The sequence below is a fragment of the Phoca vitulina genome, unplaced genomic scaffold, assembly GCF_004348235.1.
Source record: "Phoca vitulina isolate PV1807 unplaced genomic scaffold, GSC_HSeal_1.0 scaffold11, whole genome shotgun sequence".
NCBI lineage: Eukaryota > Metazoa > Chordata > Mammalia > Carnivora > Phocidae > Phoca > Phoca vitulina.
The window spans coordinates 3,806,512-3,878,600 of record NW_022589714.1 but is presented as its reverse complement, the minus strand read 5'-3'; positions in this window follow the sequence as shown (position 1 = coordinate 3,878,600).

Below are 72,089 nucleotides of genomic sequence, written 5' to 3'. Positions count from 1 at the left end.
AGCTTTGGGGGATAAAGACTATTGTGCATGAATTCTAATTCCAGTAACTTTGTTGTTCTGGTGTGAATGAAGTGAAAAAATAGTCAAGGATGAGCACCTGCTTAGAGAACCTTCTGGGGGAGTCATTGAGTATAAGACAGACTCAATCTCTGTTTTCAGAGAGTTTATAGTCATGTTAAAATCAATTTGTAATAAACAGTGCCATGTGTTTGGAGGAAAACTTCTCTACCAGGTCCAGGGCCTGCAAACTAATTGAAATAGAAAGATTAACAGGAGGAAAAATACTACACCCACAGGAGTACACTATAGAGATAGTAGCACCTGGGGTAAAGGTTTTTATACCAGCTTAATAAAGGCTGGAAGGGTAGTGACTTTTAAGGCTTTCAAAGGATAGAAGGTTCTGATGAGACTTGTTTGCACAAATCTTTTTTTTGTCCAAGGTCAGTGCATCTCTGAGTAGAGACCTGGGGTGGAGGGCAGATTTATGGCAGCTGACTCTCATAAAGTTCTGTTCCAGTCAGATAAGGGAAGTCCAGGTAAGAAATCCTTCTACATCTTCCGTAGCTCCGATGCATTCACTTTGAAGGAATCTCAGTACCAGTTTGCTGGGTTTTTGGTGTCCAACTTGGCTGTAGAAGTAGAAGCACAAGGTACTATATGGGATCACCTTGGAGGGGAACAACCTAGTCTAGGATGGCCAGGGAGATTCCTGATCTTAATTGAGACTTCAGGTTTTCGTTGAGACAGAAGGATGAGTAAATGTTAATGAAGCAAAGCAGCTCAGAAAAGATACCATCAGTTGGCCCTCAGTAGGTATTAAGCAACCATAATACAAGAGTTAATTTAAATAGTCAAATTAAAAGTCCTAAGAAGATTTTCGTAGATAACCGTTTAGTCTGTGCGGACTGTTAGAACAAGATACCAGAGACTGAGTGGTTTATAAACAACAACCATTTATTTCCCAGAGTTCTGGAGGCTGGGAAATTCAAGGTCATGGCTCCAGCAGGTTTGGTGGCTGGTAAGAACCCATTCCCCAGACAGTCAACTTTTCTCTGTAACCTCACATAGCAGAAGGGGTAAGCTAGCTCTCTGGGGTACCTCTTATAAGGGCACTGATATCAGTCAGGAGGATTCCGCCCTCATGCCCTCATCAACTCCAAAAGGCCCCCCCACCTCATACCATCACACTGAGCATTAGGCTTTAACATATGAATGTGGGGGAGAAACATTCAGGCCACAGCAGGAACTGATGTCATATCTATCTTTAAGAATTTACTGATCACACATTAAAGAGCTGGCACTGGGGACACAAAAAGGAGTAAAATACATTCAATCCCACGCCTTTGACTGAGCAATACCAGAGGGAAGCAGGTGAGCCCAATACCAAAGTTCTCTGGTGTGTGTTCCAGGCAGCATGGCAGAGAGCAGGGGCTGGGAGGTGCCCCATCTTCTCACCTACTGGCTGGCAAGAGGTTTGCTCTAGGTTTGCTGCATTTGGCCCCCAAATCATCTTGTCCTCAAAACTTTGTGTCATGTTTAGAGGGGCTCTAAATAAAGTGCTAAATATCCTTTTAATAGCATCCTTGTCAATCAGGATCATACTCCTGAAGATGTGTCAGCAAGCTGGCAATGCTAACCTATGTCACCACTTTTTCTTCTCTTTTCACGGCTGAGATTTATCCCAGTGTAAGAGAAGTACTGCAACTAACAGTAAGTTTCCCAGAAATTTGAATAAGCATTTATACTGAGAGAATGCCTTGTCAAAAAAGATTTTTTTAAGCCATTTATTCTAATGAAGAAAACATTGAGAGTTCTTCAAATAATTCTACATAAAAAGTATATCACGTATTGGCACACATCTTTGTAGATAGTCTTAACAATTCTTTAAGGTACATACAAATAAAAAAAAGCACAAAGAAAGCAAATAATCACAGAAATGTACTTGGTGATACACTACATATAACCTGAAACTCAGACCCGTAATTAACTGGAAATGTTCAAAGTTATTTCACCCATGGAAAAGCAAGACTTTTATTAGATGTATAATTAAATTTATAATTAATACTCTATGCATGTCATGTATGAAGGCATGTTTATACAATGTAATATTAATCATTATGATATTACTTCTCAAAAAAGTAAGAAAACTACAAGAGGTTTCCATGTTTAGTATACAGAATCTCAGCTCTCACATGCTGTCACTTTTGTGGGAAAACATAAACTGGTCGGATAAGAAATATGCTGATTTGGCTTATTTTTAAGTTATGAAAATAGTGTGAGTTTTTGGTAGCTCTGAAAATAGAGTAATCTCTAACGAAACATATGCATGAAGGGAGACATTAAGTCATATTTTATCTTCTTTATCTAGGCTTGTGATAAAATGTTCCCTACTGGTAAAAAAGAAAAAAAAAAGTGCTGTGAATTGAAGAGCTGAGCTCTCTCTGTCAAGGGACTAATGATTCTTGCGTTAAAATGTAAATGGGGCAATCTTGAGTGCTTTAAAATTTGTGAGGAAAGACTATGGAATTGTCATTATGGTGTCATTACTGTGACTCCCCACAGGACTGATTGTAAAGAAGGGGGTGGGGGTGGGAGTGTGACCTGAACCTCAAAGAGCCAGGGGGCTTCCTGCAGAGTTGAGCTGGTCAGGAGGAGTCTGCCAGGACCATGAGGACTGGAGGATTCTGGAGAGAGTGGGTTAGGAAGAAGAGTAAGGGAATGCATTCTAGAAGGTCAGGCTGGAGAGACAAGATAAGACTTGGGGGTAGAGGCCCATGGACTCTGGCCGGGTAGGTAAGGATGGGAATGAAAAGACTATGATGGGGGGCGGGGGGGAAGGAACCAAACTGGATCAGTCTGGGGTGAGGCTCAGTCTGAGAAGGACTTTATTTTTCCAGAAGCAGAAAAGGGCTCAAAAGTAGTTAAGTTGTCCTTTGGACCGGGAAGTAAAACAGGAATGAAGCAGAGTAGAGGTCCATGCCCTTCTGAAACTGTGTGTAAAAATATGTGTGTCTCTGCATTTTTTTCTGGAGAGATTGGATCCTTAGCAGGCATCAGATTCTCAAAGGGAGCAGGGACTCCTCTTCACCCTCCTCCCATCTTTCCCTCAAAACAAAACAAGCCACTGCCCTAGAAATGAAACAATGAAACTTACGTAGGGAGTTGTATGATGTGAAAGTGAAATGTCAACAGGGACCACCTGAAAACATTTATTGTTTTAGATTTGTGCTAAGAGAATCGATTAACCCAAGATTATATTTGTGATCTGCCCTTCCCCCCCAAAACTATGCTGTTTATTCCTAAACTCCTTCACACTGCAGTGAAATTTAATTGTGCTTTTGAAATGAGTCTGTGTTAAATTAATGGATAGGATGAAATGAAGGCATGTCTTCTGAGAAGAAACGGAAGTCCATAGCTTAAAAATTAGACTTTCAATCGATTCTTGCACCCGTCTCCTCTTTCCACCTCCAGCCCCTCAGCCCAGGTGTGGTGCCAACAGAAGCCAGGTTTTTCCTACCAAACTGCACTACCCACATTCCTTTCATCTTTGCTTGTAAGATTTATTTCCCATGTTATATAGACCCTTCTCCCTCTGTCCACATTCTACTTAATGTGGAGTGAAAAACCTGGGTAGCACACATGAGCAAGATGTCATCCTCAGTGTGGCATCTGCTGTCCATGTCCGCTTGGGTTTGCCAGGCAGCTTGTAGTCCAGGCATCTACAACTGCTCTTTGTGCAAGGTTAGATCTATACCACCTTCTCAGGAGGCAAGTAGCATCAGAGGCCACATAGAAATGGAAATGGTGGGCCCTGAACTTGGTGACTGGGCATCTTTTAGATCAGTTAAGGATTTATTCATCATCTAGCTGGAGGGGAAATGTGCACGTGTTCTCAATAGTTATGAGTTAAATGCCAAAATATAGGCACACATTGCTGGCAGTCCTTTTAATGATAGGATGAAAAGCTTTCAGAGATGAGAAGGTAATGGTGGGGAGCAAGACTGTGACAAAAATAGAGACTTCATAATTTGTCTCTCCTCCACACTCCTGAATTAGAATGTATGGGAAATTGACTCTGGGGTAAAGCTATTTCTGCTCTTCTCTGCTCTCATCCATTTGGAAATGGATGAAAATGCATTGTACTGATGAAAATGCTGAAAAATTATGAACCCAGAAATCTTAATGTACTGTGATATAACAGAATAGAAAAGAAATGAACAGGGATGTCTAAAAAATATTTTACTTAATACAAATCTGATATAACCAGGAAATTTGATAAGGCTGGAAGTTAATCAGCCTATTATTCTGGAAACAAAACTAGTTAGGCTAAGGATGTAGTAGATAATGTAGAAAAGAGGACTTTTTCCCCTCTCTGGAAATACTGTTTTTCAAAATAAGTTTTCAAACTTTTAAAGATGAAAATCGATACAAGAATTTTATGTACACATGTCTTTGACATGGTAAGAATTTATAGAAAAAAACTTAAAGTACTTCCTGCATTTTATATTTTTTACAAAGGATATTGAATTAAGTATATTTATTTTTAGTGGCATCATGCTTTTCAAAAATCATTTTGTTGTATATGCACTCTCTCTATTTTATATTTTTATAAAATATAATTGTATATTTGTTTTTGTCTTCAAGATGATTTTAAAATAATTTTATATTATGATCAATTTTACTCTTCATAAATTCATTTATAAGATTTTGAAGATGCCTTTCAACTGAACAGTTTATTTAAAGGAGGGGCCTCATATCCAGAAGAACAATTTTTCAAGTGGAATCTTTTCTCAGACATTATCTCCCATTATTGTAGTCTGAAGTTTGAAAGTTTTCAATAATGTCACTCCAAAAGTATATGTTAAAATAGTCTGTTCCAAAAGTCAGATAGCTTGAGTAAAATGATTAAAAGCATTTAACATATTTTTTATATTCTTAAAATAAATATATTTTATACGCTAACCCTATCTACTGAAAAGACCTCGAAACAGTGACAAACCCAATAGCGTACCTCTAGTACCCAGATTGTGGTCTCTAAATAACCGTTTCCCAATAAAATGAACCAAGACTTAATGGAGAAATGGTTGACATCAGGTTCAGGGCAAGAGGAGTCTGGCATATCATATGTGATAGCTGGGAAGCTATTAAAGTCTGTAGGAGTCATACCTACGAAGCCAGGGAGGCAATTCGAAGAAGCCTGAACCCACCCATGCAAATACGAGATCACTGGAATATCGAATATATGAGATGTTCAAAATGAAATATATCAAATATATTTAAATTCTCAAGTTCATAATGACATTGGAAAAAAAACCTCATTGATCAATTTGGAGAAGAATCAATTCATTATTTTTGAAAACTGGTAAATAAGAAGAAAAAAACTGAACCTGAATCCATTCACCATCTGCATATAGCTGCCAAATTACAGGAAATACATAGAATAGAGGAATGTGTTAAACTACCTCACAAAGATGCAATTAGCAAATCCAGAAACTCTCCAGGATAAGCAAATAAGCCAAAGCTCTTTTTAATAAATAAATCGCAAGGAAAAAGAAGGAGAGAGGTACCTGTAAAATAAATAAGAATTGGGACATCAACCAATTGCAGTGTATGGTATTTCTTTGATGCTGATTCAAACGAACTATTTTAAAATTGAGGGTAAAAGAAAAATTTGAACACTAACAGGTTATTTGGTGATAGAAAGGAATTATTGTTAATTTGTTTAGGTGTGATATGGTATTATATATTACATCTTTAAAAAGGAGTCCTTATCTTTTAGAATTATATATTTACAGATAAACTTGGCTTCAAAACAATCCAGATGGCCAGCAGAGATTGGAGATGTGAGTGAGGATATAGATGAAACTAGTTTGACCATGAGCTGGTGATGGTTGAAGCTGGGTGCTTATCCATGAAGAATCACTATTTCACTTTCTTTACTCTTACATATGTTTGAAATTTTCCATAATTAAAAGTTTAGCAAGAATTTTAAAGAGTTTCTTAAAAATTGTTCTAATACCTTTTTTTTACCTATGTAGATTGAAGTAAAAAGAGGAAACCATGACCCAGTAAGAAGATCTCAAAGAGAGATGACTCAGAAATCTTACTTCTTTTAATTAGTAAAGTCAAAGCTGAACTCTATTTCTGAAAATCTTCTTCTTCTGCCAAGACTTCCGTCAGTCATTGTCAACATGAGCAGTTAGAGAAGGTATGCATTTCTGCACTTCTCCAAGGGGAGGTAAGCTCAGTTGCAATAGCAAGCTGTGCTGCCGAGACATGAAACATACTCTTTTACTCTTGGCTGGTGTCTCAGGAGGTTCTGAGTAGTAAGGACAATAATTTAATAATGTATGTATACTTAATAAATGTCCATTTACTTAAAAGCTTTCAGAAAGAAATGTAAATAACTATGCAAACTGAACTCAAAAATTTCAAAATGTCATAAAGGAAAATTTTATGTATTTATTTATTCATATATCTAACCACAAACTTTCTTTGCATTCCTATCTTTTGGTAAACAAGATAAAATCTCTGTCCTCAAGGAATTCAAAGTCTTAAAATGAAAAAGAAATCGATGATTACAATTTACTATTATAAATAGTATAATAGTGTCTGCCTTTTCACCATTTTGCCTTAGCACCTAGCAATATGTAGCATGTAAAGAATCTAAGTAAATATTTTATAGGTGGATGAATGGTGTTATGGAGGGATGTGGTGGAAGAGATAGATGAAGGTCAGTGTCAAGAAGTGCCAGGAATACCTTGCTAGAGAAATAATCTTTATCTTGAAGACTAGGGCTTATTTGTTTTTAACACACATTATTTTTTAGAGAAGTTTTACATTCACAACAGAATTGAGCAGAAGGCACAGGGATTTCCCATAAACTCCCTGCGGCTACATGGGCACAGCCTCCCCTCTACCAGTATCCACAGTGGTGTATTTATCACAATTGATGAACCTATGTAGTTTACATTAGAGTTTACTCTTGGCATTGTACACTCTATGAGTTTTGACAAATGTATGATGGCATGTATCTACCGTGATAGTACTGTACAGAGTTCAGGCATACATTGAAGATACTGTGGGTTCAGTTCCAAACCACCACAATAAGCAAATATCACAATAAAATGAGTCAAATGAATTTTTTGGTTTCCCAGTGCATATAAAATTATGTTTACACTATACTGTAGCCTATTCAGTATGCAATAGCATTACATCTTAAAACAGTGTATATGCTTTAGATGAAAAATACCTTATTGCTAAAAAATGCTAACCATCATCTGAGCTTTCAGCGAGTCATAATCCTTTTGCTGGTAGAGGATCTTGCCTTGATGTTGGTGGCTGCTGACTGATTGGGGTGGTGGTTGCTGAATGTTGGGGTGGCTGGGTAATTTCTTAAAATAAAAAAATAATGAAGTTTGTTGCATTGATTGACTCTTCCTTTCACAAACAATTTTTTTGTAGCATGTGATGCTGTTTGATAGTGTCTTTACCTGAAGTAGAATTTCTTTCAAAATTGGAATCAGTCCTTTCAAACCCTGCCACTGCTTTATCAACTAAGGTTGTGTAATATTCGAAATCTCCGTTATCATTTCAACAGTCTTCATGGCATCTTCACCAGGAGTAGATCCCATCTCAAGAAACCACTCTCTTTGCTCATCCATCAGAAGCAACTCCTCATCCCTTCAAGTTTGATCATGAGATGGCAGCAATTCAGTCCCATCTTCAGGCTCAACTTCTAATTCCAGTTGTCTTGCTGTTTCCACCACATCTGCACTTCCTTCCTCCACAGAAATTTTGAACCTCTCAAAGTCATCCATGAGGATTGGAAACAATTTCCTCCAAACTCTTGTTAATGTTGATATTTGAACCTCTTCCCATAAGTCACGAATGTTCTTAATGACATGTAGCATGGTGAATCCTTTCCAGAAGGTTTTCAATTTACTTTGCCCAGATCCATCAGAGGAGTCAGTATCTATGGAAGCTACAGCCGTAGCTTCTTAAATAATAACACCTGAAAGTCAAAATTACTCCTCGGTCCACGGGCCACAGAATGGATGTTGTGTTTGCAGGCATGAAAATAACATGAATTTCATTGTACATCTCTATCAGAGCTTTTGGGTGACCAGGTGCATTGTTAATGAGCAGTGATATTGGAAAAGGTATCTTTTTTTCTGAGCAGTAGGTCTTAACAGTGGGTTAAAATATTCAGTAAACCATGTTGTAAAAATATGTTATCATCCAGGCTTTTTTGTTCCATTTATACAGTATAGGCAGAATAGATGTAATAGATTTAATTCTTAAGGGCCCTAGAATTTTCAGAATGGTAAATGAGCATTGGCCTCAACTTTAAGTCACCAGCTGCATTAGCATTGAACAAAGAGTCAGCCTGTCCTTTGAAGGTTTGAAGCCAGGCATTGACTGATCACCCTGATCAGTGAAAGTCCAAGATGGCACATTCCTCCAATATAAGCCTGTTTCATCTGCACTGAAAATCTGTTGTTTAGTGTAGCCACCTTCATTAAGCATCTGAGCTAGGTCTTATGGATAACTTGCTACAGTTTCTCCATCGGCATTTGCTGCTTCCCCTTAAAACTCACGAACCACCTTCTTCTGGCTTCAAACTTTTCTTGTGCAGCTTCCTCACCTCTCTCAGCCTTCATAGAATTGAAGAGAGTTAGAACCTTGCTCTGGATTAGACTTTCGGTCAGGGAATGTTGTGGCTGGTTTGATCTTCTATTCAGTCCATTAGAACTTCTCCATATTAGCAATAAGGCTATTTCACTTTCTTATCAGTCATGTGTTCACTGGAGTAGCACTTTTAATTTCCTTCAAAAACTTTTCTTAGCATCCACAACTTGGCTAACTGTTTGACACAAGAGGCCTAGCTTTTGGCCTATCTTGGCTTTCCACATGCCTTCCTCACTAAGCTTAATCATTTCTAGCTTTTGATTTCAGGTGAAAAACATGTGACTCTTCCTTCTGTTTGAACACTTAGAGGCCATTGTAGGGTTATTAATTGGCCTAATTTCAATATTGTGTCTCAGGGAATAGGGAGGCCTGAGGAGAGGGAGAGAGATGGAGGATCAGCCAGTTGGTGGAGCAATCAGAATACATATATTTATCAATTAATTTCACTGTCTTATATGGGAGCAGTCCATGGCAGCCCAAAACAATTACAATAGTAACATCAAAGATCGCTGATCAAAGCTAACCATGACAAATATAATAATAGTGAAAAAGTTTGAAATATTGCAAGAATTATCAAAATGTGACACAGGGACACAAAGTTAGCAAATACTATTCGAAAAATGGTGCCAATAGACTTGCTCAACACAGGGTTGTCACAAACCTTTAATTTATGAAAAACACTATAGCTGTGGAGCTTAATAAAGTGAAGCATGGTAAAAGAGGTATGCCTATAGTTCCACTGTCCTAAAAATCCTCTGTGCTCTGTCTATTCAGCTCTTCCTCCCCTAACCCCTAGTACTGATTTTTTTTTTTTTTTTTACTGTCTCTGTAGTTTTACCTTTTCCAGAATGTCATATAGTTGAACTGATATAATATGTAGCTTTTCAGAGTGGTTTCTTTCACTTAGTAATAGATATATAAGTTTCTTCCATGTCTGTTCATGGCTTGATAACTCATCTAACACTGAATAATGTTCCATTATATGGATGTACCATAGTTTATTCATCCATTCACCTATGAAAAGACATCTTGGTTACTTCCAACTTTTGGCAATTTTGAATAAAACTGCTGTAAATATCCATGTGCAGGTTTTTGTGCAGGACATAAGCTTTCAACTGATTCTAGTAAGTATCAAGGAGAATAATTGCTGGATCATATGGTAAGAGTATGTTTACTTTTGTAAGAAACCGCCAAACTGTCTTCCAAAGTGGCTGTATCATTTTGCATTCCCATCAGCAAATAATGAGAGTTCCTGTTGCTCTTCATCCTCATTAACATTTGGTGTTGTCAGGGTTTTGGAGTTTTGCCTTTTTAATAGGTCTATATTGGTATCTTGTTGTTGTTTAAATTTTCAGTCCATATGATTACATATGATGTTAACCATCTTTTCATATTCTTATTTGCTATCTGTATATCTTCTTTGGTGAGGTGTCTGTTAAGGTCTTTTGCCAGATTTTTATTTTATTTTAAAGATTTTATTTGTTTATTTGAGAGAGAGAGAGAGAGCACAATCAGGGGGAGTGGCAGGCAGAGGGAGAAGCAGGCTTCCCACTGAGCAGGGAGCTCCACATGCGGCTCGATCCCAGGACCCTGGGATCATGACCTGAGCCAAAGGCAGATGCTTAACCTACTGAACCACCCAGGTGCCCCATTTTGCCAACTTTTTAATTGAGTTATTTATTGTTGAGTTTTAGGAATTCTTTGTATATTTTGGATAGCAGTCCTTTATCAGATGTGTCTTTTGCAAATTTTTTTTTCCCAGTCGGTGGCTTATCTTCTCATTCTTTTGACATTGTCCTTCACAGAGAAATTTTTAATTTTAATGAAGTCCAGCTTAAAAGTTATTTCACTTATGGATTGTGACTTTGGTGTTTTTATCTAAAAAGTTATCTCCATACCCAAGGTCATGTAGATTTTCTCCTGTTATCTTTCATGAGTTTTATAGTTTTGCATTTTACATTTAGGTCTGTGATCCATTTTCAGTTAATTTTTGTGAAGGGTGTGATGTCTGTGTCTGGATTCACTCTTTTCACATGTAGATGTCCAGTTGTTCCAGCACCATTTGTTGAAAAGACTTAGGAGGGATTTTTTTTTTTAATTTTAGGAACAAAATGATATTTCTTAAGAAGCCAAAGGAGAAACTTTTAAACAGTCTTTTATTTAATGTTCCAGGATAAAAATGTACTTTTTGAAATTAAAAAAAAGGGACTAATTACCAATAATGAGCATTAAAGCAACTAATTTCTCTGTCCCAGGCCTCCCCAAATAATTATTTATGTATTCTATTATCCTCAAAACAGGATGAACCTTACAGTTTTCAATTGTTATACGAAGCTGAAGCATATTATTGTGAATTTAAAATATATAATTGATTTAATGAAGAAACAATCACATGAGATTTCTAACTCAAAACAATAAAATATCTTTAAAAAATAAAGGAAAACTGAATTCACAATATGATTATTTTTACAATTACTGTTTCAAATAACATGGGATTTTTATTTTGTTGTTTAAAAATGCAAGCTGTAAAAGATAATTCATTCCAATAAAATTATTATAATTAATAGCATAGAATTATTGGTGCCACTCAAAAATTACAATAGAAGGAATAACTCCATTACACTAAGGAGAGACAAAGACAGACAGTACCATTAAATACAATTCAGATGGCGCCTTGTATCCAGATTGCAAAACTTCAAGTTCACATTTAGAGTGACTGTAGGTGCAATATAGATGAAGCAAGTTTGTAAACATGTCCAATTCTTTTCACTAAGATTTGGGAACAAAAAGAGAAAGTAAGATTCATTCACTCATTCATTCAATATTTACTAAGTCCCTACCATGACTAAATAAATGAAAAGACAGTATTATAACAGATACAAAGATGTGTTAGACAGAGTTCCACTCTCAAGGAGCAAACGTTCTGTTAGGGTGGATAAGAACCTACCAAAATGACTTAGAGTTAAAATAGAAAATAATCTAGAGAGAAAAGAGGCACAAATTAGTTGCTAGAGATTTTAGGGAAGAAAGGAATTATTTCCAGCTGGGAAAATCAGGAAATGATTCAGAAAGAGAAAATATTTGAGCTAAATCTTAGGAAAGAAAGAAACCCTACTATCTCCAACAACCCTTTCATTCAGAGCCTGCTTGTTTCCCAAATCTCAAGTACATGGGTATGACGAGGTTGGTGTTCTGTCTTTGCACCCCATTCTTGCTTCTATACCATTAGCACTCTTCCACTTCATGAAAACTCTGTTCCTCAGAGATTCACCCCTTTGGACTTTCCATCCCTTCCCCCTCCTAATTGCTGTCAACCAACAGCTTCTGGTCACTTTCTGTTAATTACTGCTGACCTTGGTTCCTAGAAAGCCTTCTTCCTCTTTACTCTGACCTCCTCTTATTCTCGCTGTATTCAACATACATACAGACAGAGCTGCCACTTAAACTTGTGCAAGTCTGGGGGATCGACTCCACCACCATCTCTACCATTGATCTGCATAGTTATTTTGGCAAATTCTAGCAGGTGATGGTAAAACATCTTTTGACAGAGATTCCATTTTCTAACTTGCAAAAAGCCACCACACGGCTACTGGCAGGGTTGCATATGGATAATTCATTCAATACCCCAGCCCTTTTGTTTTTTGACCTCATCCCCACCCATTACCTTGACCACCATATTGCTTCAGCTATATGATCCAAGTCACATCCCGGATTTTATGACCCCCAGAGGCTAGACTACCTCACGATGAATCTACAGACCCTTCTTTCGTGCATTATCTTCCTGTCTTCCTAGCTCACTTACTCAAGTATTTCTTTGAAACAATTTTCCTAACTAGTGAATGCCACTAATTCATTCTTTCTTCTATTTTCTCTCTGCCCATTAGTTCCTGTCATCTTTTATTCTCTCCTATCTAGCTTAGATTTCATGACCTTTCGTTAGAACCATTTGGTTACAAATACTCTCAACATCCTTGCCCTCTCTTCCTCTTTCACATTCTCTAGAGGGAAAAAAAAATCCACACAATCCTTGATGAACCCAACCTCTGCCTTCTCTGGCTGGCACTCATGCAACTGGGCATTACTGGAGAAAGCCCACAGCCACCAGATGGTTACTTCTTACCCCATGCCATAGCAATCTTCTTCTCACTCATGCACTTCCAGCAACACCTTTCATAGACCCTGTAACAAACTGAGCTCTACTGTCTTTGCACATATTGTTCCCTCTTCTTGGAATTTTTTCCCCCAAACTCCTGGCATGGTTTAACCCTTACTTGGCCATCAAATTTCATCTTAATAACAATAATTAATAGCTAATATTTATTGAACACATTCTTTGTGCCAGGGGATTTACATAAATTAGTTCAATCTTCTCAATATCTTTAGGGTTAGATGGGGTTATTATCTTCATTTTACAGAAAAGAAAGTTAAGGATTCGAGTAAATTAAGAGAGTCCAGTAATTTATTCATGAATGCACATATGGAGCATAGTACCTGCAGAATTTGGACCATGCTAGCTGACTATAGGTCCTGTATACTTAGTTAACCTATTCTGTTGCCTGTTTGGGGCTGTCTCCCCACTCTCTCCTACTACTCCTCCACAGATATATCTTCCCAATGACACCCTAAAATATTTTCTAATAACTTCCTCAATGTGTAATTATACATGTATTGGCTTAGTTATGTCTTGCATCTTCATTGTTTCCCTCCTCTAACTAGACCTAAGCTCCATGGAGTCATATGTCTCTTTTACTTACCACTGTGTCTTCAGGGCTTAGCAACATGCCTGATCTATAACAAAAATCAGTCAATGCTTGTTAAGTAAGTGGAGAAAATTGAGTAGCAGACAAGCAGAGTAGAGCATACCTGGCAGAGCTGGACATGAACAAAGGCCCAGCAGGAAGAACTGGGGCACACTAATGGGATGGCCTCACGTGGTTGTGAACTGATAGACTTTCCATCCTGTAAGTTGGTACTGGCAAGATAAACAAGGCTAGAGAACTGACAAATAACATGTAAAATAAAAAGCAGAAAGCATCCTATTTTCCGGGAATGAGGATCACTGCTATTTCTGGGGAATATGGGGCTGGCTCACTCCACTCCGAGTTGTGAGCTGAAGTGGCATCAGAGTGGACTCTTTCAGCCCCCCACGTGGGTTCCTGTTGAGACTCAAGGACACTTTTTGAACAAGTAAGAATGGAGCTATCAGGGCAGAGATCACCACAACAAGAACTTCTGTAGAGTAGGCAGGGAGTATGAGATAGATAAGTAAGGCAAGATCAGTAAACTACAATCAAGTAGAATTTTATTATATTTGACCAAAAGTCATTCCAACACACTTAACACAGCAAAAGGCAGGTACATGCAATCTTTAAAATAACTTACAAAGATGAAAACAGAACAACGCTAAAGCGAAATCCTGAGTGTACAGAAAGGTAACACTCACAGCATTAATTTTATGAGGGGAAACTTCTGGGCAATATTATTTTTTTTTTTTTTTTTTTTTAAAGATTTTGTTTATTTATTTGACAGAGAGAGATACACAGCGAGAGAGAGAACACAAGCAGGGGGAGTGGGAGAGGGAGAAGCAGGCTTCCCGCAGAGCAGGGAGCCCGATGCGGGGCTCGATCCCAGGACTCCGGGATCATGACCTGAGCCGAAGGCAGACGCTTAACGACTGAGCCACCCAGGCGCCACCTCTGGGCAATATTATATCACTCGGTCATTTTAACTGCAGTGTCTAATGTAGCTTTAACTCTAAATTTTAAAGTAGCAAATGCAAAGAGAGAGTGTCTAAAAATTATGACATGCTTAGGTGTTGCAGTAAGTTACTGATTCTTCCGATCATGTTTAAGAGTTATGCGTTACCACGTCCTGGAGGGATCTGCAGCTTGGCACCACATGTTTAGGGCAGAATAAAATGTGCCGGGGAGGTGTGGGCTTTATAGGGTAAGGGAGCTTAGAACTGAACTGGAGTCGTAGCAAACATTAAGGCAGGAAAGACAGCAGGATGTGTCTCAGAACCAATTAAATCAGAGTTCTCACATTTCTACACACATTTTGTGCAGAGCAGTAACTTTTGCCATGGAATCCAGAGCTCGTCTTGGCTACCACGACTTCTTCTGTGATAATGAGGTCCAGAGGATTCTAATTTACCTTGACTTTCAGGAGGGGTTAATGAAGAGAATCAAGAAGGTCCAGAGTCCCGGGCAACTCAGCACAGGTCTGCCTATCCACCACTGACCACCAAGTACCGTGGGAGGTGGACATCTGCTCCTGAATGCTGCCTCTGGGTGTGTGCCTGGCAGATGACATTTGGAACACACAAGACCCCATTGGTGTCTGAATCCAGCTCCATGGGGTCTTATTCCTGCAAGCATTTGCAACTCCCCACAGCAGTGTGCTCGACCCATGCAGGACAGCCTAAAGTGCTACAGAACAAAGGCCCGTGGGAGCAGTCCTCAGACAATGGCAGCTAAGAGGTGGTGAATAAATGCATCTCTCTGGGACATTGCTGAGGTGTGCTGTACCCTACAGGACTGAGACCCCACCTACCTCTTGTAGGGGTATCTAGAGTGATTATAGTAAAATGAGCAGAAACTTAAGGAAGTGACACTCATCTTCTCCTCTCTCAGGTATTATTATTCAGTTTCACAAATACGGAAACTAAGACTTAAAAAGGTAGAGTGACTCAATTTTTTAAAACAGCTTTATTGAAGTATAATTCATGTATCATGCAATTCACCCATTTAAAGTGTACAACTCCGTGGTGTTTAATATATTCGCAGTTATGCATCCATCACCATAATCTACTTTTAAACCACTTTTGTCACCCCAAATGGATTTTGTTTTTGCAAGAATAATAAAAAAAGTTTAACTTACGCATGAGGTCCTGTGCCGGGAACTATACCAGGCACTGGACAGGAAGGTGAACAAGGAAGACACGTTCCAACTCTTATGCAGCTTGAATTCCAGTGCGGGGAGACAGAAAAATACAGACAAAAATATGGTAACAAGGTAATTGTTGGTTGTGGTGTGGACTGTCAAGGGAATAAACAAGGTGAATGAGAAAAAGAGAAATAAGGACAAAACTTTGCATCAGAAGGTTGAGGACAGCTTCTCTGAGAAGACAGAATCCGGGGCGCCTGGGTGGCTCAGTCATTAAGCGTCTGCCTTTGGCTCAGGTCATGATCCCAGGGTCCTGGGGTCAAGCCCCGCATCGGGCTCCCTGCTCCAGGGGAAGCCTGCTTCTCTCTCTCCCACTCCCCCTGCTTGTGTTCCCTCTCTCGCTGTGTCTCTCTCTGTCAAATAAATAAATAAAATCGTAAAAAAAAAAAAAAAAAAGAAGAGAGAATCCAAGTGAGACCACAAAATAGCGAAGAGACATTGGGCAGATGCAGAAGGGAACAAGAACATTCCAGACTCAGGGAACCCCAAGAGTAGAGGCCCTGAGGGCTGGGTGGGCAATGGCCTGAATTGACATTGGAGAAATAGGAAGAAGGCAGATCCTGCAGATCTGCGTACACCATAAGAAGGTGTTTGGATTTTAATCTAAATACATTGAGATGCCCCTGACATATTTTAATCATCAGGTGTCGTGACCTAATTTATGCTTTTAAAACACCTGTCTGGCTCCTCTGTGGAGAATGGACACTAGGCAGGCGAGAGCAGAAACAGGAGGACTGGATAAGAGCCCACTGCAATTGTCTAGGCAAGAGATGATGTTGACTTCGACTTGGTGGTAGCAGAGGTGGTAGAAAGGAGTGGACAGAGTCAAATGTATTTCAGAAACAATGTCAGGAGGTGAGAACGTCAATGCAGTATGTAGAGTTTTCTGAGAAGGTGAGCAGAGAAATTGCGTGGTAAGCTGGAGTCAAAGGAGGGACGTTAGAAAGGGAGAGGTGCGGGAGCTTGTTTGTGATTTTGGTGAGAATAATACAGTGGAGAGGGCAAGAAAGCACAGAGGTCAAGAGCCAGCAGGGGAGAGCTGGGATGGTGGGGTCCCCAGTAATGCAGTGGGTCAGCGGCAGAACCTGTGGAATCCAATTACCCCGTGGCTGTCAGTGTTCTCTGAGGACTCCTTAGGGATCCTCAGACCCATTCAGCAGGAGGCTGAGCAAGTAGGGCACTACTCTTGCTTTAACCAAAGCAGTCCTTGTCTTGTTTATTTTATATTTGGGGCTTATGCTTACACTGTCATTTGAAGAAAGTGATCTGGGTTCAGTGAACTTTGAGAACCATTATACTATGCTACTAACCAAAAAGTAATTTGCTTGGCAAATATCCCTTTAATTCTGAAGACATTCAAAGTCACACCTAGAGGAAGTCGTGCTGCCAAATCATTTCATTACCTAGGATACAGATTAGCCAGGACTGGTGGAAATTCAAGTGTGTGGCAAAGTACTCCCTCAGGTCTAGGAGACAGACTCCAGCCAGTGGGTTTGCCGGATGGACTCAGGTTGACAAAGCTGCTGATATCTCTGGCCAGGAGTGTGGGTAGGCTTGAGGGTGACTGGGGTGACCTCTACATGCAGGTCATGGAATCCGCTTTAGAGATCTATTGTCTCCTCCAGGAAATTTTTTACTCCCTGACAGCTCCTTCAGGAGGAGACAGCTCTTTCCAGAGGCATCATTTCTGGACATTACTGAATTGGCTTCTACTCAAGTTCTTTTGTAAAAGTGAGTCAAACACAGGTGCAGGTCCCTGGGAGTAATGCTGTCACTTCCTAGAACATCCTGACATTGACTTGGGTGGGCCCTGGTGAAGGATTCTGATCTGCCTGCTCCAATGCCCTTCTCACCCTCATTCTCTAAAAGAACATTGTCCTAGCTCGGCATGCACTATGAGAGTGTCTTATTATTTAACACCGTGAAGCAGTCTGGCAACTTACACAAATAATCTGCACATATACAGATACATTCCAGCATGGTAGAAATAAAGAAAAAAGAAATCGCCTAGTTTATAGACAAAAGTTTTATTAGTGCTCATAAATTGTATTATTTAGCAAAGAAATGTTTAATAATTTATTCAGTGAATATTTAAGGAGCTTATCATTTGCCAAACACTGCAAGCAGCTGACATAATAAAAAAGAATATGATTTCTACTGTCTTCTGGAAGAGACAAATAATTATGATAGTGTGTAATGCATGCTGTAATGGAATTAATTATAGAGCTATGGATGCAGAAAAGCAAGTGAATAACTCTGTCGCAGAAACCCAGTAATGGGGGCACCTGGGTGGCTCAGTCAGTTAAGCATCTGCCTTCAGCTCAGGTCATGATCTCAGGGTCCTGGGATCAAACCCCGCATCAGGGTTCCCTGCTCAGTGGGGAGCCTGCTTCTCCTTCTGCCCCTCCCGCTCTCCACTTGTGCTCACTCACTCACTCTCTAGCTCAAATAAATAAATAAAGTCTTTAAAAAAAAAAAGGAACTCAGTAATGGCTTCATAGGAGAAGGTTGCCAGAAGGATGCATAGGAGTTTGCTAAGTAGAGAAGTGGCAGAAGGGTTTTCTGGGTTTATGAGAAAGTATACAAAGCCATGGAGATCCTACGGGAGTTGATGAGTCTGAAACACAAATACTTCAGTATGCCCTGTGTGTGGGGTAGGCCCAGAGACAGGTGCACATGCAGCTAGGAAAGGAGTATGGATTGCGATCATTGCTTTCTGTGCTAAGAGGACCACTGAATATTTCTAAGCAAAGAGAGAAGTATGGTCAGACTAGAATTTTCAGAATCTCTCTGTTGCAGAAGCAGCATAAAGTGAAGCTGGGAGGTTTTAAGGAACACTGTCACAGCAGCCTGGAAGAGACATGAAGAGGGTAGAGAAGGCAATGGCAGGGTGATAGGAAAAGGACAGATAGGGTTGGAGACCTATAGGGGTTAGAATTGAAAGGTCTACGGAAGACTGGATATAGAGGGTGAAGAATTGTTACTGACTCCAGTTTTGTGATCTGGTGACAGGGTAGATCAGAGTGCCACTAAGAAAAATGATTAGGGTAGAGGAGCTGGGTTAAAGGCAGAGGGGAACAAGTTTAGGATTTAATAATTATGTGTGCAAACACGAGAGCATAGGTGCTTTATTTACTATCTACATATAGATATTATCAAGACAATTACCTTTACCTTGATAATCCTTTGGCTACCATTGCCTTTGAGCTCTTTTTCTAATAATAAAGACAGATTTGCATTGACTCCTCTATGGTCACCTATTCTCCTTCTGTAATCACATCTGTGCAAAATCTGGGAACAAGACGAAGGTTACAATCCACAGAGGAGAAAATCATCATGCAGGATGGAACCCCCACCTTTGGAGGCTTTTTAGCAGTATCTCTCACCAGGGGTTAACTGACTATGGATAATATCACAAACAATGCATTCTTATTGCTACTGGATTTTTAAAAAATACCCATTCTGCTATTTCCACATCAAAGCGTGTAAGGAATAAGCTGTAAGTGGGTTTCACACCATTTAAGAAGCTCCTGACATTTTCGAAGTTCCCCTGGGGTTTGCAGTCAGAGTCTTTCTAGGAATACTGATCTCTAGGAAATGAGAGGAAAATTCCTTGCAAAATTTTATCTAAATAAAATAACAAAAGGAACATTTGATATTCAAAGTCTTTAAGGGAACTGTATTTTCTTAAAAAATAAAAGAATAACAGTGGTTGCAGTTTGCTTTTGATTTTGTGGCAATGTGTGTGCCGAGTGGGGAATTTGATGAAGAGGGGTTGAGCATAATGAGCAGAAAATTGCAAGTGATCGATCTGTTATATACATTATCTCTGTGCTTAAGTGAAGAAGAAGGAGGTGAAATTGTCCTTTGAATTCAAAACCACGCTAATCATCCATCTAGCTAATTTTTCCAGTTGTAAGTTTTGTTTGCTTAATTATCCAAACTGGTCATCCAGTGACTTCAAATCCATTACTAAGTGCACAACCAGAGTCTGCTTTGTCCTTGTTTGGTAGATAAGTATTTCATCTCTCTTTTTAAACACTGGTGTGCTTTTTATATGCTAACTTAATACTTCCCTGTCAGTGTATGATTGAGTAGGCAGAGAGTTTACAATGTTTTACCCAGTCCTTGAACTAGGGAAAAATATGGAGAGATCATATGATTCATCTGTGGCCTGTATATAAGAAATAGATTTGTTAGCTTGGTAATTGTTTTTCAGGGAAAGGTCCATGGTGTGTCTGTGCTGTTCCTCACTGTATATCCAGCCCTTAGCACACTGCTCGGCACATTGTAGAGCCTCAGTAAGCCTTTCTTGAATGAACAAAGGAATGAAGAATGAATGAATGAATGAATGAATGGTAACTTGTTATTCCTCCTCTCTACACCCCCCAACTGCTCCACATATTATCACAAACAAGAGATGTTCATTCATTGATTTTCTTCATACAGTGTCTTTATAAGTGATCATATAATTTATAGTCCAAACCAGGACACTTTTGAGAATGAAAGGGATGTTGTTAGTAATTTCACCAGGACAACAGGCACAAACTGGGACCATCACAGGCAAATTGGGACACATGATCATCCTATACATAGGGGATTACAAAGAGACTGATGGACCAGAGAACATTTTTCTGGCCTATAGTTCATTTTCTTGACGCCTTACTTGATACAATTGATCTGACCTTCTGAGCTGATTACTGACTTTTCCTTAAACTCAATAGTTTTTCTGTTTTTTTACTTTCCAACTTGAATTTTGCATTAAAGTGGCAGGAAAAAAAGCTCTAAGAGGAGACTATTCTAACCCCCAATGCCTAGCTTAGGGGGTTAACACATGGTCAGCTCAATAAGTGTTTGCATAAAAAAAAAAGGAAGAAAGTTCTGGTTTCAAAAGAGTAGAATGAAGAACTAGTAAACACTTCTCCGACCCAAAATCCATACAAATGATTAAAAATACATACAAAAATTATATAAAATTGTATAATTTTATTGATATATAATAAAAATTGAGGGGACTTTTGCCTAACAAGAAACCAATGAAAGCTTGAAAAATGGAAACCACATGGTTTAAGATGAAGTTGGAAAATTACTTCTCAGAACATGCATAGAAGTAGCACCAAAAGAACTCAATTGCCAGAGGGGCTTGGAAAGGAGACCAGAGGTAATTAGCAAGTGTACCCAAGTGACAGCAGCAGACAGATTGACACACACACACACACACAGACACCAGGTATATCCATCTCCACCCAGGAGCAGTTGAAGCTTGGGATAGAGTAACAAGGCAGTTCCTTCAGGTGTCCTCAGTGCCCCAGAAGAATCAGGAACATCTTTACCTCACCTAGTGTCACGGCTCATTCCTCCATCACTCTCCCTGGAAACAGCAGCTCCCTATCCCCCACTACACTGTACAAAGAGTTAACAGAAAATCTAATAGAGAAGTTCAGCTACCAAAACAAACTCATAAGGGATTGATATCTAAAATATATAAAGAACTTCTGCCCATTTCTTGATTGGATCATTTGTTCTTTGGGTGTTGAGTTTAAGAAGTTCTTTACAGGGGCGCCTGGGTGGCTCAGTTGGTTAAGCAACTGCCTTCGGCTCAGGTCATGATCTTGGAGTCCCAGGATCGAGTCCCGCATGGGGCTCCCCGCTCAGCGAGGAGCCTGCTTCTCCCTCTGACCCTCCCCCCTCTCATGTACTCTCTCTCATTCTCACTCTCTCAAATAAATAAATAAATCTTAAAAAAAAAAAAAGAAGTTCTTTATAGATTTTGGATACTAGCCCTTTATCTGATATGTCATTTGCAAATATCTTCTCCCATTCTGTCGGTTGTCTTTTGGTTTTGTTGACAGTTTCTTTTGCTGTGCAAAAGCTTTTTATCTTGACGAGGTCCCAATAGTTCATTTTTGCCCTTGCTTCCCTTGCCTTTGGCGATGTTTCTAGGAAGAAGTTGCTGCAGCTGAGGTCAAAGAGGTTGCTGCCTGTGTTCTCCTCAAGGATTTTGATGGAATCCTGTCTCACATTTAAGTCTTTCAACCATTTTGAGTCTATTTTTGTGTGTGGTGTAAGGAAACGGTCCAGTTTCATTCTTCTGCATGTGGCTGTCCAATTTTCCCAACACCATTTGTTGAAGAGACTGTCTTTTTTCCAGTGGACATTCTTTCCTGCTTTGTCGAAGATTAGCTGACCATAGAGTTGAGGGTCCATTTCTGGGCTCTCTATTCTGTTCCATTGATCTATGTGTCTGTTTTTGTGCCAGTACCATACTGTCTTGATGATGACAGCTTTGTAATAGAGCTTGAAGTCCGGAATTGTGATGCCGCCAGCTTTGCTTTTCTTTTTCAACATTCCCTTGGCTATTTGGGGTCTTTTCTGGTTCCATACAAATTTTAGGATTATTTGTTCCAGCTCTGGGAAAAAAGTTGATGGTATTTTGATGGGGATTGCATTGAATGTGTAGATTGCTCTAGGTAGCATTGACATCTTCCTAATATTTGTTCTTCCAATCCATGAGCATGGAACATTTTTCCATTTCTTTGTGTCTTCCTCAATTTCTTTCATAAGTATTTTATAGTTTTCTGAGTACAGAATTTTTGCCTCTTTGGTTAGATTTATTCCTAGGTATCTTATGGTTTTGGGTGCAATTGTAAATGGGATCAGCTCCTTAATTTCTCTTTCTTCTGTCTTGTTGTTGGTGTCTTCTGTCTTGTTGGTCCTGGTGTATCAGGAATGCCACTGATTTCTGTGCATTGATTTTATATCTTGTCATTTTACTGAATTCCTGTATGAGTTCTAGCAGTTTTAGGGTGGAGTCTTTTGGGTTTTCCACATAAAGTATCATATCATCTGCAAAGAGTGAGAGTTTGACTTCTTCTTTGCCAATTTGGATGCCTTTTATTTCTTTTTGTTGTCTGATTGCTCTGGCTAGGACTTCTAATACTATGTTGAATAGCAGTGGTGATAGTGGACATTCCTGCCGTGTTCCTGACCTTAGGGGGGAAAGCTCTCAGTTTTTCCCCATTGAGAATGATATTCGCTGTAGGTTTTTCATGGATGGCTTTTATGGTATTAAGGTATGTACTTCTATCCCTATACTCTGAAGAGTTTTGATCAAGAAAGGCTGCTGTACTTTGTCAAATGTTTTTTCTGCATCTATTGAGAGGATCATATGGTTCTTGTTCTTTCTTTTATCAATGTATTGTATCACATTGATTGATTTGCAGATGTTGAACCAACCTTGCAGCCCAGGGATAAATCCCACTTGGTCGTGGTGAATAATCCTTTTAATGTACTGTTGTATTCTATTGGCTAGTATTTTGGTGAGAATTTTTGCATCCATGTTCATCAAGGATATTGGTCTGTAATTGAAACGGGCAGAAGACATGAACAGACATTTTTCCAAAGAAGACATCCAAATGGTCAAGAGACACATGAAAAAGTCTTCAAAATCACTTGGCATCAGGGAAATCCAAATCAAAACCTCAATGAGATATCACTTCACACCAGTCAGAATGGCTAAAATTAACAAGTCAGGAAGCGACAGATGTTGGTGGGGATGCAGAGAAAGGGGAACCCTCCTACACTGTTGGTGGGAATGCAAGCTGGTGCAGCCACTCTGGAAAACAGTATAGAGGTTCTTCAAAAAGTTGAAAATAGAGCTACCATATGATCCAGCAGTTGCACTACTGGGTATTTACCCCAAAGATAAAATGTGGGGATCTGAAGGGGTACGTGCACCCCAATGTTTATAGCAGCAATGTCCACAATAGTGAAACTGTGGAAAAAGCCAAGATGTCCATCGACAGATGAATGGATAAAGAAGAAGTGGTATATATATATATATACAATGGAATATTATGCAGCCATCAAAAGGAATGAAATCTTGCCATTTGCAACGACGTGGATGGAACTGGAATGTGTTATGCTGAGCGAAATAAGTCAATCAGAGAAAGACATGTATCATATGACCTCACTGATATGAGGAATTCTTAATCTCAGGAAACAAACTGAGGGTTTCTGGAGTGGTGGGGGTGGGGGGGATGGGGTGGCTGGGTGATAGACATTGGGGAGGGTATGTGCTATGGTGAGTGCTGTGAATTGTGCAAAACTGTTGAATCACAGATCTGTACCTCTGAAACAAATAATACATTATATGTTAAAAAAAAAAAAGAAGAAGAAGATAGCAGGAGGGAAGAATGAAGTGGGGCAAATTGGAGGGGGAGATGAACCATGAGAGACGATGGACTGAAAAACAAACTGAGGGTTCTAGAGGGGAGGGGGGTGGGAGGATAGGTTAGCCTGGTGATGGGTATTAAAGAGGGCACGTTCTGCATGGAGCACTGGGTGTTATACGCAAACAATGAATCATGGAACACTACATCAAAAACTAATGATGTGGGGGCGCCTGGGTGGCTCAGTCATTAAGCGTCTGCCTTTGGCTCAGGTCATGATCCCAGGGTCCTGGGATTGAGCCCCGCATCGGGCTCCCTGCTCAGCGGGAGGTCTGCTTCTCCCTCTCCCACTCCCCCTGCTTGTATTCCCTCTCTCACTGTGTATCTCTCTGTCACATAAATAAATAAAATCTTAAAAAAAAAAAAAACTAATGATGTGATGTATGGTGATTAACATAACATAATATATATATATATAAATATATATATAAAAAACATATACAAATCAACACTAAAAAAACCAAATAATCCAATTAAAAATGGGCAGAGAAACTGAATAGACACTTTTCCAAAGAAGACATACAGATGGGGCTCCTGGGTGGCTCAGTCAGTTAAGCGTCTGCCTTTAGATCAGGTCATGATCCTAGGGTCCTGGAATCAAGCCCTGAGTCGGGCTCCCTGCTCTGCCAGGAGTCTGCTCCTCCCTGTCCCTCTGCCCCTCTCCCCACTCATTCTCTCTCTCTCTCAAATAAATAAATAAAACCTTAAAAAAAAGAAGACATATGGATGGCCAAAAAACACATGAAAAGATGACTATCACTAATCATCAGGGAAATGCAAATTAACACCACAATGAGATATCACTACATATTTATTAGAATGACTAAAATAAAAAACATAAGAAATAACAAGTGCTGGGGAGGATGTGAAGAAAATGGAACCCTTGTGCACTGTTGGGAATGTAAATTGGTCCAACCACTGTGGAAAACAGTAGGGAGGTTTCTCACGAAATTAAAAATAGAAAAAGCATATGATCCAGTGATTCCACTACTAGATATTTATCCAAAGAAAACAAAAACAAAATTTGAAAAGATATATGCACCCCTATGTTTATTGCAGCATTATTTAGAAGATATAGAAGCAACCCAAATGTTCATTGACAGATGAATGGATAAAGAAGATGTGATGTGTGTGTGTATATGTGAAATATATACATATTCTGAAATATATATAGTGATATATATAGTGAAAATGTTACTCAGCCCTCAAAAAGAATGAAATTTTGCTATTTGTAATAACATGGATGGGCCTAGAGTGTATTATGCTAAGTGAAATAATTCAGTCAGAGAAAGACAAATACCATTGATTTTACTCATGTGGAATTTAAAAATAAAACAAATGAATAAACAAAGAAAAAAAGAGACAAACTAAAAAACAAAAAACCCAGACTCTTAAATTTGGAGAACAAACTGATGGTTGCCAGAGGGGAGGTGGGTGGGGGGATAGGAAAAATAGATAAGGGGGGTTAGGGTACACTTATCACAAAGAGCACTGAGTAATGTATAGAATTGTTGAGTCATGATATTGTACACTTGAAACTAATATAACATTGAATGTTAATTGTATTTGAATTTAAAAAAATCTCATAAGAAAGATGAAAATATTCTCAAAATTTGAGGAATACCAACAGTGTAAAAGGGTGACTTTTCTCAAAAAAACAGAAACTAGACAAATGAAAGGATTTACACTAGCAGAAGTAGTGTGGGATTATAACTTAAGCTTCTTTTATGTCATCAGGGAGGTAAGAAAACATATTGCATTCAAAATGCTAAGGAGAATGATTATGAAATAGAACTGATTAGTTATTATGGAAGTGAAATAAATAAACCTTTGAAGTAAGAAATTCTTAAAAATGGGCTGAATAGCAGAATAAACACAATTAAAGAGTAAATTGGTGATCTGAAAGGCTTCACCAAGAAATTATCCCAGAATATAGCACAAATGGAAAAAGTAAAGGAACAGTATAAAAGAAAAGTTTAAAAAAGAAGCAAACAGAGAATAGGGCTGGAAATCAACATCAATCCATTAGAGCTCCAAACTGAGAGAATATGGAAAATGCAGAGAAAACAATATTTAGTGACATAAAAACCAAAAAATTTCTAGATTAAAGGAAGACTTGAGTCTTACAATTGAAAGGACTGCCAAGGAGCGAACACAACAACAATGGCAACAATGGTGACAAAACCCAGTTCTAGACATTTCATTGCTAGGTCAAGCCCAAATGGAAAATCCTAAAAGCTAAGAGACAGAAAAATAGCAGAATGCCTACAAAAAAAATTGGAATCAAAATGACAGCATACTTCTCAGCAGGATCATTGTACACAAGAGAATTTTAGAGCATCCTCTTCAAAAAGCTGAGAAGAAATAGACTTGAGCCTCTAATTTATATACAATGAAATTGACACTCAAATATGAGAGTAGACTAAAACATTTTCAGACATACTAGTTCTCAGAAAGCTTATTACTCATAGATGTTTTCATAAGAATTACTAGAGGATATACCCCAGGAAGAAGAAAATAAACACCAGGAGGAAGAACCTGGATGCAATAGTTGTATGATTTTAAAATTGATACTAAAAATAGCATTTATTTCTAGGGAAGTAGTTTTTTTTTTTTAAAGATTTTATTTATTTATTTGACAGAGAGAGACACAGCAAGAGAGGGAACACAAGCAGGGGGAGTGGGAGAGGGAGAAGCAAGCTTCCCGCCGAGCAGGGAGCCAGATGTGGGGCTCGATCCCAGGACCCTGGGATCATGACCTGAGCTGAAGGCAGACACTTAAAGACTGAGCCACCCAGGCGCCCAGTAGTTTGATTTTTCTACCTAGTAAACATGAAATTAGATACAATTAGAATTTTGTAATTTGTTTCAAGTATACAATATGTCACAAGCCCTTAAAGGTACAAACCGAGGAATAATCAGAGGCCAGGAATCCTCTGATAAACTGGATTGTGGATCTTTTTATTTATTTATTTAAGATTTATTTATTTATTAGAGAGAGAGAAGTGAAAGGGGGCAGAGAGAGAGGGAGAGCGAGAGGGAGAGAATCCCAAGCAGACACTCTGCTCAGTAGGGACCCCCAATGCAGGACTTGATCCCAAGACCCTGAGATCATGACCTGAGCAAAGATCGAGTCTGACGCTTAGCCCACTAAGACACCCAGGCACCCCTAAACCAGACTGTAGCTCTTAGAGGAAGCCCTGCTTGTCCTGATGCAGAGGAGGGGGAGGCCAGAGGCCAGAGGCCAGGACCCAAGCAAGATCTAAACTCCCTACAATGAAGATATGAGAGGCAATGTACGACAGGATTTCTGGCACAGAGCCACCTTTAACCTTTCATGTAGCTTCCTGAAGATCTGTATTTCCAATTTCTGTCAACAGTTAGTTCATTCTCTATGCCATTTTCAAGGACTCTTCAAAGGTTAGCAGGATTTTTATAGAGAGAAAATTTGATAAACCAAATAAAATTGGGTATTAGCAGAATATTGAGATTCCCAGAAATGCTCTGACTTGCACTGTGACTCTTTATCTAACTTCCCTAACTCCTTCCCAGTCAAGACATAAGGAGTTATGAATGATGTGGGGTTTTTTTCCCCTTGGGCACGGCTCCCCACTATCCAGGTGGCAGATGGCCTCAAGGAGCGAGTTCTTTCTCTTGGCAGCTTAGTGGACAAGTGGAAGTTTGTTAAAAGAGGTTGCTTGGAATTATTACCTAATTCAGGAGAATGTCAGGTTTCCCTTTTGTTAATGTCTTGCTTGGTATCATGCCTTTGGTGGACATCTGTTGTGAGGACTGCCTGGCTCACCTCCATCTTCCTGGAAGCACTGTCCCATATCTCCCTTTTCCATAGCAGAAGCTGCCCTGATCCTGCCCATCTGGCCTCAGTGATTGGCCCAGAAGATGAGCTCATTCTTTATGGGCCAAAACCTTTCTCCAAAACTTTCTGTTCACCCCTAGAATTGAGAAAGATGAAGCCTCTTTCTCTCGGAAATCTGTGAGGATCTGATCCTGGTCATGGCCATATCCTCAGTCTACGGAAGAAGAAAATTTGTAGATGCAGGTACGAAGCCAGAGAAGGAGGGATAAGGGACAGAGGTATAGAGAGTCCTGGTGGAAGAGATCCCTGGCTCCTGTGGCACTAGTTATACCCCTACCCATCCTGGATCTTGGGCCAAAAAATTCACCCTTTTGCCTACCTACTTCAACCTGACTTTCTATCATTTGCAACCAGAAGAGTCCTGTCTAGTTCAGTACCTTTCCTGCAACCAGAAGAGTCCTGTCTAGTTCAGTACCTTTCCCAGAACAGGTGCACAATAAAGGTCACTGGATCCAGAGGAGCAGGCCAAGAGTTAATTCAGCATGAGATCAAGTTCCGGAAGAGGGAGGTGAGTGGGCCAGGCCAGAGCATCTTTGTGGGGACAGAGCTCATGTGTGGGGGCAGGGGTAGACCATGTGGGAACAATTTTACCAACAGGAGGCAAATAACCAAGCACATGGCTACAGCTCATGCCAACAGAGCACAGCAGAGGTGACAGTAGGTCCCAGTAGGAAAAGGTCCTTTATCCAGAAATTGAAAATGACATTTGGGGAATTATGTTTTGAGTAGTGCAAGATTTGGGACTGCTCTGATCTTTCTGTGGCCTAATACCTGATTTGCTTTGCTTTTCCTTTTTCTTAATAACTCTGTTTTTTGTTACCTTGTACCAACATACTTATATGTGAGTTTTTGTGTATAATCCCAAAGGGGAAGGAAAGAATTGATGTGTCAGCCTGTTGGGCTTCCTATTGAAGAGATATTCTCAAGGTTCTAGGTGAGGAATCAAGCCAAGAAGAGAGTAACTACCCAAAGGGTAATCCCAGCCCTTGAGAGCACAGCAATCTCTGACCAAGGGTCACCTCTAACCTTTAGCGTTGTTTTCTGTAGAGCTACAATTTTCATTTGTGACAACTAATACTTCCTCTTTGCCAGTTTCAAGGGTTATTGAAAGGTTAGCAGGATTTTTCTAGGAGGAACTTTGTATGAATCACATAAAATTGACTATTTGAGAACTTTTTAGATTCTAGATGTGTTTGATGTGTCCTATATTGCATATACACATTTTTTTGGCCTCAGTTTCTTCATCTGTTTATGAGTGGTGATAAGCTTTTATCTGAACCAGGAGCAGGGTATAGAAATGATTATTTAACAGGATGTTAGAAAGGAAGTCCTCCTGTCTCAGTTTTGACTGAAGTGCCAACAGAAAGTCAGAGGGTAAGACAGACTTTCATGGGCAGAATTTACAAAAGAAATGATGGCGACCTACTTCTAAGACCTGGAGACTCCCAACAAAATCAGAGATATAAATAGAGAGAGTGCATGAAATGGGGAGAAAATGTGGGGATGACATTTTCTTGAGAGAGCTGCTGCCATTCTGAGTGCTCTAAGACAAGGATGGGTTTTAGCTCCACTCTCTCAGCCTTGTGGAATGATTTGGAGAACCTTAGAAGTGCTTGGAGTTGGGAGACATGAAGACTGATGTCTAAGGAAGTTGAAATATCCCAACATCAACAGGGTTAGAGTGGCTGTACCAGAAGCAGCCTGAACTTCCAGAGTTTGCTGGGTCAACAGATCCATCAGTATTTCCTGTGGACCAGATATGAGTCATGTGGGAGACAGAATTACTGTGGGGTCATCTTATGTCCTGTCCCAAAGGGCCACACACAGGAGTGGAGGATCTTAGTGACAAGAAACTGGAGATGAGTTCAGAATTGTTAGGGGCTATAAGAAGAGTTGCAAATGACAGCCTGGAATAGAGATGCATCCATTAATGTCATGAAAAGTGCCATCAGAGGGTCAATCAGGGAACCTCTGAAGAGACCATGAAAACACCTCTTGAGAGAAAGAGTTGGCTTCCCTCAGCCAGGTCCAGAAAGCGTGAAGCCAGCTTATAACAATGTCATTGCAAGTAAGATCTTCTCTATTCTCCCTCCACTCATCCTCCTCCAACTCTCTCCTCTTTTCCCCCAGAGGGGTCAGGAATTGGCTAGTAAGTGTGGGTGAGAGAAGGAGAACCCCAGTGTAGAAAAATAAAGAAAACTCCATCCTGTCCCTCTTCCCCACTGCAGGCTTCCAGCCTTAAGTAACACTAAGCTAAAGAAGGGGAAAAGATTTTAATGCTAAGTAACATTTAGTGATTTGAATACTATCTCAGACTGGATGGTGTAATTATTGAATTGAGATGATTTGGTGGATGTCAAATGACTATGGAGCTGTCCATTACTTAAGAGTGAGTACAAAAGCCAGGGGTCTTGACCAGGTTTCTATGCTCAGGCAGGCTAAAATTAACCCCATTTAATGTGTTTAAAAAATAAAGTTGCATTTTGAGTGCATCATCACTTAGATTTGTTTAACATGGCAATAGAAGCAACAAGTAGAAAATCAAATAAATGTGATACTCCCTGAGATATGTAAACAATCTTGTCAACAAGCATAAAGAGGTCACTTTAATTATTCTCAGAATTAGTCAGGCATTCTTGCACATGTATTTACTCCTGGACTTTATAATTTAAAACATAGTTTACCTTTAGAAGCTTTATGAAAGAATAGATAATTAAAGCCAGGAAGAAATGTTAGAGGACTTGGCTTATATAACAGGAAGAAATGAAACTTCTAATGTCACCAGTTCTTAAAAATTTTCCATCACTGGGGCACCTGGGTGGCTCAGTCGGTTAAGCTGCCTTTGGCTCAGGTCATGATTCCAGAGTCCTGGGATGGAGCCCCATGTGGGGGAATCTCTGCTCAGCAGGGACCCTGCTTCTCCCTCTCCCTCTCCCTGCCACTCCCCCTGCTTGTGCTCGCTCTCTCTCTCTCTGTGTCAAATAAATAAATAAAATCTTTAAAAAAATTGTTTCTGTCACCTACATTTAGAAGTACCAAAGCAAATCACCCATATGTCACAGATACACTTTAATTAAATTCCTAATATAGTGGTGCACTAAACAATCCAAAGAGCTCCAGGTATGGCAATAGCAAGGAAGAAAAAAACATAGAAAAAGAATCAGGTATCTGAGGATCATAACTGACGGCTTGTGATTGGTTGGCATCCAACATTCATTAGTTGACATATATTGAGCAACTATTAGCTGTGTAGTTAAGGAGGCAGACAAGTACAAAGTGGCTTCAAAGGGTCAAAAAGGAATAAAAGTGAATACAAGAGGGATGAGGCTGTTGTGGGCACCGGGACAACAGTACAGGGGAAGCAAGCTATCTTAATCTACCTCTGTTCAACTAATCAGCTAGATTTATAGGTCCTTTTATATCCTCTGCAAAACATGCAGACTGAGGCCTTCACTACTCTGAAATGCTTTCAGCTACTCTCTAGAATGCCTGTGTGCTTCTGCTCTCATCAGTTGGTTGTTTGTTATTGTCATTGTGGACCAAGAGTTAGTTGCGTTCCTTTCTCAAACTTATTTATGCCGATCATACTTATTACGGTAATGAAGGTATTTAAACAAATAATATAAGATAGAATGAAATATGAATATTACAATAAGTACTGCTATTTCTTTTGAAAATTAAATAGAATGCTTTGGAAAGATACAATAAAGGCAAGTCCTTAAAAAATTAGTGTTTAATAATCCAGATTCTTCGATAGGTCTTGAAAGTTTATAATTAATGGAAGAGTGTGCCTGCCATTCTCTCACATTTTCTACCCAAAATGCTATGTGAATGAGACAGTTTTCAGCTCTATTCAATGCCAAAAAGGAGCAAAATTGGCAGAAAACATACTATCATTTTCTCACATAGAGGAGCATTGTCAATTGCAAAGCCATTGTCTTGGCCACCAGCTAAGAAAAGTAATAACCTCCAGAAATTCTATTCTTTCTGTGCCAGTAGGGCCATATGACCATTGCAAGGCAAGTCTTTCAGCATCACCCACCCCATACTTCATGTCAGTTCACTCATTCATTCAATTAATATTGATTAAGCTCCCATAGGGAGTCTGGCAGAGAGATAATGCTTCTTATTAAACAAGCAGGAAAGAAGATTGAATGACTCCCCTGACTCTGAGTATGCTTCCATGGAGGAATCCTGAAAAAGGATAAAGCTTGTGGTGTCCTCTCTCTTCTCATGAAGCTGACTGTGCTAAAGGGTTACTAACCCAGGACTGGCTTCCCAGGTTTAGCATTCAATTATTTATATCCAGTCTGGCCTGTCTTTGGTGGGAGGATACACTCCACCACCACACAATGGAGTTTTGATTACACATGGAGTGGCCCCCAGCCTGGCTGGAAGGTAGAGCCAAGAAGCTCAGCCCAGTAGTGGAGAGGTACCTTGGTAAGTCTGAGTGTACAGGGGACAGCTGATTCTTATGCATAAAGCAGACTTCATCATCAATTTCTGTAGCACTGATCAATTTCTGCTGAATATGCTAATACTCAAAAAAATTTTTAAATTTGAATGCTAATTTTTATGACACTCTATGAAGTGTTGAAAAATTCTTATACATACTTATGTATGATTAGTGACTTCAAGGTAACTTTTTGGTATTTCTAAGATGCCTTAGATACCATATAAAATTATAGATCAATGCTTTCCTATCTTAGAAGGGTGTTTTAAAGACTGAGACCTTATTCACATAGAACTTATAACTTCTTTAATAAAGGAATTAAGCAAATGAAAAGTAAATTGATATAAGGTTTGTAAATATTCTTGATAAACTGAGGAATTTGAAAATAACTCTCTCTCTGTATGCCGTAAGTTTCTGACTCTATGAAACGCAATGACTTAAATAGGCTTTGAGGATACATCCTGTTCATCTCACATTATGTGGCTATAAGCTTTTATTTTGAGCAAGCATGATTAGGATAGATGAAATTAAAATGGATGTTGCACCAACTCTGTGTGCTGTCTCAAGTTAGCTATTAGAGAAGAGTAAATTGAATCACTGTAATGCTTTCTTTCTATTAATATGAATTAAAAATTCTCTTAGTGTTCTTTCTCAGTTTGGTGCACGCCAATCTGTATAGGAATGAACTCTATTTGTAAGCACACTGAATTCTTACCAAATGTGTATTTGGTGATGGAAGGGAGGAAAAAGTGGGGATATCTAGATATTCAGTATTCCTGGTGATTGACAATCCACACTGGCCCTCTCTCTGCTTATTAATGGACTCATTCTGTGCACATTCTTTAAGGAAGAGAAATAGAGGACTTGAGGAATTCCTCTAGCTCATTCCTGAGTCAGCACCTCCAAAACAGCATGCAAGCATAAACATGGAAAATTAGGCTATGCTCTCTTCTGATGGGGCTGACACCTCTACTTGCTCTTGTCCTACATCTTTCCTGGGTAGCATCAAAATTATTATGAAATGCAGAGTCCCTATGTTCCTCCCTGACCCTGTTCTGGGTTCTTCCTTCCTCTGGGGTGAACTCAAAGGCTCTTGCCATGGTGAGGAGGCTCTGAAGAGGCCCAAGAGGGCATGTCTGTGCATTGACTCTCTTTGAATGGAGTGGACCATTCTGGTAGGAGCAAATGCCTCTGCGACATGCACATGGAGGACACAAAACAGTTGATTAGGCAAATTCTAACTAGGCAGAATTTGGTTACAAATGGTGATTTTTAGTGTGGTTGTGTGGCAGTCAGCAACATTTGCAAATGAGAAGAAATAATGTATAACACACCATATGGGGGCATTTGATAGATACCGAGGACAATATTGTAAGTATTAAATACATAATCACATTCTATCCACACAACTCCCCATGAAGTTGGTATTATTTTTATGGCCATCGGAAACTGAAGACCAGAGAATCTACCTAAGATTAAGTATCACTAAGAAACCTCATCACTAAGAGACAAAAGTACAGAATTATTTGAATTCAAAATCTGCACTCTTGACCTCTACTAGGGATTATAACTAAATGGGAGGGACTCTAAAAGCAACATTCATCCTTGCAAAGATTTTTCTAACCTAAAACTATGGAGGAATTATTAGGTTAAAATATATGAAATTGACACTATTCAACTGTTTGTCCTGCAAAAATGGCAATTTCATATGGCTCAGTCATGTCTATTTATAACTTCTTCTACAGAAGAGATTCACAGATTGGGGAACACACTGAATGACATATTCATACTGAGAACCCCCCTCCGCCCCACATTTCCTATGACTCACAGACTTCTATGGTGTAAAGTAAAAAGGAAAATAAACATATCAATGTAAAGTCCACTTAATTAAATCTGTATAATTGAGGCAGAACGTTTCTATGCATTAAAAATTAAAGTTTTACCATTCGGAAGCAAAAACTGGGAACTCTGCAATGAGCACGTCAGCTGTGATAAAAGCTGACAGTTTGACATGGAGTTGCCCTGAATACCGAAGCAGGACAACAAAATCAGATTATCTAAACCAGGCCTAAGAGAGAGTTGCTTTTCTGGCCACTACTGGTTGGAGTTATTTATCATTTGCTATGTATTTGTTTCTGACTAACTCAACTACTTAGCAACATGCATACAGTTCTTTCATTATGTACATTTACTTAATTGCAGTTGATGCTTTGTCCTCATAAATTCCAAAGTAAAAGAAAATGCTTTCAGGCACTGTGCTTGTCATTTACGCTATTGGCCAAATATGTCCAGTTTTCTCTCATACAATAACAAAAAAATGGGGATGGCATTTCTGAGGCCCCCTGTGGCTGATGAACCCTGTGATTTGTTCTGGCCAGTGAGTTGTGAGCAGAAGTAACATGTGTCACTTCTGGGCTGAACACTGAATTGCTGGTGTGAGACCTTCCAGAGCTCTTTTTCCTCTGGCATGGTGATTGACAGTATTTGCTACAAGGAGTACTTTCTCAGCCTAGATCCTGGGAGGGGAAGATTTTTAGTATAGCTCCTGGCCCATATACACAAGAGAGAAAGAAACTTTATTATCAGTAAGTCACTAATATTTGGGGATTGCTTATTATGGAATCACATCTTAGCCTCTCCTGATTGGTACAAGTGTTTTGAATGGCCCAACTACATTTTTAATCCCCATTCTGAAAATACGGGTTGGGTCTGTCTGGTTCAGCTATTTCTGCTGATTCTGATGGACAAACCAGGTACCTGACTTACAAAATGGTGCCTGAAAAGGGCTTTTTTCAGGGTGGGTGTAGCTCCCCTTTCTATACCAAAGAGGATCATTAATGTACAAAGATCAGTTCCCCAAATGAAGTGCCCATTGACAGAAGCAAAACCTTCACAAACATAGGAAGAGTCCACAGCTTCATAAGAAATAAATTTTAATAAGAAACAGAAGCTCCATCTGGGAAAGAATATTGTTCCATCTCCCATCTACCATGGAGTCAGATTACCTCCATTCATATCTTTTATTTAACCTGCAACATCATTACCAAAAGAGGGTGATAACAAAGACGATGCCTAGAAAGGTTGAAAGTCCATCATAAACTAGAAATCCACAGAACATAGAGAAAATAGGTTATCTTACAGATAAATCTTTTTTTTTTTAAGATTTTATTTATTCATTTGAGACACAGAGATACAGAGAGAGAGAGAGAGAGCATGAGCAGGGAGAGAGGCAGAGGGAGAAGGAGAAGCAGGCTCCCTGCTGAGCCAGGAGCCCGATGTGGGGCTCGATCCCAGGACCCTGGGATCATGACCTGAGCCGAAGGCAGATGCTTAACCATCTGAGCCACCCAGGCACCCCTAAATCTTTTTTTTAAGTTTAGTTATTTATTTAAGAAATCTCTGCACCCAATGTGGGACTCAACTCACAACCCCAAGATCAAGACTGAGTCAGCCAGGTGTCCCTCTGACAGATAAATCTTAAGGCAAGAAAGAGCCACCAAAAGTCCAAAGCACTGGGGGTTAGCCCAAATGAACCAATACCACATTGCAAACAATAACACCAGAGATGTGGGGAAGCAGGAAAAAACTGATTTTGCCAACTTCATAATTTCATAATTTCATCTTAGAGAAAAGCCATTTTTTAACACTGATTCCAAATGAGGTTTTTCTTGAGAAAAATCATCATAATTGGAGATGTAAATCAGTAATATAATACAAGGAGAAATGTTTTGCTATTAAGATTTTGGAGTGTCTGCAACTAAATTTATACCCTTTTTCATCGACTAGGTAAAAATTTGCCTATTTATCAATTGCTTCCAAATATGTACTATTGATTCCAATTTATAGAAAATTTTTATCAAAATGTGTAGCTTTGGAATCGCCTATGTAGCCTCCTCACATTTCAGCACAACAGTGAGTCTTATCATAATGCCTTGATATCTGCAAGATTCAAAATACTATTATAGGTCAGGCCATGCCTAGCAGTCATGTGATTAATTGGAGCATATCACACACACACACAAAAAGACAACATTCATCTCAAGAAAAAAATATGAAATAAAACGTGACAACATATTTTATTGACAAGAAAAATAGAGGGAGAGCCTCCCTCTCTCCTCCCCATGCTCACCATATCGGCCAGCAGCAACCTTTAAAAGAACTGGCCATTGCAATAGGTAATTTATGCAGCTCTTGCAACACCCAGACACTAATGCAAATTCCCTACTTAAGAATGCTGACCTTCACAGCACCAAACCAGGACCCAGCAACCAGAAATTTCCCTTCAATCTTGCATGGAGGAGTCACATTTTAAAGCCTGTCATTCTGCATAGGGAACTACCATTTAACTGTCATTAATATGGCTTTTAGAATTTAAATTGAATAGCATATAAAATACTTCTTAGCAGCAGATAATTGTAGCTTATAATTTGTATCCTCCTTTGAACATTCCATTACAAGATTTGGAGCCTTACATACTGGTTTTGACTGTGATTTCAGTTTTGGGGGATTGGTCAAGAAATAAGGTTTTATAAAGGTTAAACCTTTAGATCCTGAAATTTTTTACTTAAATCACATTGAATTTTTAAAAAATGTATTACACTTCTTTTTAAGTGCCTTGAATAGTTTCCTATGGCTGAAATACCATAAACTGGATGGCTTAAGCAACAGAAATTTATTTTCTGGCAGTTTTGGAGGCTGGAAATCCAAGATCAAGGTGTTAGCAGGTTTGGCTTCTTCTGAGGCCTCTCTCCTAAACTTCTTGCTATGCCCTCACATGGTTTTTCCTCTGTGCACACACTCCTGGTATCTCTCTGTGTGCTAATCTTCTTTTTCTATGAGGACACCAGTCAGCTTGGAATAGGGCCCAAGCTAACATCCTCATTTTAACTTAATCATCTCTATAAAGGCCCTCTCTCCAAATACAGTCACATTCTGAAGTACTGGGGGTACCCAAAATGTGAATTGGGGGGCACATTTGTCCATAACACTTAGCAAGTGGAACATAATACAGCGTTTTCCTGATCATTCAGGATCTGAGTTTCGGACACTCACCTATTTTTCTGTGCCATCAGCATCCCTAAAGAGTTAGGGGGTTATGATGAAATGTGCTTTTTTTAGAGAACTCCCTAGAATCACTTTCTACCTGAAAGTCCTAGATGTTTGCTATTCGATGCAGTAGTCACTGGCCACATGTGGTTATTTACATTTAAATTAATTAAACTTAAATAAATTGAAAAATTCAGTTTTTCATTTGCACTAGCCACAATTCGAGTGCTCAGTAGCGCCACGTGGTTAGTGCCACCATATTGGACAGTGCAAATAATGAACATCTCCATCTCCATCTCCCAGAATTCTACCAGACTGCACTGCAGGACTGTTGCTGTCATCCTGTTGACAGGAACCCACCCTTCTTGGCCTTGTGACGAGAGTGCTGCCCAGCTGGAGTTGAGAACAGCAACAGCACTGTTCTAGCTGCTCGTTTCTTGTCTCTTCATTACAGTCTGCTCAGTCCCTCACTGCCAGTGCTTTTGGTCACTGCCTACACTCCATCACATTTTCTCCTAGTTTCCCTCTCTTGCCTTTTAATTTCCTGCCTTCTCCCCTCTCCTCACCCATCCTTTCCTTTGGCTTCATCTTCTCCCATCCTTTTCTTTGTTGGAATGGTGTGTTCTGCTCTGAACAGTTTTACCAAATAGTGAGAAATCACCTTTCTTCTAATTAGTAAATGCCACTAATCTTCATGTCTTTGGCCACTCTTGACATTTTTTGTTGGTGTTCCATTCAGATACATCTTGTGTAAGAGTGCCTGATGTTTGAACAGTGATTAAGATGGAGCCATATCATCTACCTGGCAAGCATAGCAATCACAGGACATTTATGTCCTACTATTCCTTGTTTTAACTCTAGTATCATCTCTTGGGAGGTGGGTTAACCTAATAATTAAGTCAGCCTGCCAGAGTTCAAATTGTGGTGTCATCACCTATTAGCTGGCTGACCTCTATCAAATTTCTTAACTTCAGTTTCTTCATGTGTCTATTGTGAGTTTAAAACCTCATATTTTCTTGCTGCCTTGACATCCTCACAAACAGACTGTGAGCCCAGGTGACCTGGGGCATCAATGTGATAAGGCTGGCCCCTGTCACAAGTTCCCGTTCTTGCCCTACTGTGACTATAACCTAGTAACAGTCAAATGTGCTGATGAAATCCCCTCGTACCTTTTAGGCACATACCCCATCCTGACCCCCAGTAAAAGCACATTCTCATGAGTCCTCACTCTCATCTCCCCACCTGCTTGGTTGAGCCCAATCCCTGGATGTTCTCCCCCATGTGGCCTCTTCAGGGCATGCAGTGACTATCTCTCTAGGACCTCTGAGTTTAATAAACTTTGTTTACCTGACCCTGTCTTGTGTCCCCTCTTGTGGCCACACCTAACCGACCGTCTCATCAAAGAGTACAAAACAATCTGTAAGATGGAGTTTGAGAACATTATTCATCTCATAAAGTTGTTAAGATTAAATAAATTGACCTAAGGAAATGGTGCTTCGAATACAGCTCAATAGGTGGGAGCAGTTATTATTTCTCAGGAAAAGTTTAGCTCTTCACAGGATGGATATGGGCCTTGTCTGCTGGACTTCTTGTAGTGATCCTAGGCAGAGGAACACTTATTTGCCACATTCAAGCTCTCTTAGGCACTTCCTCCACTTGATCATTTTATCATCTATAAAGGGAGACAAGACTTACGCAGAGAAAACAGAGATGAGTATAAAACTGGGCACAATCAGATACTAAATTGTATTGGACAGACAATATATTCTATAAGCTCTTTTAAAAAGAAGCACTGACTTGCGGTTTCTGGTTCCACATATAAGTAGCTTGGAAGTCACCACTCCAACAAGGGTGTTTACCTAACAACAAGGAAAAAGATGAACAGACTGAAAAGTCAACAACTCTTCTAGGATTCATAAGAGAGGTGAGGACACTTGGCAAACCACTGCACCTAAGATTGAAAAGACTGACAGGTAAATACAGAGAATAACAATTTCCTGGAACAGGGAGAAGCAGAAAGTGCCCCAGGAACGAGTAGGGGTAGGAAAACCTGAACTATGATTGATGAATTGCTGGAGGCTCAATGCAGACAACTCTGAGAATTAAAAACTCCAGGGGGACCAGTGACAGAGGAGCCCCACAGCACTCAGATTTACCTCCAGGAGCTTGACCAGATTCCCAAAGTAACTACTGAGGACAAATCTTCTGTGCTTCTGACATGGGGAGGGGAAAAGGAACCATTTTGAAATACAAAAGAGCATTCTGTTCTTCATAACAAGGCCTGTCCTCAGGGGAACTAGTTAAACAAAGCTTAAACTGCTTGGATATTATCAGAACCTAATTGACCTGGGAAAGGAAAATATCTAACTGCAGCCCACGCCAGCCATCCTCTCCCACACAACAGGGAAAAATACGGAGAAGCACTTGTGAAGTTCACAGTCCAGAGGCATAGGCTCACTAAAAGCCTGAGAACTAATAAGAGAACCATGAAATGCTTCCCCTCCCCCAACACCTCACTATCACATTACTTGAAGGCCTATTTACAGCAATTCCTTTTACCCAGTACATCATATCTGACTATCAAGAAAATATTACAAGGCATACCAAAGGCAAAAAAACATTTTGAAGAGACAAAGCAAGCATGAGAACAGGGATACTGGAATTATCAGATTAGGAATTTAAAACAACTATGATTAATATGCTAAGGGCTGTAATGGAGAGTAATGGATAAAGCAGACAACATGCAAGAACAGAAGGACAATGTAAGCAGAGAGATGAAAGAACCAAAAGAACAGCTAGAGATCAAAATCACTGTAACAGAAATGAAGGATGTCTTTGATGGGATTATTGGTAGACTGGACATGGTTGAGGAAAGGATCTCTGAGCTCAAGGTATCTCAATAGAAACCTCCAAAACTCAATAGCAAAGAGAACAAAGAGAGAAAATAAGAAACCCAAAATAGAATATCCAAGGACTATGGGACAACTACAACAGGTACAACAATGCACAATGGGAATATCAGAAGGAGAAGAAAGAGAGAGAGAGAGAGAAACAGAGAGGGAGGGAGGGAGGAAAGAGAGAGAGAGAGAAAAGAAAGGAATAGAAAAAATAACTGAGAGAGAGAGAGAAAAATAATTGAGAGAGAAAGAAAGGAATAGAAAAAATAATTGAAACAAAAATGATTGAGAAATCAGAGCCACATGAGGAAAGTGTTGAGCCAAGGTAGAGAGACAGGAACGTATGTGGAAGGATGTGAAGAGTGAGGGTAGGAAGGGGCTGCCTTTGGGGCGAGGAAGCTCTGGAGTAAAGAATAGGATAGATGAATGAGGGTGAGATTAGGCATACCAGCAGGTTCAGAGTTAAAATCCAGGTGAGAACCAAAGGAGGACACTTTAGTTCCCTCAATATGTTTCTGAGTAGTTTTCTTTAGAATTTTTTATGATATATGCTATAATGTACTTTTGATTGTTTGATTTATTAAGGTTACTTTCAATGCCACCTCTAAGTTAGAGCCTTCCAAATTCTCATCTCTCTTCAGGTTACTATGAATGGTTCCATCTTCGTGTCATTCACATACTTCAGGAAAATTCATCTTGTCAAATATATCATTAACAAAAAATTAAATTACAATGAACCCCCAGCTAACCAGAAGAACATTCAATAACCCCTGTATAGACAAAGATTTAATTGTTCATAGTTCTTCAAGGTGAGTGTATATGAAGAGTGATTCAAGCAATCAGATTATATAAAATCTACATTATTTTGTACCCAGTATGTACTAAGGAAATGTACTTGGTATTTTGAAGTGTATAACAGAAATATAAGAAGTATCTTCACCTTCAAATGGCAATAGCACACTTATGCAAAGGAAAAAAATAATATCAAACAGTTTATGTTTAAATGACAAAGTGAATAGTAGAGTATTAAATATTAAAAGCTAATTAATAGGAGAAATTAATGGAGTAAGGAATAATTACAAGTATTGTCATAAGAGCTGCTAATATTTGAGTGTACCTTAAAATATGTAGCATTTGGTTAGGTAAAAAGGAAAAAACCTGCTCCTTTTGGTAGGGAAAAACATCAGAGGCAAGAATAAACCAGGGCTGTCCTGGACAATATGAAAAATAGAAGGAAGGGTCACAATGAGAAATCTCAGGAGATAAGGTGGGTAGGAAGTTAAGGAGGGCCTTCAATGCCAGATTGATATTTGTTTCTCTGAAACACAAATCCTTAATAAGTATTTACCCTAGGTGCCTAAGTATGACTCTCTGACAAAGTCATAGAAACACTCTAAGTAAGTCAAAGTGCTTATTGTAATACAGAGTATAAATGTTAAATGTTGCAGTTTTTAGAAGTGGTGGTCTGGGGTGGAGATATGTATCTTCTAGTGGAAACTCAGATACCAAGTAGTTTTATCTAATTTCACTTTATCTATCATAACACTTCTTTTAAATTCTCATCTTTTTTGGTTTTATTTTTTCTACTTTTTCTTATCCAATTGTCTTTTGATCATATGCCTCCCTAGTACCTAGAAATATGCCAAGGACATTTTTAGCTCCAAACTAAAGAAATTTCTTCTCCTTGATTCATTCATTTGGCAAATATTTACTGAACACTTACTATGTTCTGAGAAACTAGCCAAATTCTTGGATAGATCAGTGAACAAAACAGATAAAAAATTCCTGCCCTGAGAGAGCTTTCACTGAGGTAAGCAGAAAGGGACAATAAAAGCAAACCACAGGAGATACTTATTATTATCATCCCATTTTATAAGTAAAAAATCATTCAGGGAGATAAGTGAATTTCCCAAGGTTATACAGTTATTGAGTAGTAAAATAAAACTCCAACTTTTCTGTCTTCAACCACAGCTGCTTATCGTGAAATAATTGACTACTAAAATGAAGAAATACAACTCTGTAGTTGGCTTTTGGCGTCTAAGATGAACATCTTTTGCCCCCACCAATTCTACTCATTCTCTATGTCTTGGTTTTGAAAGACTAGAGTTAATGTGTGTTAAAAGTTCACTGGGAAGCTGCATTATGATCTCTGGAGTCAGTCTATTACTAATTCTTACATGTCTGGAAAATAGACATATTTAGAACAGGTGTTATTTTGATCTCTGATAGTGAACTCATTGCCCACTTAGCTCCACACCTGTCAGTTCCTGGCTATCAGCACCATGGATAGCTGCTCTCCATCCAAACCCTTTAAAAGGATTCTACAGTAAAATATTGCACACAATCTTCTGTTCTTCTGCATTTTAAGTATCATGGCTACCATGAAAAATAACTTAAAATTTTCCCTATAATTCATTGTCCAGAACATTTATCACCTTTACATGCTCAATTAGTAAGCAGCAAAAATGCGTAAGATTGGCATTTGAATTTAACATCCCAAACAGAACATCTTCTGGGTTTTTAAAAGTGAGTCAAATAGTAAAATTTACACATTCTAAGAATATTATGCTATTTTTCATTAAGACACTATTCCCTTTTATTGGCCATGGTTGCCTTAAATGAATTATCAAAATATTAAATTTTAAGTATATATTTGCATGTGTAGAAATCAGATGCCAAGGAAATTATCTGAACCTAAGTATACTCCATAAATATGAATGTTCTCAGCATCATCTCACTGGCTGACAGGATTATAATTTAGGTAGCTTCACTACAGTGAGACTGTTAAATGAACACTTCAAAAAGGGAGTCTAGCCTCCCAAAGTAGAAGGGGTTGTTACAAAGAAACTCAGGAAGTGAATGCAAGATAATCTGTTTTCTTCATTTTGAATTAGCAGTGGTGGGGGAATTCTTCATTATTTATAAGTGGAGGAGTGGAATTTCATGCTGGCATTTTGATAAATGGTAAGAATTAGTGGAGAGAAAGCCTGTGAATGCCAAGCAGGAACTTCTATCAGTTACTGCATAGTCATTCATTTCTGGAAGAAATACTTTTCTGAACAACCCATGCTATGGTCTGACCATTGTAATTGGCTATGGTACGATCTGCACATAGAACAAAAAACATTTGTCAGTTTTAAAATCAATCACTTAAATGAAAGTACACGTGTATAAAATCCTTGCTATCAGATAATTAACCTAGTCAAAGCAAAAGAAAGGAGGAAGGAAGGAAAAAAGAAAGGAAGGAAGGAAGGAAGGGGAGGAAAAATCTTGTTTTAGTAAATCTTAGTAGCAAAAAGAGTAAAACCAATTTCTTAATTTTGGCAGTGTCACCTAATTTAATGTGATTTATGTATACAGCAAGTGATTTTAGGTACCTACACGTGCCAGGTACCGTTCAGAGTGGTGTAAATGTTGTATATGACCTGAAATTTTTTCAGCCCTGAAGCAGGTTTCATGTAAGGGTTACTTTGATAAACACCTGACCATTTGTTAGGCTGGTGATGCCCCTGCATGTGATCAGCTTCTCAGAGGGTCTTCTATTGTTCTGTGACCTAGAGGGGTGATCTGACCATGAATCGGCGGTGGGATTGGGCTCCAGTGTCATGGCTGTCTGTGCACTTGAGTGTTCCTGCAGTTAGTGCCGGTGAGGTCTGGTGGCAATAGCTGAGAATAGAAATTTAAAAAGATCCAATGTTCAAAAAGTTCAAAGTATAGAAATGTCATCCACTGATCCATGATACAGGTGTGGTGAGGCATATATGGACTGGAAAGCCATGTAAAAAGAGCAAATGCCTTTGGCTTAGTTTATGGCCCTTTGACAAGGCACTTAAACTCCCTGCAGCCCCAGTATCTTCACCAGTAGGTAGTCATATCTACCTCAATACATCACTGCGAGGGATACATGAAACTGTTTATGTGAAAGCATTATGTAAATTCTAAATCACCCCAGAAATATTATGAGAGATAGTATATGTCTATGAGATGAGCAGAAATGTTAAGATACAAATAGGACAGTATTTCTTCAAATTTTTTGTTCCTTTATAAAATGCAATGCAAATCTAAGGCCTCCATGTTTTACCATGGCTTGTATACAATATGCCATTTAGTTTGAGAATTTGGAAATGTCAGAACCAAATCTCCATTACAGATTTTTGTTAATGTATACAGTGGGGAAAAAGTAGTAGAATAATGGAATATTCTGCTGAATCCCTCCCACCTGTTTATCTTAGGCTGATAAATGAATGTGTATAGAAGTGTGCATGTGTGTATGTGTGTGTGTGTGTGTGTGTGTATCTGATGTGTGAATGTATAGTAAGTATAGAGTATGTGTGTGGTCAGGTGTGCATAAGTGTGTGGTGTGTGTATAGATGTGCATTTTCTGTGTGTGTGATGTACGTGTTTGTGTGAGTGTGATATGTATGTGTGTATATGGTGTATGTGTGACGGGTACTGGGAGCATGCAGATATGTCTGCATGTCTGCGTACGTGTGTGCGGAGGTCTGCATATGGGTTTGTGGTATTGTGTGTGAATATGTCTGATACGAGGCTCTGGAATTGACATTTTAGTTAACTCAGATGTTCTCTGGGAACAGAATTTCCATGGGTCCACACCATTTTTTCTCCAAGTGTCACAACTTGAATTCCACTGATTTCCCATGTCCTTGTGCCTAAAGTTACCTTGGCTCAACAACAGTAAATAGGCAACCTCTAAATTAAATGTAAAGGGGGCACCCGGGTGGCTCAGTTGGCTAAGCGTCTGACTCTTGATTTTGGCTCAGGTCGTGAGCTCAGGGTTGTGAGACTGAGGCCCACGTGGAGCCTCTGTCGGGCTCCAAGCTGGGCATAGAGTCTCCTTAAGATTCTCTCTCTCTCTGCTCCTACCCCCACCTCTCCCTCTATAAAAAAAAGAATTTTTTTAAAATTAAAAATGAAGGTTTGACCTTTCTTCTCCCATTCCATAAAGAACATATACGAGCTAAATACTAAGATTGTGGGACTAAAAGCTTTTCAAAGAAGCAATGCTGATTTTGTGTACATTTACATATTTTTCCTAAATGTTCCTGTAAGATATCCTAAGCTTAAAATATTTAATTAGTTCCTGCAAGGTGAAAGACAATTGAGAGAATTTAGCAAACATTTGTTTAAAATATGTATTTTTAAAATGTCTACCAAATAAACATTAAAATGATTTATAGCTCTACCTTTTCTAGAGGATCATTTCTTTCTAAATTCTTCTTCTCTGATTTATTTCCTGGAATAAATAACTATTGATTGATAATCTCATAGCACAAAGTAGTAAAATGATATACTTAGCATTTCCAGCATGAAAGAAAGATTAAAGTTTTTTTTGATAGTAATGATTCTCTTTTTATTCAATTTTTTATTTTTATTTTTTTAAAGATTTTATTTATTTATTTGAGAGAGAGAGAGCATGACGGGGGGAAGGGGCAGAGGGAGAGGGGGAAGCAGACTCCCCACTGAGCAGGGAGCCTGATGCAGGGCTCTATCCCAGGACCCCAGGATCATGACCTGAACCAAAGGCAGATGCTTCACTGACTGAGCCACCCAGGAGCTCCTATTTTATTTTTTTAAAGTTTTATTTATTTAAGTAATTTCTACCTCCACCGTGGGGCTCGAACTCATGACCCCGAGATCAAGAATCACATGTTCTTCCAACTGAGCCAGCCAGGCACTGCACCCCTGTTATTTTTAAAGTTGCATTTCTGAAAATTATGTTGATCTCAAGCGGCATCCTATTCAGCTTTCGTGCAACAGTAAGCACCAAATTGAGATAGAAAGGACATGCACAGAGTTTAGTTCTTATTAAAGATTTTAAAGGACACTATAGAAAGTATCTGATAGAAAATCTGTCTTAGACTGTGTATTTGTTTGAAACATTAAGCGAACTAAATGAAGCTATTTTGCTGACGTAGTCATTGCACAGACTGGAGGCTTTACTCTCACTGTATTTCAGTGTCTAAGATCTTACAAGCTTGGCTACTACAGTCCTAGTGGCTGATGTAATATTTCCAGAATCCTCACAGCCTCAATCACGGTCAGAAAATATCCTCAAAATAGGCCAATGGAAATACTCCTATCCTAGGATTTCCTTTCAGTTATTGCAATACATATACATGTTAATACATGTTCATTAGAAAATCAGATATTTTCTATGTGGAGTTGTCAAGGGGAAAGGCCAAAACGTCATATTCCTTCATCCTAATGCATTGCTGATTGCCAGCTTATCAGGTGTGTGTGTGTGTGTGTGTGTGTGTGTGTGTGCACACACATGCACATGCATGCATGTGTTTATATGCATGCCTGTGTGTTTTGTTGTATTTTTTCACCTTTATTCTTTACCCTGGTTCTATCTATTACTACTACTAAAGATATCTTGAGTTCCAAACTTACTTTTCTTTTTTTTTTTTTTTTTTTTGAGAGAGAGAGAGAGCATGGGCGGAGGTGCAGAGGGAGAGAGAGAATCCCAAGCAGGCCCCATGCCTGCTGCAGAGCCTGATGTGGGACTCGATCTCACGACCCTGAGATCATGACCTGACTGAAATCAAGAGTTGGACGCTTAACCAACTGAGCCACCCAGTTTTGTTTTCAAAACAAAAATATTTTCTGTATCTTTTCATAACCATATTGATACCCTTGTGTAAACTCAATAAGCACAAATTTTATTCCCTTATTTAAATAATGGATTAAAAGTTAGAACAACACAGAAGGGCTTGACAACCTATGGTGTGTGCGCTAAAGCTGACTTCCTGGCTGGTGAATGGCAAAAGCATTAGTGAGTCCCATCAACAGGACAGAATGTTCAAAAGAAAAAATGTTCATTACTCATGCCTAGTAGGCATAGATAAAGAATGTAGGCCACTGTGGGGGGGATCCCTAAGTGGTTTTTTTTTAAGATTTTATTTATTTATTTGACAGAGAGAGAAACAGCGAGAGAGGGAACACAAGCAGGGGGAGTGGGAGAGGGAGAAGCAGGCTTCCCGCGGAGCAGGGAGCCCGATGTGGGACTCGATCCCAGAACCCTGGGATCATGACCTGAGCCAAAGGCAGACACTTATCGACTGAGCCACCCAGGCATCCTACCCTAAGTTTATATTTTTTTCATCCCAGGCAGTCTAGGAGATCTATCTTCCCACTCTCCCTCCCCCTGTGGCTCTACAACAACACCACTTCTCAATTTGCCTTCAAAATAAACAAGTCTGATGATAAACACACAAAACTCTTGGTAAGTGAAGGTGGTTGTAAATACCAGGGCACAAATGTAGTGATTTGTCCTGTGATAAACTGAGTAATGACATGGTTGCTGAACAGACTTTATTCAAGGCCCTCCTCTACATACACAGATTTTATAATTTCCATGGTTCATGACTTAGAGACACTTCTTTGATCTTTTTAATGCCTGGGGATCACAAGTGTTTGGGATATTATAATGTAATTACTGCTTGATTGTTAAGAACAACAAATTCTTTCTTTCCCCACCCCTTATGTTTTCCCCTAATCATGTCCACACACATCATTCTTTCCTTAAAGGATCCATATGGCAAAAGCAGACTAGCTGCCCACCAAATCTTGTCTTCTTGGGTTGACTGTGTTTTCCAGCCTCCCTTACAGCTACATAAGATTATGTGACTAAATTCTGACCAGAGGAATGTGGGGAGAAGCTACTGCTACCAGGCATGGCCCATAAATACCTTCAGTATGATCTTCCACTCTCTCTTTTTCCTTCACGGGTTAGCAGTTTCTTGATCCCAGGTCCATCTAGGAATCTACATGTTGAAAAAGGCAGAGAATTTGTCAACCTGAGTCTCTGAATGACTGTGTGGAGCTGACTCTTCTATTGCACATTAGACTCCATGTAAGCAAGAAATTGTCTATTGTGGGGTGCCTGGGTGGCTCAGTTGGTTAAGCGACTGCCTTCGGCTCAGGTCATGATCCTGGAGTCCCAGGATCGAGTCCCACATTGGGCTCCCTGCTCAGCAGGGAGTGTGCTTCTCCCTCTGACCCTCCTCCCTCTCATGCTTTCTGTCTCTCATTCTCTCTCTTGCAAATAAATAAAATCTTTAAAAAAAATTAAAGAAAAATTTAAGAAATTGTCTATTGTGTTAAGCCACTGAGATGTCAAGGTTTACTGGTATCACAGCTAATATTACCTTCACCCATACAATAGGCCACACTCAAATGAAACTAGTGAATGGTTCACCTGGTACCTGGTACACAGATGTTTGATAAATTAAAACTATTACTATTATATAAAAATTGAAAAATATTATTTTACTTACCTTGTGTATACAAACCTCTATGAGATTGTAATATACTATAATATAGGAGACAGAGGCATGCAGCCATCTGGAGTTCTGCTTTGCTGTCATCCATGGACATTTCAGAATCCATTATTCCTGCTGGAAAATAAGTAAAAAATAGGCATAGTTAGGGGTAATATCCAGCCCCTTCATGGTGCCCTTCGTGTAGTAAAATCCTAATAATTGCTTTTTTATTGAGCTGATGAAAATAATAATGAATGCCTCCCTTGTGCCCCTCATTCCCCTGCCATTAAGTTGTGATCTGGTAACTTCTGCAACAGACTGCAGAGAAGCCAGATCAGTTATGGTGCCATGGGGAGGTGAGGAGCTTAATTGAAAGCAAGGGCTCCAAGCACATAAGAATAATTTTATATTAGTGGCAGAAAACAGTTGTTTTGGCTGACATTTAAATCATGTCTAAGGGGGCGCCTGGGTGGCTCAGTTGTTAAGCGTCTGTCTTCGGCTCAGGTCATGATTCCAGGGTCCTGGGATCGAGCCCCGCATCGGGCTCCCTGCTCAACGGGAGGTCTGCTTCACCCTCTCCCTCTCCCCCTGCTTGTGTTCCCGTCTCACTGTGTCTCTCTCTGTCAAATAAATAAATAAAATCTTTAAAAAATAAATAAATAAATCATGTCTAAGTATAGTAGGAAGGGAAAAATGAAGGGGGGGAAATCGGAGGGGGAAACGAACCATGAGAGACTATGGACTCTGAGAAACAAACTGAGGGTTCTAGAGGGGAGGGGGGTGGGGAGATGGGTTAGCCTGGTGATGGGTATTAAAGAGGGCACGTTCTGCATGGAACACTGGGTGTTATATGCAAACAATGAATCATGGAACACTACATCAAAAACTAATGATGTAATGTATGGTGACTAACATAACATAACAAAATAAAATTTAAAAAAAACTAAGTATAATGCTCCAACATACAAAATAGTACATAATGTAATAATAATTGAGCAAATGTCAAAATTCGTAGCTCATTTTCACTTCGGTATGACATTTTATCAAAAACCTGAAGTACCTCTTTGAGGTTTGGTTGTGTTTAGATCTCTAACCTAAATTCACACAAAGTGACACTTGAGTGTTAAATTGTCCATTCTTTGTTCAATGTGTTACACTGGAAACATAATACAGAGCAGCCCTTGTTGTCTTAAAATACCATCACTTCATGTTCAAACAGTGTTATTAGACCATAGCTTTTTTGAACAGATATCTTAAATGCATTAACTAGATAGATGGGAAGATTATTTTGGACAAATCAAGACTTTTCACTTAAAATAACAAAGCATATCAAAAGGACTCTGCAATGAGGCCATAAGAGGCCATTATTACCATTCCTTGACATAACAATCAATTCCCCAAAGGAAAGTAATATACTATTGTTTGAATTTGTTACAATAAACATATGTTACGTTTTTGGGTGTAAACTTTTTATTGACATATAGCACACACACATAGAAAGCACACAAATAATAAATATGGAATTCAGTAAATTTTGCAAAGCCAATCCACCAGTGTAACCAATACTCTGATTGAACTATAGGACATTATCAACCTCCCAGAAGCTTATACCTCCTTCCAGTCACTAACTCTTTGTCCCAAGGGTAACAACTTACCCCGGCCTTTTAACACTACAGTTTGCTTTTGTTTCTTTTTGAACTTTATGTAAGTGGTATTATATAGTAGCTTTAATATATACTAACAGTTTTCCGAAGTGGTTGCACCAAATTACACTCCTGTCAATCATGTATGAGAGTTCCAGTCGTTCCCATCCTCACCAAGACTAGTGTTCATTTTTTACTTTTTTAATAATTATAAAACTATTTCAATTCAGAGGAAAAAATATGAAGTCTAGATCACTTACAAGAAAAAAATCAGTAAAAATCATACACAAGAATCCAACTATTTTGTTTGAGTTTTTAATTTTTTTATTATGAATATGTTTTTACATACACAAAATTAGAGAAAATCATCTTTGTTTAATAATAGTTAATATTCTTCCACAATGCTTCAACTGTTTTTTTGCTTATGTTAAAGTAAATTACAGGGCGCCTGGGTGGCTCAGATGGTTAAGCGTCTGCTTTCGGCTCAGGTCATGATCCCAGGGTCCTGGGATAGAGTCCCACATCGGGCTCCCTGCTCCTTGGGAGCCTGCTTCTCTCTCTCTCTCTCTCTCTGTCTCTCATGAATAAATAAATAAAATCTTTAAAAAAAAAAAGTAAATTACAGATGTCAAGACATTTCAGTCTAAACATTTTAGTATACATCTCTAAAAAGGAAGAATATTTTCCTACAGAACCACAATAGTATTATGACATCTAACAAAATTTATAATTCCCTTATAACATCTAATATCTAATCTCTATTCAAAGTTCCCCTACTTTTCCAAAAAATATTTTTGACAGTTGGTTTATTTAAACCAGGATTTACTCAACGACCACACATTCCATTTGGTTATGTTTCTGAACTCATGCTCCACTCCTTTTTTAATGACATTGACTTGTTGAATGAACAAGGCCAATTGTCCTGTAGGATATCCAAGTTCTGGATTTACCTCCTTGTTTTCTCACAGTCTGATTAAATTTGCTCTTCTACTCCATGTATATCTTGTAATCTCAAAGTTAAATCAAGAACATTCCATGGAGGGGCAATGACCTTCACATTGCATCACCCCAGGAGGCAGACACCATCTGGTATCTCACCATTAGCAATGCTAAGACTGATCACTGGGTTAAGATGGTGACCCCCATACATTTCCATTGTAAAATTATGTATTCATCCTTCCAATCTTTAATCTGGAAGATTATTCCAACTATTTTTATATTAACAATAAAAGTTATTTTTAAGGAATACTAAGATATAAAGTATGTCCTTGCAAAATTGTCAGGGAAGGTTTATCTACAGCATATACTTCTCCAACTTCCACCTCTTTGACTCTTCTTTTTCTTCTTCCCCAACATATCTTATGGCCCCTCCTTACTTCCTGGGTATATTGCAGTTCTAGACAGAAGATAACAATTGGGAAAGAAAGGTATACTGGAAGAATCCTGGCTCTAAACTCCTATATACAACCTCTATGAGTTGGAAAAAGAATATGAACATCCGGGGTCCCTGGGTGGCTCAGTAGTTAAGCGGCTGCCTTCGGCTCAGGTCATGATCCCAGGGTCCTGGGATTGAGTCCCACATCGGGTTCCCTGCTCCCCGGGAAGCCTGCTTCTCCCTCTCCCTCTCCCACTCCCCCTGCTTGTGTTCCTGCTCTCGCTATCTCTCTCTCTCTGTCAAATAAACAAATACAATCTTAAAAAAAAAAAAGAATATGAACATCCTTTTGCATTTGTTGCCTGTTCAGTGGCCTTCAATCTCAAGATGTTTTACAAACATTGGCTGTTAGAGCAACCGCTTTATCCACCTTCAACAAGGTTCTCTAAAAACAATTTATTTTACAAATGTGGAATAAGCTGTTAACTATTAAAAGTAGTTATTATTATTAGCCCCCCAAGAATATCACATCTGATGAGACCAATAATAATACAAGACATAATATCATAAAGAGGGTTGGGTTTTCTTTTTTGTTTTGTTTTGTTTTTGGGGTTTTTGTTTTGTTTTGTCTTGTTTTGTTTTGTTTTAGTGTTTGTTTCAATAGTTTCGAAGAAGCCATAATAAGGAGGCGAGACTCTGATTCTGCCAATATACATGAGCTGCACAATTACTCAGTGAACATTAGTCTCTTCAATGCACTGTTGTCAATCCCTGATGCTGTTTTATTGTCCCATGAGACATATTACTGGGTCTCAAGGGTGGAAATGTGCTAGAAGAATATTAAGCTCAGAATATGAAGGATAGACATTCACCATGTGCTGAGCAGCCTGGAAATTATTGTTTAATATTAATTTATTAGATGATTGCTGAGCCAAAAGGACATAATATCCATTATGTAAATGTTCAGTCATGGACACTGTGCCCCAATACTTATTAACTCCAGGCTGAATGTTGAATGGCGTGTATCCCAAACTAAACATGTTCAAATAGACAAGTACTTTGTCATGAAAAAGCAAGACCATTCAGTAAGTGGTACATTATGTCCTACAAATGAGAGAGTGCTTTTTCTTGAACAATATTAAAGGCTCAAGCCAGAAAAAAATGGGTACTGGGGGAAGAAGCATATAATGTGATAGAAGAGGAAGAGCATGTCATTGCAACACATTAGCTCACATTTTGTCCCGCCTCTATTTCAACAAATGGCCTAAAGGTGCAGTGCAATTTTATGTGCAGAGGGCCTGTGATTATACTTTGTAAGTCTTTCAAGGGTTTAGAAAAGGAATTTTCCTCTGTAATGTTATGCCTGACAATAGGTGACTTGTATAATTCAGTGGTTTATCTGCTCACCTTAGCATTTTAAAAAGTGAATTTGTGACTCTGCGATGCAGTTCTTTGTGGAGCCTTGAGTTTTATACTGCTGACCTGACAACCTTTTATATATAGTAGCCCACAGAGAGAAAGAGATTTTTCTATTTTATGAGTCTTCCCGTGACTCTGAGGGAGTCCCTGTCACATAGAATTCTCTTCATTGCTTCAAAAACCTATAGAACCTTTAAATGACCAGCGTGGGTAGGACTTCTTGCCCCAGTTCTCATAACGAAAGCTTATCTTTCTTTTCAGATCCTAGCAGCTTTTAGCATGGAACAGGTGTCTATGAAATGGTTGTTGAATGGATATGTGAGAAAATAAATTGTTGTAGCATGTCAATAAGGGTATGTGTTTTGGGCAAATCTTGAAGCTTAGGTGGTGAGACTATGAAAGATTTGGCCATCTTAATTATTTCTTGAGCAATTGAAACTATTTCATCCTTCTGATGATGGTTTTCTGTGATGGTGGGGATAGGATATATAAGCAGAGTGACCTAAGGGAGCGGTTTCTATAATTATGTTCTTTTGCTCTTATAAGGAACCACTTCATATGTGTGAATCTCATATGGCACAACATGCTTTCAGAAAACATGCAGCAACATGTGACCTAACAAGAGAGAGTAGGCATGAGAATTTTTATTGGTGAAGGAGTTGATTAGCAGAAAAAGCAGCTGGCTGTGTGACTTTGTTTCTCACATATTTTCCAGGGAGGAGACTCCTGTCCCTGAAACAGAGTCCAGGACACCTGCTGTTTTGTTCCTTGAAGACAACTGACTTCCTTTAGGCCACAAACTCCAGTGGCACCATCTTTTACTTCTGCAAGAAAACTCTTTCTTATAATTTTCAGCTGGATCTCTCTGGGACTGGCTGCCTCTTGGTTTTGCCGAGAACCATTCCAACCATCTGCCACAGTTCACACCAGACCTTTAGGTCCTGGTCAGCTCTCCACTTTATGATGACAGATTGGCCAGAATAGGAGAAAATGACCACTTCAGGAAGAAGCTACATTGTCACAATCTACCCTACTTGGGATGTAATTCCTACCTGCCCTATACAAACCTCAGCACCCCATCTGCTTTGCTACACCTGACCATGTCACTGGATGCCATCGACTGCTGGGCCTGCCATCCCTTGGTCAGTAATACTCTAGGAGCTCCACAGTGAAAAGTGTGCTCACCTCTTCGGGCCCATTTGGGCCCTACTGGTCAGCAGAGCAGGGGTGTTGGATTATGTGTTAGTTCTGTCCTTCATGTCTTGAATGTGATTATAATAAAATCACCACTTTCTGGAGACTAATCTTCCAAAAGCAGGCAAGAGGAGAGGAGAGAATGTAAATAAAGAACCCCTGAATACCCAGAAATAAATGATGAATTTAAAAACCAAAGACTTAAATATTATTTTTAAAAAAATAACACTGCACAGTAAAAGATAAACCTCTTGACAAGTGGCCAGTGTCTCTAAAAAGTGAATCTTTTGATGTGAGCCCAAAAGTAAGAAGCAGTAGATAGGAGAGAAGCAGGCAGAGGGACAAAATGGGGGAAAAAATCAATAGAAATGAGCAGTAAAAGCAGTAGTGACATCAATAAGAAGAGGTGATGGAGGCGGTGAGAAAGGCCTTTCTGGCCACTGGGAGAACCAGAGCCAATGGGTGGGGATAGAGATTGAGGGGTCTCTCAGGCTCAGTCTTGAAGCCTTTGAGGAGAGAGCTGGGACAATCTGTTACTCCCATGGAAGACCTGAAAATATATCTCTACTTCACAGCATATAAAAAATAAATTCCACATGGATTAGGGACTTTCATGTGAAAGACAAAACTTGAAACTTTTGGAGAAAAATATAGGATAAAATTTTTATGACTTCAGGGCAGGGGAGGATTTCTTAAACAAGTTATAAAAAGTGTGCAACGCTTACAGGAAAAGATTGATGTTTGGCTTCACCAAAATGAAGAATATCTGTTCCTTGAAAGACATCAAAAAAGGAGGGTGGAAAGATAAGCCACCAACCAGAAGAAGGTATTTACAAGATGTGTAAGTAAAGATGTTGTTCAAAATATTTAACAAGTATAACATAGCTATCACCAATTAGAATGGGTACCAATCATAATCTGCTATTACAACAGCATCAGTGATTTCCAGCTGATATCACTATATATTACAAAGGATAAATAGCCACACTATCTAAACACACACACACCCAACTTGGCATTACCTAGCACATTTAGATGTGCACAGTATTTCCACTCCTAGATAAAAACCCTGGAAAAATTCTTGCCTGTGTGTACCAGGGTACATGTACAAAACTGTCCTTTAAAGTATTGATTGCAAGAGAAAAACAGAAACAATTCCAAATACCCCTTGATATTAAGATGGATAAATAACTCACAGTATTATATATTTATACAGAGTAAGCTCTACGTATGACGGTGAAAACGAATGACCTATAGCCGTATGCGTGAGGGAAGGAGTAATAAGATCTGGGAGGGGCACTCAAAGCAACTCATAAATTGAGCGGAGAGACAGGGTGTTTTATTATTTTTCAAATATACATATGTGCTATTATGCAAATATACATACAAATATTCAAATATACATATATGTACTTTAGAGTGTCCACATTTAAAATTGTCCACATTTTTTTTTTTTAAAGATTTATTTATTTATTTGGGGGAGGGAGGGGCAGAGGGAGAGGAACAAAGAGTCATTTAAGCAGACTCCCCGCTGAGCAAGTAGCCCTACACAAGGCTCGATCCCATGACCCATGAGATCACGACCTGAGCCGAAACCAAGAGCCGGACGCTCAGCCACCTGAGTCACCCAAGCACCCGAGAATTGTTCACATTTTGAAAATAAAAAAAGCAAAACAAAATATAAAAGTGTGGTCATAGAAATGTAGATACAGTAGAAAACATTAGTCCGTCAGTAGATCAGCATAAAAATATGAGCAGTATATGTACTCACTGACTTTAGAATACTACCTACCTCTGAGAAGGGAGAGTGGGGGGATAACAGGATAAGGATAGGGACAAAATGGACTTTGCCTGCATCTGTAAGATCTTCTTTCTTTAATAAATCTAGATTTATATCCAGATTAATGCTTGCTGCATTATTTCCTGTACTTTTCTTTATATTTTGATAAAAAAGAAGTAGTTCCATTAAATAAAAGCCAAAGTGTTGATGTTCTGGCAATTGAATGGTGAAGCCTCAATGATTTGGAAACCTCACTTATCTGGAATGAGGTACCATTTAGCACATATATGTATATTTGAATATTTGTATGTATATTTGCATAATAGCACATATGTATATTTGAAAAATAATAAAACACCCTGTCTCTCCGGAAATACTGTGCACATCTAAATATGCAAGAGAACAGGAATAAGGGGCGCCTGGGTGCCTCAGTCGGTTAAGCTTCTGCCTTCAGCTCAGGTCATGATCCCAGGGTCCTGCTCAGTGGGGAGCCTGCTTTTCCCTCTCATCTCTGGTCCCCGCTTGGTGCTTGCTTGTCTCACTCATGCTCTCTGTCACTATCTTTGGTCTCTCTTCCTCTCTCAAATAAATAAATAAAATCTTTTTTTTAAAAAAAGAGAACAAGAAGAAGGTGTACGGAGGTAAAGTCTAGTTCTACAGGGAATCACGTTTAAATGTAATATATATATTACATCATCCCATACCTAGAGCCCTGATTTTAAATAAAATTGCAGTTGATTGAATTCAAGAATTTTGTTTGTTTTACACATATCCTCTTGATCCAGACAAACAAGCAAACATGGACATAATTTAAAAATTCTGATTTGCATTATTAATTAAAATATATCCCCATTATCTAAAGTTTGCTTTATAACATCATTTTGATTATAATTTTGATTATAATTTAAAACTAAAAAAATTAAATTTTATTTAAAATTGTTCTTCCTATATTTTAAATAAAGAAAATAATTTTTAGCTTTGTTCACTGGGTGATTTTAGTATTTAATGCATGCAACTATATAACTATTTTTTAAGGCTAGAATTTCTCCATTTAAAATTAACATTCACAATTTTATGTAAAAAATCTAACACATTTGTTCAAAACTAACATAATTATTTTTAACTTAATTTAATTTAAATTTCTGGTCTTGAATATTTCATTGCTTTTATGAGACACTTTAAAGGTTAAATTATTTTCAATTAATTGGGTAAATCTATTAAAAATTTGAAATTAGTTTTAATGCTTAAGTAAGTTTACTTTCCAATAGATGACATTTTTAATCTTTTTGTATTCAAACATGGAGTAAACTGGCTTAATATAAGACACTCAAATTGCAAATTGATTTATTAAGTATAAAATTAACATTTACTGCATATCTATTAAAATCAGCTTAAAAGTCTGTAAGGCAATTATTTTTAAATTATCATAAATTGAATAAAAACATGTAGACTCATGACTAGAAACATCCTTATAATGTTTTCAATTCCTTGCAAAAATTAGGTAAAGACAAATAAAGCTACTTGTATTACTCTACTAAACTAATATGTTTGAATTTTAGTTTTGATCTAGAACAGGGAGAAAGTCTGTAATGCTCTAAAGATTTGAATAAATTCATTTTGCATTTCTGTAAAATATTGGATTAATACTTTGTAACTGACTTATAACTGTCAACATGCTAAAAGCATGCTATGCCATGAAATACCCCATTTTAGTTTACATATGTTTTTCTTCTCACATTAACAAGACATAGACCATTTGCAATGCAGTAGCATTGTTATATTTCATTTTTTTACATATTTTTATGATAAAAAGGCAATGATCACTGTGTTCTCAATTTTCCATTACCAGACAGGTAATTTTATTCCTGCATTCAAGCATTATGTCTCTTCCAGAAGTGTTGAAAAACTGTCATGTTTTACTTGCATTTCATTCTTACTAAGTCTGGCATTTGGAAACTCCAGAATATACTGTAAGTGAAGCTATTATCAATGCAGAAATCAATTCTCTAGAGAAACAGATTGAGATCTGGGACAAGCAAAAGAAAGAAGACCTACTGTATGGAAATTAAAATAGCCTCTCAAAAACTCAGCAGTGAAACAGCTCCAATTACATTCCCAGGCAGAAACAGCATAAATGGCTCCTGGCTCACAAAGAAAATCATTTCAAGAAGATGTGTTGATTTACATAGCTGATATGGCTGAAAAATGGGCACAGGGAGAACACAGCTTTCAACACATAAAAAGGCAGGTGAAGAATTAGATTTGTGCTGGGAGATGCGTAACAGGAGAAAGAGCTCTTCTGAGTGAGCGTGTCCACAAAAGGGATGTGGGTCTGGAGTGAGGGCAAGGGCAGCTCTGCCCGAGTCCTAGCCGGAGAAACCTCCGCCGAAAATGATACTTTAAGCAGGATTCGGTAAGTGTCGTAATGGGCACCCAGAGGTGATCATAAACTTGCAAAGAAAGTCTGTCACTTAGTGCTGTCTTATCACAGTCTCTATACTAGGTGTTATGCAATTTCTCATTCCTCTAGCAGATTGAAAAGGCACACTTTGATGTACCTTTTATTAATTTCCCTGGCTTTTAAATTGTCTGAACTGTGGATGCCCGCTATAATGTATCAGCCTGTTCATTACAGTTCTTGTCTATTCACGGTTTCCGGAGAATGAATGAAATAGCCTAGAAGTTGAAATATGTACAGTTGTTAAATTACCCATGAGGACAGGGACATATATGCAGCATGCTCGCAATTCCAGAGAAAGGCGGAGCTGAATAGATGCCCTGCATTTTTTGAAAGCACACATCCATCCCTACATTTCCAAAAATCCCAAAGAGCCTATAATGGCATTTAAACACACTTTTACCACTACTTTTTAGTTTCCTTTTTCCTTCTCTCCTTGATAAGGGTGAAAAGTTGAAAGGTGATGGTAATCAGAGTTGGTGAGGACCGCCATTTCCAACACAGCATCTCCCTCTCTCTGTCACACATCCTGCCATTAGTAAACCGAAAGCCGCCACCCCTAACTGCCTCATAAAACCTAGGGATGAGGGGAAGAAGTGCCCACACTTTAGAAATGAAGCTAAGCCCCACATCCATAGACCACATCCTCACAGCACGATAAAGATGGCTCTACGTTTTCTGACTTGGTTTCAAGTCCCAGCCCCAGCACGTACCAGATGTATGGCCTTAGATGAATGCCCAATCTCCCTAAGCCTGGCTTATCTTCCTCCCCAAAAGGCTGAATAACCAACATCCACTGCAGGGTTTCTCAAGCTCAGCACTACTGACATTGGGGGACAGGGATTCTTTGTTGTGGGGGCTGTCCTGTGCATCAGAGGGTGTTTAGCACCATCCGTAGCTTCTATTCACTTGATGCCAATAGCATCCCTCCCTCCTGCCATCGCCCCCTCACTGTGACAATGAAAATATATCTCCAGACATTGCCAAGTGTCCCCTGGAGGGTTGGGAGTGAGCAACATCACCTTTGGTGGAGAACCATTGTGTTGTTTGGTATTTTGATGAGTGCCAGGCACTTTCCTAAAAGCTCTTCCAGTGTTAATGTCTCTCTTCATCCCAACAGAGAGGTGGGAACTATACTATCTGCATTTCCCAGGTGCAGAAACTGGAGCACAGAGAAACTGAGTACCTTTCTGGGAGTTACACAGCTTTAGGGGTTGAGCCTGGACAGCAAGCTCCAAGGCTGTCTTCACCCCTACTTTCTATTACCTACTTTATATCACAGTGCCAGCCTCATTGAGCTACTGGGGACACTCGGTGACTCAAAGACTCTACAGGCTATTGCCGTTGGTGTTGCTCCTGTCACCTTCAAGGGCACCGCTCATCCGTTCTGCAAGGCAAGGCTTTCTCCCATGGATTCAGAGCCGGCAAATGCCCCGCCGCACCCCCAGCCTGTGCCTCAGGGGACGGAGGAGGGAGCAAACCTGCTGGACTTCCCCTCTCCAGCTGCAAATTCCCAACTCAGGTCAGCCCCACCATCTTGTCATTGTTTGAGTCAGAGATTCAGAGAAGTCAAAAGAAACTTCACCTTCAGAAACAGTAAGGACCCTGATATAGAACCAGTGGTTCTCCAATTCGGCTTCACACGGTAATTGCCCAGGGAACTTGACAATAGCAACTGATGCCCAGGCCCTCACCCAGAGGTTGGGGTTTAATTGGGGTTTAATTGGACCGGGTTTTAGGATTTTTCAAAGCCCCCCAGGTGGTTCTAATGTGCAGCCAAGGTTTGAAACCACTGACCTAAGACGTCCTTCCCGTAATAATCTTTTGTTCATTGTTTACTAATTATTATAGTTTACTGACTAAATTGGGGTGTTATTTTATGTCACCACAAGGTAGCAATAACCTAAAATTTACTTGATAAGAATAAGCTATAATCACTGGTGATTGCAAGTGTGCAGAAAGTAATGAATGCAGAAGGGAAGAATTAGAGTTTAGATTTGCTATTTTCATGAATGCCACTGGAGCATGAGCCAATTCTAGATGAATAGCCCTTGTTCTCTGGATAGAAACTTAGCAACAGTGGACTAATGGAGTTTACCAGGCTCAAAAAAAAAAAATTAAAATAAAGGCTTTAATGTCTAAGAATAAGGGATTGGCCAAATAAGTAAAGGTCATATTATGAAACACCATGCTTCCCTCACAGTGAGTGTTCAAGGTGAAATAAATATACTGACACAGGAAAATGTTCACAATATGTTATCCAGTGACAAAATTAGGTTAAAAAATAGTATATACACAAACACCTGTATTCTTTCTAAGATAAAAATAGATATCCATAGAAAAATATCTAGAAGGATATACCCCAAAACGTTGAGTGGTAATTGCTAAATGGGGGGATTAAAAATCATTTTTACTTCTTTTTTGCCTCTTGGGGTCTTCATAAGCTTTCTATAATACTTACGCATGACTTGTGTAGTGAAAAATATAATTAAAAATAAAAATCCAACTCTCCTGTTCTAATCTCATGTTCATAAAAGCATCCTTCCGGTCTATAATCTGGCAGATGAAGAGCATCTAACCCCAAACAAAAAGGCTATCCTGGCTGGCTTCAGACCTCTAGCCTCAGGCCAGTTAAAACTCCTATAGTTTCTTAAAGTGAATTTCTGCGGCAGCCAATATCGGTCCTGCACAAGTCAGTGAACCAGGGTGTAATCTCCACCCTGCACAGTGGGGCCTCTCTGGGAGGCTGCCCTCAGACAGCCAGGTGGCCTTACCATGGCTCCTCACACATGACCCTACGAGGTGGCTTTGTGTGCACTTTCATTTAAAGACCTTACCTCAGCAGCTCTGCTCTTGGTTGGACCATTTGAGGATTCAGGCCACTTCAGCATGAGGTTGATTTTGAGCTAGAGTTGGGCTTTGCTTTCCTGTGAAAGGAAATAGTAAAAACAGCTGAAGACCTATGTTGCTGGAAGCATATAGACACAGTCAAGATCAGAAAGTGAGCTTTTGCATGAACAGTCTTTTCTTTTGAAAGCAAGTGCCTAATAAAACCATATCGCCCACAAAGAACTCTGCATGCAATAAATATTTGATGAATGAATAAATGAATGAATGAACGAACAAACATAATCAAAAGCCATCCATGTAGAATAAAAATGAATCTTACCTAGTGTGGGGCAGGCCCCTCAGTGAGCCAGGCTTATCTTTTTTTGCACTTTTCGATTCAGACTTTTTCACAGATGAGTGACACATGGTTCCTGCGGTTAGAAGCAATTCACAGACTCTTTGTAACAGAGTTCACATGATAAGCCATGTGAAAATACCTTCTGAATGAAAAGAAAATGTGGAGAAAAACCCTTTCTCTCTCACATACATGCTTTTGTGGGATTTTTACATCCTTTTCAGAAGGCACTTTTGTGGTCTGATAGATTAACATGCATTCTGCCGTAATACTGGCTTAGTTACCACATTCAGGAATTAGAAATACCTTCAGGAAATCATTTGCTTCATCCTTAAAACCACTGCCCTCCCTGCCCCTCTTCTCTGTGAAGAAAACACCTACGCTCCTGTACTCATGATGTCTCATTGAATCTCAAAGACCTCTAAGGAAGGAGATGCTATCATTTTTCTTAGTAACCTTTTCCAAACTCTTATTTATCAAAGTGAAATTAAGAGATTACTAATTTGATCCCAGGTACTGGGGTTTATAATTATCATAATACATTATCATCCTACTGAAAAAACTAAAAATAATTTCCTTAATATAGTCTTTCTAATCTGAGTTAAATTTAAAATTAATCATCTATAATTACCAAACCTAATTTAATTAAAACTAGCTGTTCACCATCTGGTCTTATTTGTATAAATTTAAGAATCTACCATTTCATAAGAAATTCCTCTATTTAACCAATTATGTTAAGCATAATTATTATGTAATTAATCTCAGTTCAAATTACATTTGTTGTCACTTGACAGAGAAGTAATTTATGGGATTAAAAAAAAAAGCAGTTGACCAACTAATTACTCTGCCAAACTGGAGTCTTTTATCTCGACGTCTCACCATTTTTTTAAAAAAGGTATTTTATAGGAAAACATTCTTTCTGAAGTATGAGACTAGCTATTGTCAGTGCAAAGTAAACATAAGAAATAGTGTTTGAAATGAATCATCATTATGTCTTGTAGTTTTAAGACCTTTATCTGGATAAATTAGTAAGCAAGGGAATAAATTAGTGGTGGAAACAGAACACAAATTATAAAACTAAATGCAGTAAGCCCAGAAAATTCATAGGGAAATAGGAGCTAGGTAAGAATGTATATACTTCCAAAAGCAAGCTTCCTGCGGTATTCTTGATTGCCGGCTCCTTTCAGATGCTTGTTTCCCTCCCTGTGATTGATAAACCTGCTAATAGAAGAGATGAATAGTTACTGATTATGAAAAAGATACCTTTATAAATAATGCTTATTTCTATGCATTTCCTTTTGAAGACTTCTGAAAAATCAATGATGCTATCTCAAAGAGTCTAAAGAGTACATATTGTTCACCTAAAATCTTATGGGGGAGAGAGCTTGATCATTGAAGGAGTGGGTGAATTTCTGAATAGGAAGAAACAATTTGAAAGACAAGACTGCTTTGCTTGAACAAGGGCTGGGAAGAGAATCCAGAGAGTAAGGCAGGAAAAAAACAAAAAAAAATAAAACAAAGCCAAAAACTAAAGCATTTAGGATCCCTGCTCTAGCTGCAACCTTGCTCTAAATACATGGAGCCAAAAAGAGGAGAGAAGTAAGAAACTGACATGTGTCCAAATCTCAGAAACATTTTATAGGACAAAGGATAAATTTCTTTCTACCAGCTCAGTAAGAGTCAAGTGCGTGGGGTATGTCTGTTTATTCCCCATAGCACTTATTTTGTGTTACAAGTTGTGACACGTGCCCGGGGGCATTCAAAAGTTGTTACGTTTCCATAGTAGAAGGGGCCATATGATAAGAAGGGCTATAAAAAATCTTACCAACCTGATTAAGGGAAGAAACATGGTCAAGAATTTTTGTTACTTCAGCCCTGGTTTTAAGTCTTAGAACTATGAACTGCATCTTAGACAGTAGTTTTATACCAATTTTCACCTCCTGAACTTGATAATTGTACAATGGTTATGTAAAAAAAAATGTCTTGCTCTTAGGAAATCTACACTAAAGTATTTAGGGGGACCGTTTTTAAAATTAACTCCCAAGTGGTTCAGGATAAATATATATAAAGCAAATGTGCCAAAATGTAAGCCAGGAATGAACTTGAGTGAAGTATATATGAAAGTTCTTTGCACAGTTCTTGTAATTGTTCTTTAATTTGAAATTATTCCTGAATAAAACTTTAACACATAAAAATGATAACGTCAAAAATTATTCGGGGTCTAAAAAACTAAAAAGTCAGGATTGGTGTGTTAGTCTCAATCACGTAAGGTCAGTAGATTCTGTGGTTGGAACAGTTGTTCTGCCCTCTTTCTCCCACCCAACCCACACCCCAGCCCCGCTCAGCAGAGTGTGGAGGGTGTCTTAACATCTCTGATAAAACAACTCTAACAATGAAGGTATACGCCATGAGAAAATTTGATACAAAGAACACAACAGCTGATGCTCTGTCCCTGATGGGAGCAGAAAACGTTCAATTTTTTTTCTCTGAACACAGATCTCAGCGGTAAAACATAGACCCCCACTTTTCCACCGGCTTCCGTGAAAACCAGATGGCATCTCTCGGATAGAATACTCATGACTACAAAGGTGGCATATGGGTCAGTGCCAAGATGATCACTTACACGGCATCTGCAGATGGTGGTCCACCACATCCTGAGGCAGGAATAATGAGAACAACAACCACTTCATCATCATCTGAATATCCAAACAAACGCCAGGGGAAAGTTAATGAAAACAGCACTGGGGCATGTGGGGGGGGGGGGGGGGGGGGGGGGAAGGGGGTTGGCTGGCTCACCTGAGATGAAATGAGATCTGTAGCAAAACATATGCAAAATATTGAGTTTGGCTTTTAATTGAGAATCAAGGATGATGGATCTAAAAAAGAGTGTTATAAACTGTAAAGCACTATACAAAAGGAAGAAATTATTTCTGTCTACGAAGCTTAATAGTGAAAACAAACATATTCCTCAAATACTGCAGAAGTGAGTAGAACTTCTCTAAAATTAATAATAGAAGGCTTTCATCAGGACAGATAGGATGGATTTAATGTACTTTCAGAAACTGAAATGGCAGTTTCCATAATGTATAGAAGTAATGCAAATGGTAAGCAGCAAACGTTATTAAATTAAGCTTGATCATTATAGCTGATTATCTTTAGTTCCGAGCTACAACATGATAAACTAACTAGGTGGCTACCAGGACTATAATAAATGATGTAATTATACATCCTCCAACTCGCCTGAAATTGCACACCTAAATACTCCTTGATTTCCGGTGCTGTTTATTGGTACCTCCTTATCCACAAACGATTAACTTAACTGGGGAGAAAGAATAAAAGGATTATCGGATGGGTAGACGGATGGATAGAAGGATGAATGGCTGGATGAAGGTATGGATAGAAGGATGGATAAACTGAAGGATAGGTAGGGGCTGAAATAGGTGAATGGAAGGATAGAAGATGGACAGATGAAAGGATAACAAGATGATGGACAGAATGATAAATGATGTGAAGAAAGGGCATATTGAAATTGAATAAAGGCACAGAGAAATCTGGTTGAGACATTCAATTCACAATTAATCAAAAGTTGTATTTAACTAAGCCTGTCTTTGGCTGCACTGAACTGAATTTATATACCAGCTGAAAGGCTAAACCACTTCTGTTTCCCAGGGAGTTATGTATTACTGTGGTGTCTTCCAGGGTTCCATGATAGTTTAAGGATCTATTGTATTCATAACAATGAAGCTATCTTAAGTTTTTTTGGCCTATGAAAACAAATACGTTACTATTAGCTAAGTCAAGTCAATATGATTGTTCCTTATAATATCCTGGAAGGATAATTCAAATTGTTAAATGCATATATTGCTTTTAATGTCTGGCACTCCTTTTCCCATGGAGTCTGAATCTGTGACTATCTTTTCCTGACTTTTCCCTCCTCACCTTAGCATGACCTCCTTCTTAAGGTACTTGCTACATAAAATGTTCTGAGAGTCCTCTGTTCTCTCCCTGGGTTTTAAGAACAATTCTAACTGTTTTCCTTTTTTGTTTGTGTGGTTTTCAGACATAGCTAACATTTGTATCTGCTAACTCAAAATTTATTGTTCCAAGTTTAATTTCTTCCCGATGTCAGTCCCTCCTCCACCAACCCCAACCCCACACACTACTTTCTATTCCAGAACTCAGCCTACAGATTTCCATCACTTAAATCTGCCTTTCACCAGCGTAATGGAAAGAGCACAAGATTAAGGGTCTGGAGACTTGAGTTAAATGCATTAGTAAATCTTTACTAATCATTTAACATTTTTATAACTTACCTGTCAGGTGTAGATAATATCAGTTCTTTCATCGAGCTGTTGTGATAAATAAGATAAAGTATTTTCAAATTCTATGAAAAGAAATATGCTAATTTAAGACACTGGCATTTAAAATGTAATTATTATCTGCTTGTATTCCTTTCCACTGCCTTGGCCCATTTTGATTGAGGGGATTCAGCAGACCTCAACAGGGTAACACAGTGCCTACCACCTATGTCGTTCAATAAGTATGAACTTCCCTTCTCCTTCACTAATAAACATTTAAAGTGTCAACTTTATAATAAACAGAGATTAATGGAGTTGGCTGTACTAATTCCCTTAAGATATCCCCTGGCTGCAATTTTTTTTCCTGGCCGGTGGGTGGATAAATATAGTGTTTGATAATAGCCAAACAGGGTAGTTGCTCGCACACTGGGCGCTTGAGTGTAAATATCATGAAGGCGCCTCTTCTTTCCAGCTTAGCTCTGTCCCAGAGCGCATCACTGGATTTCAGCATCACTAACACCCAGGCGAGCTCCCTTTGTCCAGTCCACAAACTGCACAACCACAGGTGGTAGCCCTCTTATCACCTTGGGGCTGAGAGATTGGAAGCTTCTACCATTTAGACATCACTATAATATCATTCAAACTGAAAATACTGGCTTAGCTATTTCTAATCATACAAATTTTTCACAGATTTTTCTCTTCTACATCTGTTGACTTAAAACCACGCTACATGGAGACACTAGATGTGGCTAGGGTCCTGGGTCAAACTGCAAAAGCCTGACATTTTAGTTACTTTTGGGTAGTCTTTATAGGGTGTGCTGGAGACTTAACCATCATTTATAGCATTGTTCTGTGGGAAAATATGCCATGCATTTCAAAAACTAATTTACAAGTGGATTTTGGAACATAGCGCTTGAGCAAATTGAAATTTACTTTTAAAAATAATCCACATTCAGGACAGAATTAAATGAACACTTGAGTATGATTACGAACTTATTTGCGATTTCTTACACATCGTATCTGTCAAACGTGTTTTAAGACTTACATTTAATTAAAAATGCAAACTTTTGGGGGCGCCTGGGTGGCTCAGTCATTAAGCATCTGCCTTCGGCTCAGGTCATGGTCCCGGGGTCCTGGGATCGAGCCCCGCATCGGGCTCCCTGCTCGGCGGGGAGTCTGCTTCTCCCTCTCCCTCTGCCTGCCATGTGCTCTCTCTCTGTCAAATGAATAAAATTAAAAAAAAAAAAATGCAAACTTTTGGTTCTCAGCACCTCCCTTCTAGTTATTACTGAATATTTGCATAGATAATTTAGGGTATTTTTAGCTCACAATGCTCTTTGACAGATCTGAAGTTTTTACAATAACCAGGTGAACTGGGTGACTATTGTTAATCCTGTTTTGTAAGTGAGGAAACTGAGGCTCTGCAAGCTTGGCCTGCTCAGGGTTTTATAAGCATTAAGTGAATAGAACTGGAACCCAACCCCAGGTCTGATGGCAAATCCCATGCAGGCTCTTTCTACAACATCCCACTGTGTTGCACAAACCTTCTGATGATGAGGGAGTGAGAGCAATCAAATGACGCTGTTTGTCTAAAGGAAAGTCCTTGATCACTTTTTCCAACCCGAAAACTGTTAGCAGGTTGCTTCATTCACTAGCTGGAGGCCTTCCCCTTTTCTTATAATCAGCGCTTGGCTTGCTCTTGTACCACATCCTTCCCTGAGCAATCAGCAGCTTGCCTTTGATGAAGAGCTTGGGCATTTTCTGAAAGCAGAAGTATATTTTCAATAATGAACTACTCAAAACAGCATTTAAACCAAAAACTTAGGATTTTTAAACAGAGGCTTAAAGCCACTTACTTCTCTTTGAGCAATATCCACATCCTTCTCTGGTTATCACTAGGCAAAGAAAATGGGAGCCTTTGCCTCCAGCAAATGTACTCAGAGGTCACCCACAGACAGATCCTAGTGTGAAACCCAGCTGAAACAAGACAGACTAAACTAAATGGATCAGTAGGTACACTGAGTCTCATTAGCATGAATTTGTTTTGGTCCCAAACCTAGTGCTTATTTCATGAATAATCAACCTATCTTATTCTTAAAAATACTCAAGAAAGGAGACTCTACAAGCAATTGTAATATCCTATGTCATTATTTAATAGATGCTACCATCAACAAACTCTTCTTTACTACATTTATTTCTCTACAAATAAAACCATATTTCTCATTCTTCTTATGTGAAGTTAGCAGATCAGAAACTCAGAATCCTTCTTTTAAAGAAAGACTTGATACTCCTTTGTAATGTAAGAATCTTTTTTCTTCACTCTCTATCTCTACTGACCTTTGTCTAGCATAGAGCAAGCACTCGATAATTGTTGATTGAATGAATGTTAATAGTATTTATTAGTTCAGTAAGTACTTATCCATATTACACTAACAGTACATCCTATGGGAGATATTGGGGTCAAATGAACAATAAGAAAGTTATTGTCACAGGAGCTTCTGTGGAGTGGTGACAATGACAGCCAATGAATGTGAGAGACATGGCAAAGGCAGAGTGACTTGACAGTTGAATCTAGGGAGCAAAGAGGAAGAAATCCAAGATAATCAATCTTTTTGAGCCTGGTTGACTGGAAAGACAGTGATACGAATTGCAGAGTTAGGGAACATAAGATAAGAAGCAGGTTTTGTGATGGGGAGATAATTATGTTTCAAACCCCTTAAGCTTGAGGTACCATTGGGAAATCTGGGCAGAGTCTAGCAGGCCAGTGTGAGGGTGGAGCTTGGGAAAGAAGTTAGAGTAAGGCCAGTATTTCGGCCAGTCTTCACTGAGCTGTCTGACATCCTGCAATCATGTAGGATACCATGTGAAAGAGTGCAGAGAGAGATGGCAATGCCCAAGCTGAGGGAGCAGAAGGAGGAGGGAGGCCCAGGGAAGGAGCACGCTGCTGGGGAGGAGGAGAAATAGCAGAGCTGAGGACCACAGAAACCAGGGGAGACAACCCTGGTTGTTGTTAGTCAGCAGTGGCTGACAGAGACATGAGTGAGAAAAACTGACTGGGAGAGAGGCCCCGGCAGCCTTCTGCAGAGCCGTCTCTAGAGATCATGGAAGCCAAGGCAGAAGACATGGGATCCAGGGTGAGGAAGGGCGAGGGGAACATGGCCACTCTGCTCTCAAATAATTCAGAGATTCAGGGAACAAGATCAAGGCTGTCTCAAAAGTATTACCCCAGAAACCTCAGTCACATCCATCATTCTCAAGGTTTGCTTCTCTAAAGTTCTGCTATAACTTTTACTACTTCCTCTTCTTAATTTTTTTAGTCTCCTCTTAAAATCCCTTTAAATTTCCCTCTTTTCTATTCTGTTTCCAGACAATGATGTTTCCCGTTCCTTCCCTGTTGTATTTTGAAGTTATTTTCTTCCTCCTCAGCCTCACAGTCAAGACATTCTTCTGCCCCTGTTATTTTCCCCCTTGAATCTTGTACCCCCAATCCATGATTTTCTCCTGCTCCAGACTATTTCCTGTGAAAATCTGCCCACCTCTTCGGGGATGGATTTCACTCACAACTATACCCCAACTTCCATCTGGGCTTGGTTTGTATATTAAAATCCAATTCTTTATATTAGTAGTTTAGCCTAGAAGTTCAAGAAAATGGCAAACTTGATTACTGACCTTGGTAATAATTGTATGTGCTTTCTAGACCTTGCAGAAAGAACCACCATACTACTTACTAGGAATAAAATTTAGGCAAACACAACCTCACAAATGCATCAGTGACATCCATATTTTCTGAATCATCTGACTTTACCTCAAGAATTATTTACAGAAAAATAAGCCTATATGGTAGTATCACCTAGTTTTTAGTGTAATTTTTTAATCTATTCTTTAGCAAAAAAATAAACTAGTAGACTTACTATTTGAGCCAATAGAAATTTATCAGTCTATCAGTATTGAACTTTGTAGCATAGAGTTTCCTTCTTTAAAGACAAAGGCAAAAAAAAAAAAAAAAGACAAAGGCATAAACTATATATTACAGGACCATAAAGTTTGGGGTCAAATTTCTACAATTATAGGAGTTAATACTTTGAACTTTCTCTTCCTTAAAAAAATATTTGAATTTTGCTTTTAAATAATAGTTTCATTTACTATTTTTTCTTTTCTGAGTACACATGATTCTTCTTCAGTTTTCAGTATATTTAGGCCAAGACATAGATAAGGATGGTTAGACATAAACAACCTTGAGATAGTAAGAGGATGCTATGGATAGTGAATATGGTATGTTAAAAAGCACAAAGAATGACTAGATTGTATCCATATTATGTAAATTCAGAAGTCTTCTGTAAATGTTGTCTCTGGGGACAATTTCACAAAAGCACCCTCTTCGTACTTTGGATTAGCACTTAACAATTGTAAAAGTTGATTTTTCCCTTGTAAATGACTCAAAAATCTTCTTACTTTTGCATCCCTGGAGATAGAAAAATGTTTCATTAAAAAATCAGCTGCAGAATTTATTCCAAGCTAATTATGGCTGCAAGACTTTCTGAAGACTAACTTGCAGCCAGGGTTCTCGATGGTTCATAGTTTACTCTTACCATAAGCTAATGAATTTGAAATAAAACTGGCCCAAAGATGTTAGGAGACAAAGCTCCATTATTACCCAGCTCTAAGCTATCATTTATTCACTGAGAAAAAAAAAAAACTCAGGAAGAAGCTTGCCAACAAACCAGATGTCACCATCAGTAGACAATTATGTTCCACAGTTTGGCACCTGGGGCCCACAGTCATCATCCAAGGAGGAGGAGAAATAAAAAGTAGAACATTCTGGCAGACGACAGACTAAAAGATTCCAAATGGCTCATGGGAAAAATGGTGGCTAAAGGACTGCTCCCTTCCTTCTCAACAGGGAGAGCCCAGGACCCAAACCTGCTGATGTTCTACTTGTTGAGGATGTCATGATCCTAACAGATACCGCTGAGTCTCTAAAAGGACTTAGGTACTCACAGAGGCACTCACTGAAGCTAGTACATCAGCATTTTGTACACCAGAAGATTTGCCACCTCATCTACAGGACATCTTTTTGGGGGGTAGACTATCAGTGGAATCTAAGATGTTTCCTTCTCTGATAAATTTCTTTAAAAATGAAGAGGAAAGCATCTTGATTTGGAGCTAGTTTCAGTGAAGCACTGACCAAAAGATATGGACGGCATTGCATAAAATACCTTTTTAAAAGCCTGTCTCGGGGCGCCTGGGTGGCTCAGTCGTTAAGCGTCTGCCTTCGGCTCAGGTCATGGTCCCAGGGTCCTGGGATCAAGCCCCACATCGGGCTCTCTGCTCCGCGGGAAGCCTGCTTCTCCCTCTCCCACTCCCCCTGCTTGTGTTCCCTCTCTCGCTGTGTCTCTCACTCTGTCAAAATAAATAAATAAAATCTTTAAAAAAAAAAAAATAAAAGCCTGTCTCATCCCCTAATTAATCTCTGATTAAGAAACCAGAGATTTATATTGAGAATCTCATCAAGGCCTCTCATAGTTTCAGCTGAGAAAAAGAAAATGAACTTCTTCTTTTGATTGTGTTTCAATGTAGAATAGACACTTTACGATCCTCTAATGGCTCCAAATAAATGCCTAGATGACCTAATATATCTTTTTTACTTTTAGGTAATCTAAGAAGTAAATGAATAAATGAAAATTGAAAGAACTCATTTTGGGGGCACCTGGGGGGCTTAATCGGTTAAGCGTCTGCCTTGGGCTCAGGTCATGATCCCAGGGTCCTGGGATGGAGCCCTGGGTAGGACTCCCTGCTCAGCAGGGTGTCTGCTTCTCCCTTTCCATCCACCTCTCCCCCAGCTCGTGCTCTCTCTCTCTCGTTCTCAAATAAATATATAAAATCTTAAAAAAAAAAAAAAAAGAGAAAACTCATTTTCTTTAAATTTTCGTGAAACACTTCTTGATATGTATTTATATTTATATCAGTTTACCCTTACATGGAAATTGCCCATATGCTCACATTCAGATAAAAATGAAGGGTTGACTTTAGATTTATTGGTTAAGTCTGTAAGTAAACAGAACAAACAGAATCCTAGTCAAGTGAGAACTAATTTTTCTACTTTTCCCAACCTCTGTAAGTCACCAAATTCTGGAGAGCATAAAATAAAATATAATTAAATTTAAAAACTATGCTTATTGTGCCCATCACATATTTCCATAATCAAAAACAGATTTTACAAAATCGAGGAAATATGTGTGTTAGTTTTGAATAGTTCTTAATTTTCATGCAGATAAAGCTAACTGGATCACTCACTCAAACTAGTCATGAATCC